Source organism: Rhinolophus sinicus, chromosome 1, assembly GCF_057876585.1.
Source record: "Rhinolophus sinicus isolate RSI-liver-muscle chromosome 1, RSI-T2T, whole genome shotgun sequence".
Taxonomy (NCBI): domain Eukaryota; kingdom Metazoa; phylum Chordata; class Mammalia; order Chiroptera; family Rhinolophidae; genus Rhinolophus; species Rhinolophus sinicus.
This window is the reverse complement of record NC_142501.1, coordinates 12774071-12835018: the sequence shown is the minus strand read 5'-3', so window position 1 is coordinate 12835018 and position 60948 is coordinate 12774071. Positions and strand designations below refer to the sequence as shown.

The 60948-nt window shown below is 52.6% G+C and overlaps 2 protein-coding genes and 1 pseudogene across 3 annotated transcripts; 2 read left to right on the top strand and 1 right to left on the bottom strand.

Annotated features, from left to right (window-relative positions):
* Nucleotides 1-23236: 23236 nt before the first annotated feature.
* On the top strand, nucleotides 23237-30459 carry HMOX1 (heme oxygenase 1). The gene is made up of 5 exons (XM_019728407.3): nucleotides 23237-23396; nucleotides 24558-24678; nucleotides 26747-27238; nucleotides 28530-28629; nucleotides 29724-30459. The coding sequence occupies exons 1-5, from the start codon at nucleotides 23374-23376 to the stop codon at nucleotides 29852-29854; spliced, it is 867 nt and encodes a 288-aa protein (XP_019583966.2). The 5' UTR covers nucleotides 23237-23373; the 3' UTR covers nucleotides 29855-30459.
* A 2277-nt stretch (nucleotides 30460-32736) lies between these two features.
* MCM5 (minichromosome maintenance complex component 5) lies at nucleotides 32737-51683 on the top strand. 2 transcript variants are annotated; one of them, XM_019728406.3, is made up of 17 exons: nucleotides 32737-32863; nucleotides 33095-33269; nucleotides 35446-35572; nucleotides 35654-35782; nucleotides 37781-37953; nucleotides 39231-39386; nucleotides 40998-41164; nucleotides 41582-41753; nucleotides 42723-42834; nucleotides 44162-44305; nucleotides 44681-44746; nucleotides 44956-45132; nucleotides 45713-45825; nucleotides 47349-47477; nucleotides 48477-48619; nucleotides 50346-50473; nucleotides 51378-51683. In XM_019728406.3, the coding sequence occupies exons 2-17, from the start codon at nucleotides 33103-33105 to the stop codon at nucleotides 51477-51479; spliced, it is 2205 nt and encodes a 734-aa protein (XP_019583965.1). In that variant the 5' UTR covers nucleotides 32737-32863; nucleotides 33095-33102; the 3' UTR covers nucleotides 51480-51683. The 2 variants fall into 2 exon arrangements, with proteins under 2 accessions (XP_019583965.1, XP_074182382.1); XM_074326281.2 differs by having other exon boundaries at nucleotides 32797-32919.
* A 754-nt stretch (nucleotides 51684-52437) lies between these two features.
* LOC109445822 (small ribosomal subunit protein uS19 pseudogene) lies at nucleotides 52438-52964 on the bottom strand (annotated as a pseudogene).
* Between the last annotated feature and the right edge of the window lie 7984 nt (nucleotides 52965-60948).

The window sequence follows — 60948 nt, the reverse complement described above, 5'->3', positions numbered from 1 at the left end:
AGACTGGACAGGACCCCAGCCCTTCATTACACCTCCTGACCCACAGGCTTGTGGGGAAGATTCGATGAAAGGAGCTGAGGGCCAGCTAACGGGAGCTCTGGGTGGGCATTACCCAGCCCTGTCCCTTCTGAGTCCCCTGAGCTGTGGGCACCTCCTACAAAGAAGGGTGTGCTCACTCCTACCAGGCACCCCTCCACACACACACGCACACCTCCTCCTGGGCACAGCATTCACATCTGTGTGTAGTTCTCGTTCTGCCTACATATGTAGAAAAGTACGAGTTCACGCCAATAACCAGTTGTAGGCCAGCACCGTGGATTCCGTCCAGCTTCCCCCTTCCGTGTTTGCGACTTCCTTCTCCCAACAGGGAGAAACCTGGATCCCGGTGTGGGGCCAGAGTCCCAGAGAGCAGTTTGCAGGCTCTCGGCCTCACGTGGAAAGGTGCTGGCTCGGGTAGTGGACGGCCATCAGCTGTAACCAGTGAGCCATTAGCCACTGATACGACTGCCGTGGCTGCGCTAGTTGGTTGGTTGGCAGAGAAGCGGGCGGCGGATTGTGGATCCTGTAGCTCCTACTTCGTGTGTGTCTCCCGCAGCCGCCAGCGAGACTGGGGTGCAGGCAGACCCCTTGTTGGGGTACTGGGGGATGTTTGCTCCCTGTGTCTCCACCCCAGCCTCCACCGAGAATATAGTGGTATGACTCCCCTACCTATGGCTCCGTGGGTGTTCCTTCTGGCCTCACCATGTCCTGCGTTCTCGTGTGGGGAGCGGGACCAGAGTCCCCACACGACACCCAGTATCCTGCATGTATTGACTTCCCTGCTCAAACCTGTCAGCAGCCAGTGCCAATCTGCTGCTGCCACCACTGCCCCACGCTGCCACGTCCTCTCACCTTGCTTGGGTCCCCACACACCTGAATGGGTCACCAGAGCCCCTGCCTAGACCCTCCTCACCCAGCACAGGCCCCAGCACCCCACTTGGGACCACTGCCACCCACCCCCACCTCGAAGCAGCTCCTGCCCTGCTTGGTCCCATCTAATGGCTTTGGGACAGATTGTTAAGGACGAATGGAAGAGGAAGAGGTTTCATTTTAAGAATGAGCAGAGTTAAGCCTCTCCAAAGTGATGTCTGAATCCCAGCATCCCAACATTTGTGCAGTTCTTGTATTTACACCTGCAAACCACCCCGGCCTGCCCTTCGCATCAGAAAGCACCACAAAGGCCTTTGGTCAGTGTATTAGTTAACTCAGGCAGCTGTCACCGAGTGCCACAGGCTGGGGACTTAAACAACAGAAATGTATTATCTCCCAGTTCTGGGGGCCAGAAGCCAACGGGCCAGCGGGTTTATTTCTTCTGAGCTCTCTCTGTCCTTGGCTTACAGATGGCCGTCTTCTCCCTGTGTGTCTGCGTCCTGATCTACTCTTAGAAAGACACCAGTCAGATTGGATTAGGGCCCAGCTCACCCCAATGTCCTCATTTAACCTTAATCATCTCTTTAATCATCTCATCATTTAATCTTAATCATCTCTGTCTCCAAATAAAATCAGATTTTGAGGTACTGAGTGCTAGGACTTCAACAGATGAATTTGGAGGGGGACACGTTCAGCCCAGAGTGGTCAGATACACCGATTACCCCTGGACCGACCCTCTGGCCATTCTCCCAGACACACCAGCTCTGCTCTGGACAAAGTCCCAGGGTGTCATCACCCCTGACCCCCACAGGCTCTAAGGTGGCCAGGTGTGACACCCAGTCCACGTCCCTGCCTCCTCTCCTGGTGAGGGTGTGAGGGTGGCTCGTAGAGCATCCCTGGGCCAACCTGGCCTTGGGAGCCCAGGAGGCACCAGCCGTTGGGGCCAAGGGATGACCAGAATGGGAAGAAGGTGGAGGAAAGGAGGCCACAGGTGTCCAGAGGCCGGCGAGGGGCTATCCTCCAGGTCCCCACCTATTATTTCCCAGCAGATCCAAGGCCGTGAGCCGGCAAGGTTCACTTCTGCCCTCGCTGGGGCAGGACCATGCTGGGAAAGTCAGCCTCACCGGGCCCTACTCCGCCCCTCGCCTCTGACTCAGGACCCTACTGTGGCCTCTCCAGGTGGCTGCCCTAGGCCAGCCTGCACCCTCTCCTTCAGTGTCCCGGCTGGTTTCATGCTCAGGCTGCAGCTCCGGGCTTGGCCAGCAGAGGGGAGGAGCCCAGGCCAAGCCGGGCCCACATCCCGGTGAGTCAGTCGCAGCGGCAGGGCCACTGTGCTTACAGGGAAACAGAGGGGCAGGGAAGGAGGGGGCTGCCTCAGCTGGTGTGCTGCCTACCCACCCTGGGTCCCGGGAGGCTCCTTGTTCTAGCCCAGCCTAGAGAAGAGGCGGCCCCACCCGACCCCAAGAGCTCAGGGAGGGCAGTGGGGCCGGGCTGTGGGGGCACCAGCACCGGCTTGGAGTCAGCAGACCCAGCTTCTAGCCCACACATCCACTGACCATTTGATTTGGGGCAAACCCTTGCCTCTCTCTGGGCCTCAGTTTCCCCATCTATTAGCCAAAGGGAGTGAATTAAGTGATCCGAAGCCTCTTCCCACCCTGCTATTCTGCCCACCCAACCCCCAAATTCCACAATCCTCCCTCTGGAAGAAGAAAGAAATGCGAGGCAAGAAATCCTGATACCAGAGATGGGGACATGGGGCCCCTGGGCTCTTCTCCAACTCCAGGACCCACAAGGTGGGGGAACACCTGCCGGGCAGGTGAGCAGGACATGGTGTGAGACCGGTGGCTGTGGGTTCCAGGCCCTGGGCAGCCTCCTCGCTAGGGTGCTGGCTGCCCGCTGGGGAGCTTGGCGGGCTCGGGGCAGGAGGGAAATGAAACCCCAGTTGGGAACATCTTGCACTGGCACCCCCCACCCTGCCGCCCCACCCAGGCTAGCCCCCAGAAACAGGAAGCAGATGGCTCATCGAGGAGGGCAAGGAGGCTGCCCGTGCTCCCTGCTGGGCTGTACTTGGGGTGGTGGCACCCTGCCCTGCTGCTCCTGGGACAGAAAGAAAAGGAATCTCCATTTTACAGAGGAGAGAAGTGAGGCTCAAAAAGGTCAGCTGACCAATCCAAGGTCACGCAGCTGGAAAGTAGACAGGCTTCACTGAGTCCTTTCTGGGGAGGAAGGTCCTTGTGGGGATGGGGGTGAGACGCATTTTATTCTGGGGCTGGGGCTATGCCTGAGGCTGCTTTGGGGCCAGAACAGTGTGTGTGTGTGTGTGTGTGTGTGTACACATTTGCACAGGGAAATGTATGCATGGCCCTAAGCCTGGTGGGCTAGGTGGCACCATTTAGTCTGCAGAAGCTTCCTGAGAGCCGGATCCTGCAGTTCCAATGCCACCTGGAAAAGGGGAGGCGAGGAGAGAGGAGCCAGGGGAGGGTGTACCCCCAGGCTACCAGGCAAAGGATTCTGGGAAGATCCGGAGAGGAATTACTGGTGTGGAGAGGGGAGGGAATAGCATATCCCAGAAAGGTTTGGAAGACCAGACTTATCTAGTTCAAGACCAGGCCTATCTAGTTCTAGTTCAAGTGTCGTGTGTGGGGGGCCTGATGTCACCCCGAGATATTTAGTAAATGCTCTGCTCGCAAGTATTTGTCAAGAGCAGGGTTTTGTGGAAATGGAGAAGGGGGAAGTTTCACATCCTAGTCAGCAGAGTGGCCAGAAAAATTACAGAGGAAAGAGCAGGAACAGCAGGGCGGGTGGTGGAGACAAGTGCCCAGGGATCTCGAAATTCAGCAGGACTTTGGACATGAAGTTAGGGGATTAAGGCATCGACTCTGTGCTCCCCTCAATGTCTTCCTCACACAGCCAGAATCAATTTCAAAAGGCTAATCTGATTGTGTTTTATAGCACCCACACCCCAAACCCCAACACATACCCCTGAAACCCTTCACTTGCTCTCAGGCTAAAGACTCAATTCCTGGCCTGGCCTCCAAGGCCGCTGGGGTCTGGGCCCTGCCACACTCTCCAGTTCTCTGCACTCCAGACACACGGGCTGGGCTCTTTCACACCTCACAGTTTCACACCTGAGCACAGGGACTTTGTGCGTGCTCTTCCCTCTAGAACTGCCCCACCCCCCACAACCCCCAGTTAACTTATGCTTCAGGGCTCAGCTCAGACAAGTGACTCCTGATCTCCTGACCAGGTCACTCATCCATCTTGGAATTCACCTCCATGATTACACACCACAAGAGGGCTTGTTAGAGTCCACACCTTAGACCAATTATGACTCATGCCCTGGCACAGCCCAGCTTCTGTAAGTATGTTTCTGTTTGAATCCTGAACAAACTGGGGGTCTGTCCTGCGGTGGAGGGGTGGCTGTTGAGTGGACAACCAACAGTGTCTGCCAGTTACTATGCACTGCACACTCCAACTCACCCTCCTTGCAGAGGTGGAGGGAGGCTAGCAGACATTTCATGCAGGTGATGGCATGGGCAGGAGCATAAACTTGCCACATCTGGGGGCTGACGAGACTGGGGGCCGTGTGAGGTATAATGGAGCCTCATTATTGCACAGCTGTTTTTGAAACAGGTAAACTGCAGGTCAAATCATGTCACCTGGGACACACACCAAAAGCCCACACAGCAAAACCTCCCACCTCAGTCCACAACAGGTGAGGCTTTTTGTCTCGCCCTTCAACAGAAACCTGGTAAAGACTAGTACGTGGTCATAGACTAGCATTGCCACTCAGCGAATCCCTGTATCTCATGTCCAGTCTTTGCTTGCACGCCTCCAGTGATGGGACACTCACCACCTCCCGTAGGAGCCCATTCAACGTGGCCAGCCCAACAGTGACCCATCAATTAAGTCATAAAATCTCACTGGCATATTGTTTAATGGGTACAGGGTTTCAGTTTGGGAAGCGAAAAAGTTCTGGAGATGGATGGTGGCGATGGTTGCACAATATAAATGTACTTAATGCCACTGAACAATATACTTGAAAAAGGTTAAAGTGTTTAATTTTATATTATGTATCACACACACAAAAAATGCACTGCCTCTGGCTTCACAACTTACAAACTGTGGCTTTAGGGACCTTTTAAGTAACCTTTTTAAAGGTCACTTTAAAAAAAGCTAATTGGCAGTTGTGACAAACTGTGAGGTGTACCCCACCCTCTTTGATTCTGATTTCCTCTTTTCAGTCTTATCTCCCCAGCTCGGAAATCTGGGCTCAGTATTTCTAGCTTCCGATCCTGCCTCTGTTCCTGCAGGGGCTATAGTCACTGTGACCCACCCCTGCTGTAAGCCTACTATGTGCCATGCTCTGAGGTTGCCTCAAAGAACAACCTCACACAGGGAACAATCCTTCCCCACACAGGGAACAATCGAATTTTGGGGCAGAAACCTACAGAACTGCAGTCTCCCTGAAACTGGGCCCAGCTGCTGAAGTCCCATGGGACTGGCCCACGATGACCTGTGCCTGAAGACCTCACTTGGCTGGAATGATGACAGCAGCAAAGAATGTCACTGGTCCCTGAGCACTCAGGACACAGAATGTTTGTGGGGGTGCCGCCTATGGCCTCCTGGGAATGCTCGGTGACACAGGGCAACACAGGACGTGCCAAAGGACAGGAGGCAGGTATTACCATCTCTGAAATTGCATCCCAGACCAACCCAATCCAACTCCCCAGAAATCACGGACCCACCAAATAATCAGAGAACTAGATGGAGAGCAAGAGGGAACAGAAAACCCAGCTAACCCAGAGGTCTCACACTGGCAGCTCACAGCCGTGTCAAGTCTTGCAGTGATTTTTTGTGTGTTTTAATGTTTATTGGCAATGCTTGAAAAATGTGAAATTTCCCATTTCTCTTAAAAAAACAAAACACATAAGGATGTCTCGTCTCACACGGCAAGACTTGCTGGAGCTGAGCTCCAACTGCCCCTGTTAGATGGGGCATGTGGGCCCCAACTGCCATGGTGCCACCCACTAGCTTCATTCACTCACTCTGCCTGTGGGGCCCCTGACGGCCTCGGAGTTCAGGATTTGTGATCTAACCCAACATTCCTATGTCCCAGAGGCATTCGTTCGATGAGGCCCAGAGGGCAAGTGACTTTCCCAGTAAGTGAGTCATCTGGGACCAAGATCTAGAATCTCAGGGGACCACCCAGCACCCATTCCAATTCTCCAAAGAAGTGGCTCTGCTGATGGGTGGTGTGGGGACAGAGTCCCAGAGAGCAGTTTCCAGGCTCTGGGCCTCACGTGGGAAGGTTATTAGATGGCCATCAGCTGTTGTTGGGTGGCCATCAGCATCTGTAACCAGTTAGCCATTAGCCATTAATATAACTGCCGTGGCTAGGCTATGCGGGGTTGGTTGGTTAGCAGAAAAGCAGACAGCGGATTGCAGCTAGCAAGTGGGGTTAGCAAGCATGGACGGTGGGTTATGGATCGTGTGGATCCTACTTCCTGTGTCTCACCTGGCTGCCAGTGAGACTGGAGTACAGGAAGACCCCTTGTCGGGGTCCTGGCAGATGTTTGCTTTTTTTGGTCTCAACCATCTGCCATCGAGAATGTAGTGGTATGACTAGCAAGTGGGGTTGGTTGGTTCGTTGTTTGGTGGAGAAGCGGACAACAGGTTACGGATTGTGCGACTCCTGCTTCCTGTGTCTCCGACCCAGCCGCCAGTGAGAATATAATGGTATGACTCCCCCATCTATATCTCTGTGGGTGTTCCTTTTTGGCCTCACCATATCCTGCGTTCTTATGTGGGGAGCAGGACCAGAGACCCCGCATGACAGGTGGCAAGGTGGGCTCACCTCTGTGGGGAAGGGCAGGAGGCTGACTGGGAAACCTGAGGACACCAGCCAAGTGTCCCATTCAACCACAGACGCACCTCTCTCCAGGGCACACAGTCAGGTGAGATGCAGTTGCCACCTCTCCACCATCCCTTTCTCCCCTTGTCTGATCTTGACTCCATCTCGCCTCACCAGCTCTGGAGCCCTGGTTCTTTATCCGTAAAATGGGGGGTCCCTGCTGTGGCAGGTAGAATTGAGGTCCCCTCAGGTATGTTTAGGAAACAGCAGCTGGGCTGTTTCACTGGCCAGGTGTGTAAGTTGAAAGGCATTTGGGGAGGAGCGTGGAGAGGAAGTGAACTGGTGAGGACACAGAGAGAGGAAGGAGAGTGGAGGCAGCCCCCAGGAGGAGAGGGACTGGGGAAAGAGCAGCAATGGTTAAGGGGCCATCAGTCAGGACAGGACAGGTGCTGCTGAGGTAATAAACAACCCCTCGTCTCAGCGACTCCAAACAACAGAGCATTGCTCCAGCCACCCAGTTTTATTGAGATATATTAACATATAACACTGTATTCGTTTCGGGTGTACAAACGATGATTTGATATATGTATATGTAGCAAAATCATCACCATAATCAGTTTAGTTACCATCCATCGCCTCACATAGCTACGAATTTTTTTCTTGTGATGAGAATTTTTAAGACCGATTCTTAGCAACCTTCAAATATACAATAGTCTTGTTAACTACAGTCATTATGGGGTACATTACAACCCCAGAAAAAGGGTGTTTCCTGCGCACGCCCATGTCCGTGGAGGGCTGACAGAGAGGCTGACCCAGGCAGCTGGAGATGCCACCATCTCAAACACAGCCTATCCCAAACCAGGGGAAAAGAGCTTTGGAGGGTCTCACACTGGCCACAAATGCTCAGGCCTGAAATGTGACATGAGTCCCTGCCAGCCTCAAGACACTGGCCTCGACTCATCGCACAGCCTTGCCCCTTCCTCAATGGGGTCAAGAAGTACAGCTCCGCCATTCACCAGGGATACATGGGAAACAGTCCCAGGGCCTCGAGGTTCCATGTGTGGAGTAGCAGCCTCTTCAGACGCCATTCACGTGGTCACAGCGAGGACAGCGCCACTGGAGTTGTGCAGATCAGGGTCCCTGAGTCCTGTGCCCCATGGAGAATGCTGTGACACTCAGGCTTCCGGCCATGTCTTTCCTCCAGCTGAGGGCTCAAGTTCAAGCTACAGGCCTGTCCCACTCTTCTGCACCTCTGCCTCACTCTGATTCACTCATTTTAGGAGGAGGCAGGTGGCAGGGCCAGGGCACTTTTATTTGTAAATAATCACAATTATAGAAACAGATCCACAATAATCATTACTTTTTATTGCGCAATTACAACAAGCCCGGCACAATGCTAACATGTGACATAGATAATTTCATTTCACACAAGCCTATGAGGTCGGGATGTTATTATCCCCATTTTATAGATAAGACTAAATTGAGGCCCAGAAACATGTACAGACTTAGCCAGGTCACTGAGCTTATTACTAATGGGATTCAAAGCCAAGTCTCAGGGATGTGTTAAATCGCCAGGATTTATAAGGCAGAACATTAATACATCTCGTTTGCCTTTGTCTAGTGAGCATTTCCCACTTGACTCAAAGGTATTTTTCCTGTCTTACATATTCAGTCACAGGCCTGATAAGGGCAAATAAAAAATCGGGCAGTGAAATACATCTATAAACTCTTCCACCGACGAGCTGGGTCTCAGTCACCTTATTTCCCTTATGAGGAGATGTAACATGACTATACAATATTCTTGCCAAAAATGTTGAGGCAGAATCATCAAATCATGAAGGAAAAAGACAAATCTAGAACATGGGGCATTTTCAGAAAGCTGACCTGTCTCTTCAAAACAATTCTTTAAGAGTCAATGTCATGGAAGGCACTAACAAGACATGACAGCCAAAAGCAAGGCATGAACCTTGACTGGATTACTGAGCATGGGGGTGGGGGTGGGGGTGAGAGCCTCTAAAGAACTGTTTTGGAGGGAAACACCAGGGAAAGGGGCACGTGGACCCACATGAAGGGACATCACGGCAGCAGCATTCACTTTCTTTAGTGTGAGAATGGCAATGGGGACTGTGTCCTTGCCCTTATGGGTGAGGTGTCATGATGTCTGCCACATACCCTCAAAGCATTCTGCAACAAAAATAGTAAAAGCAAAAAGGACAGAAGCAAAAGGAGATATTATGAACGTGTGATCTAAGGGACAGGTGTGTTGGTGTTCATTGTGCTCTGCATTTCAGCTTTGTGGTGGAGCTGGAACTTTTTTTTTTAATTAAAGTTTATTGGGGTGACAATGGTTAGTAAAGTTACCTAGGTTTCAGGTGTACAATTCTGTAATGCATCATCTATACATCACACTGCGTGTTCACCACCCAGAGTCAGTGATCCTACCATCACCATACATTTGATATAAAGGGAGGAAGAGGGGAAAAGGACAGGAGCGAGTCGCTGGATGAGCCTGATACTTCAGAGCCCCTTCTGGGTTCAGAGCCTAGACCCTGTATTAGTTATAGCAAGGCCATAACCAGGTGCCACAGACGAGGTGGCTTTAACAATACAAATTTATGCTCTCACAGTTCTGAAGGCTGGAAGTCCAAGCCTCAGCAGCTTTCATTTCTTTCTTCTGGAGCCTCTCCCCGTGGCTTGCAGGCAGCTTTCTCAGTGTGTCCTCACTGGTCTTTCCTCTGTGCCTGTGACCCCATCTCTCTGTAGATCACGCCTCTTCCTCCAAGGACACCAGTTACATTGGATCCAGGCCCACCCTCACGGCCTCATTTTACCTTCCTCATCTCCCTAGAGGCCCCGTCTCCAAATACAGTCACATTCTGAGGTATTGGGGTTAGGGCTTAATATATGGATTTGGAAGGGACACATTTCTGCCCCTGACAGACCCTAAGGCTAACTTGAACTTTACCCCAAACTCCACAGGGGCTCAAAGAGTCCTTTCCAGTCTATCTGGTTCTCCTTCCTGCAGAGCCCTGAGGCTGAGCTCCTGGCAGGGGGGGTGTGGGGTGGGGGTGGGGGTCTGCTGCTGGCATCTGCTCGGAGGGACAGAAAGGAAGGGACAGGTCTCCTTCCACCTTTACCACCACCATCCTGCTCTCATCCATTCCGCACCTCCTCTCCTACTATCCTACTGCATCCCCCATACACACAACACCTACACCCAGCCAGCGGTTCAGGGGCAAAGTCACGCCAAGTGACCTGGGACAAGGCTCCTCCTTACCCTGGACGCAGCCCAACAGGCCTCTTCCTGGAGCTTACTCAGGGGGTGGGTGCTGGCCCCCCGGGGCCTTCACTCCCTCACAAACAGCACGCCCTCTTGCAGGACACTAAGGCAGGCCTTCCTCCTGGGCCTCAAAGTAAATTGCCCCCACCTCCAACCCCAATGATAAAAGTCATATTTTCTATAGACACGTGGGAAATATTCAAAGGTATAAAAAGTAATAATCTACTTTTACCTATAATTAGGTAAAAGATTCCAGAAGCCTTCAACATACTTTTACACTTAACCCAGTAATTCTGCTCTTGGGTTTCTGTCTACACGTATCATCAAAAACGCACAAAGCATTTTTTGCCTGAAGATATTCTTTTGGTTATTTACAATGCTATGTAGTCTAGTGTGTGCCTCCTGGCATGTCAAGTTCATGAGTTCTGTGGGCACACCTCGTCCTTTGATTTTCCAGTGCAAAGATTCCAGCCCCCACCCCACTCACCAGGGCACCTCTCCTTAAGGGGAGCTCACAGTCCCACAGGCCACCCCTCGCTCTCATTTCTGGCTCAGAAACCTCCTCATCTCTTTGGGAGCCCATTCCTTGATTCCCACAAAGACCCCTGCCCCAGCCTTTGGTTCAGGGCAGATTCAGACTGAGGGTTTGGGGTGAAGGTGAAGTACAGAACACAGCACAAGCAGCTCCATAAAGTGGAACATTCGCCACCTCTGTCTGCAAGCCCAGCGACCATCTGTCACCGCTGGCAATTTCTGACTCACTGCTTTCTCGCCCTGGATCCCAGCTTCACAGCAGGGCTGCATTCAGACTTCTGAGGGCCCAGGCGCCTTTGGCTTCTGGGGCCCTTTCCGCCATACAATTATATATGATCACATTTTAGGGCTGCGGTAGTATAAAGATAAATAAACATACTCCACCTGAACTCATTATTCTCTATCTATTATTATTGTACTTTATTTTCCATTCTGACTTTGAAAGAAATTAAAATTAAAACATTTCTGGGGAGCCCTGGGCACAGAGCCTCCACTGCCTAGTGAAGAAGCCGGCTTGCCTGCTTCCGCTAACGGCTCCTGGCCTCCGAAACCCCATCCCCCTCAACCTTCCTCCTCCTTTGGTTTCACCTTTCCTGTCAGACCTCGGTGGGGAGGGGGAGGCAAACAATGTATTTCAAAAATAAGACAAATATCTGATATGAATTATGCCCCTCCCATCATGTGAGAAAGCCACTGAGATTATTTTTATTTGTTTTAAGTAATCCTTATCTTTCTCCTTCAATAGGAGAACAAAAAATTGGAAGCAACACAAAGGTTTAACAGTGGGAGCTGGGCATTCGAGATACTACCGTGTTTCCCTGAAAATAAGACCTAGCCAGACCATCAGCTCTAATACGTCTTTTGGAGCAAAAATTACTATAAGACCCAGTCTTATTTTACTATCATTTTTACTAAAATTTACTTATAGTAAAATAAGACCGGGTATAATGTAATATAACATACCGGGTCTTATAGTAATTTTTGCTCCAAAAGACGCATTAGAGATGATGGTCCGGCTAGGTCTTATTTCCTGGGAAACACGGTATGTGAAGCGGCTTGTAATAAATTGGGAAAACAGTTCTATTAAGCAAAAGGGAGGAAAAGGTGCAAAATAAACATTATGATGGCAGCGTATAGAGTTTGCATAGAAAAAGACTAAGGAAACGTATTTCTTAAGCTGTGTTCGTGTTATCATTGTTCTTTACATATAATCTTATTGTATATATACAGCTCTGTGAATATGATAGTTTATCCTTTTTTAATCCTAAAAAATACACTAGAATATTACTGGTTGTCTGCAGGTATGCGATTATTAGATTTAAATGTTGTAAAGTGACAGAAAACAGTATTGCAGCAGAAATGTGCGGGGCCCATAAATGTTGTAAGGTGGCCATGCAGTATTTATTAACTGGTGGATAAAAAATGGATTATTTAACGTTTTTATTTAAAAGTCAAGGATGATAATAGACCCCTGGGATGTCATTAGGTGAAAAGAGCTTATCTTTGTCCATCGGTTTTAAGATGGGGAAACTGAGGCCCCAGGGAGACACCGAGTGTGTGCTGAATTGGGGAGAAAGAAATCGTCTGATCGTTCAATCGTACCCAAACCCTCCCGGGCTGCTACAGCAGTTCCCGCGCTGCTGGTGAGGCTGTGAGTGGCAGAGTCACTTGCTCCTGGTCATTTGCTACGGTTCCCAGTGAGTGTCTGCCACTCCTGGGCTCACTTAAGCCTCCCAACAACCCTGCATGGAGCTCAGATTGGTGACGAGCCGGGGGTCAGGGCGCAAAGAGGAGCCCATGGTCCCAATGCCGGAGACTGCCAGACGCGCCCGGCCTGCTAAGTAATCCTTTCCCCAACGAGCCCGGAGCAGCGCCTTTCCTGCTGAGTCACGGTCCCGGGCTGCTTTTCGCTGTGTCATGGTCCCGAGGTCTGTTTTCGCTGAGTCACGGTTCCAGCTGCCAAATTCCTTGGGCCAAAGTCCCAGCGGTCCGGGCGGGCGGAGGCGGCAACTCCCTGGGGCAAGCACGTCTCTGCTGACCGCTGAATACTGGCAAAGCCAAGCCTCCCCTGCGCCCCCCTCCCGCTGGTCAGGCTGTCGTTCTCCCTATCCCTGTTTTAGGGAACTGATGTTCTCACTAGCCTCCCATAGGCCTGGCGCTGCGTTGGGGTCTTCATTAAATGGTAGAGCCCAGTGTGGGTGGCGCTGTGATCCCACTTAGAGGTGCGGGGATGTAACCCAAACAGAGGGACAAGCGGCGAAGCAGCCGGCCTGAAGGCTCCCCAAGGTCTTGAAACAGTGCTGAGAGCAAAGAGGCAGACAAGGAAATGCAAAGCAGGATCTGGGTTGGAAGCCGTGAACAAGCGGTGAAATTAGACTAAAAGCTTCGTATAATGAATGTGTATGGCAGTCAGATTCCCTGGTGTTTATAATTGCACAGCGGTTACAAGAGACCACTCTGCTAAAGAATTTGGGGGTAAAAAGGGACATGATGTCTGCAACTTACTATCAAATGAGCCAGAAATAAAAGTATGTGTGTGTGTGTGTGTGTGTGTGTGTATATATATATATATATATATATATATATATATATATATATATATTCCACCTGGATTATATATATATACCGTGTTTCCCCAAAAAGAAGACCTAACCGGAAAATAAGCCCTAGCTTGATTTTTCAGGATGACATCCCCTGAACATAAGACCTAATGCATCTTTTGGAGCTCAACTTAATATAAGACCCAGTCTTATTTTCAGGGAAACACAGTGTGTGTGTGTGTGTGTGTGTGTGTGTGTGTGTGTGTGTAATATATATTCCAGAGAGATCATGAATGATTAAACGTGTCACAAAATACAACTGGTGAATCTAGGTAATGATCTACAGGAATTCTCTGTACTAGGTAGAACTTCTCTGGACATTTGAAATTATTTCAAAGAAGTTTACTTTTTGAGAAAAAATAATAATAAAGATGAGGAATCTGAGGTTCAAAACTTCCAAATGAGAGCAAGGTTTGTCACATGTTAGTGGCCCCGCCCTACACAGAACCACCTAGAAATTTCCAGATAGGAAAAGACTGGCAGAATCGTGAAAGAGGAATCGGAGACTGCGCTGCTACCAAACAGGACAGCTAATGCTTACTGCGGCTCCTCTGGGCCAGGCACCACACTGAGCTTCTTACAGATATTCAACTGATTTAATCCTCACCATGTTCCCTTAAGCTGATTTTTGTCAGACGAGGAAATAAAGCTTAGAGGGGTTAAAGTGCACACACGTAGTCATGGATATCTGGTTTGACTGCAGTTCTTTGGCTTAGTGTTTATTGCTTTACCCTAGAAGTCCCTAGATCAGCTTGAACCAGGTCCTGGAGCCCCAGTTAGGCTCCATATTGGACAGGCTATCCTAGCAGCCTGAGCTCCCAAACATGGAATCCCTGCCTGGTCTGGCTGAAGGTCTTCAGTCACTGGACCTGTGCTAGTGAAGGCTGGACAGTGAGACAGCTGTTGCTCTTTCTACCCCCTCATTGCGTCAGGCCCAGGGTCTCTGGACACCTGATTGTTGTAGAGCTTGTGTATGTTTTAGACGCAAACACACCTGGCCTTGATCCCAGGTGAGCTGTGTGACCATATGCAGAGAGTATAACCGTGCTAAGCTTCATTCATTAAATATGTAGGGACTGCCCACCTTGTGCCAGGCTCTGGGCATGGGAAAGTGAACCCCACCCGATCCTTGCTGCCTTCCTGGAGCTTACCTTCAGGGTGGGGGCAATTGAGGCACAGGGAGCTCAGTGGAGGGCCCCATAAGGAGAGGGCAAGAACTTCAGGGAGGCCCGGGCTCAGTTTGTTTCACAGCTTTATTAAGATGTAATTGACATACAAAAACTTTACATTTTTAAGGTACATAATTTGATGAGTTTTAATAAGTACACCAGTGAAACCATCTCCACAATCAAGATAATGCACTTATTTACCACTCCCCAAAGTTTCCTCCTGGTCCTTTGAGTCCCATCCCCCCACCTTCCAACTACCGTAGTAACTACTAATCGGATTAGATTAGCTTGCATTTTCTAAAATTTTATATAATTCTATGTACATTTTACATACAATTTTATATAAGTGTAATTAGAATGTAAGCTTTTTTCTTTTTGGTCTGGCTTGTTTTTCTTAGCATAATCATTTCAAGATCCATTCACGTTGTTACATGGATCAATGGTTCATTTCTTTTTATTGCTGAGTGTATCCAGTGTATGTTACACCACAATTTGTTTATCCATTCATCTGCTGATGGGCATCATATGGGTTGTTTCCCATTTGGGGCTATTACAAATCAAGCCACTCTGACCATTCATGTACAAGTCTGTGTGGACATGTGCTTTCGTGTCTCATAGGTAACTACCTAGGAGTGGGATAGCTGGGTTACAACGTAGGTGTATGTTTTGCCTCAAAAAATTGCCAAACTGGCTGGTTTGTTCAGTGGTTAGAGCGCAGTGCTCCTAACACCAGGGTTGCCGGTTCAATTCCCACATGTGCCAGTGAACTGCATCCCCCACAATTGGATTGAAAACAATGACTTGACATGGAGCTGATGGGCCCTGGGAAAGACACACTGTTCCCCAATATTCCCCAATAAAAAAAATTTTTTTTAATTGCCAAACTGTTTTGCCAAAGTGGTTGTATTGTAGGGGAGGAGAAAAACATTTTTCCTTTACCCTTCTAGGTTCTCCAGTTGGGGCCCTAGAAATCAAAGTGACAAAAGGCAAATTAACATACAGAGAGAAACAAGCAATTTATGAACACAGGCAGCGCACATACACATGGGAGAAACTCATTGATGAGTAACTGAAAGGAACGGCTTGTCTCTTAACAAAGAACAATACATTTGTGGGGAAGTGACAACACAAAGGAAAAGGAAGCAAGCTGTGGCAGGAGAATATATGCGGAAAATGAATGGGACATCCGGGGCAATTTGGGAACATATGTCGTGTCTGTTCCTCTGGGCGCCATCTCTGGGCTAAGAGTCTAGAGTTGTTTCAGGTGATTAATAGTCGAACCCCACTTTTCGGCAAATGAGGGGGAAGGCAGAGAGCAGTTTTTGGCATTCACTGTTTCTCAGTTGTCATCCATTCAAAATAACCCTTATGCCAAAGTGGCAAGTTTTGGGGAGGCAGATTCTGACCCCCTATCATTTTAGGTTCCCAACGGCAGTGAGAATTCCAGTGGCTCTGCATTCTCAACAGTAGGAATAGTCTAATTTTAGCCATTCAAATAGGTGTGTAGTGCTATCTCATTGTGCTTTTAATTTGCACTTTCCTAATGAGCTATGAAGTTCAACATCTTTTCCTGTGCCTAGTTAACATCCGTATATCTTTGGTGAATTGTCTGTTCACATTTTTTACCCATCTTAAAAAATTCACTTATTTGCCTTCTTATCGGTGAATCATTAGAGCTCTTTACATAGTCTAGAGAGGAGTCCTTTGCCGGCAACATGTTTGCACATATTTTCTCCTAGTCTCTGGCTTGCCTCTTGTTTTTCATGACAGTGGCTTTGGGAGAGCAAAAGCTTTTAATTTTGAGAAAATCCCATTGGTTGATTTTTTTTTTCTTTTCTATTTTGTGCTTTTTGTATTGTGTTTGAGAAATCTTTGCCAAATCTAAGGTCACTAAGATTTTCCTTTATGATTTATTCTATATGTTTTATGGGTTTTAGCTCTTTTGTGGAGGTCTATAATCCATTCCTGGGCTGAGTCTCGAAAGATGACAGGCCTGGCAGAGGGGCAAGAGAGGACCTTCTAGGCAGGAGGGACCACCATGCAAAGGGCCAGAGGGATGTGTACCTTGATGGTTGTTGGGGGTGGGGGTGGCACACGTGACGTAAACGAGCGAGTGGGGTGAGATCCTCTTGCTGGTGAGGTGGCCAGGGCCCAAGGGCAGAGGGCCAGGGGTGACAGGAGTGAGCTTGCACTTGATCCCAAGGGCAGTGGGGAGCTACTGAAGGGGGTTGACCAGAGGAGGGGTGCAGCCACCCCAGGGGCCTTATCTGCAAAATCGGGGCAAGAGGAGTAAAGGAGTTAAAGAATGGAAAGGTGTTCCATCGTCAGCCAGGCCAGCCCTCTTCTAGTCTTTTTGGGGCTCCCAGCCCCCCAGGAGGCTCATGACAATCACCCTGTATTAAATGTTAACATTTCCTGGTGACTGTTTCTTACTGCTCTGGGGAGCTCTTTTATTAGGAATGTTCATCTTCGTCTGTTAATGTGCGGCAAGCGGTGTGGGGACAGAGTCCCAGAGAGCAGTTTCCAGGCTCTCGGCCTCCCGTGGAAAGGTGCTGGCTCAGGTAGTAAATGGCCATCAGGTGTAACCAGATGGCCGTCTGCTGTGGCTGGGTGGCCACCAGCTGTTACCAGTTAGCCATTAGCCACTAATATAACTGCCGTGGCTGAGCTAGGGGTAGGGGTAGGAGTGAGGGTGGGAGTGGGAGTGGGAGTGGGGGGGGGGGTTAGCAAGTTGGCAGAGAAGTGGACAGCAGGTTGCAGATCGAGGGGCTCCTGCTTCCTGTGTCTCCAGCCCAGCCGCCAGCAAGACGATAGTGGTGTGACACCCCTATCTATGGCTCCGTGGGTGTTCCTTTTAGGCCTCACCACATCCTGCGTTCCTGTGTGGGGAGCCGGAGCTGAGACCCTGCATGACAAGCATTTTCTCCCGGTCTGTCGTGGGGTTTCAACCTTGCTCACAACCCAGAGAGCTTCAGTGTTTTGCCATCCAGTCTGAGGATGCTTCATTTGAGCCCATCTGCCTTGCAGAGGAAAGCTGTGCTCCACTTAGGCTTGCACCTCATCAAGGCCCCCACCCCCACTGCTGGGTCAAAGGCATGTCCTTTTGGGTCTGTGTGCAGAGTGGCTGGGGTCAGGATACCCTATGTGGCCTTGTTTACCCCGGGGTGCCCCCTGCTTGAGGGCACCTGACGGAGGTCTCCCTGTTATCCTGGAATGCCATCCAGGTGAGGTGAGAGACCCCATCCCCCATGCACCCCCAGCCTCAGCAGGGCCTCGCCTCTGCTTCTCTATTAGAACCTTGGAAACCATAGCCTGGCCCCTCCCTGCAGCCCAAACCACTTCTGTTTTCCAGGCGCCAGGCTGCGGGGCAGCTGTGGAGTACTCAGCAGGATTTCCTCATTCTCCTCCTGCAGCTGTGTTTCTGCTGTGTCATGGTTGGGAGGGGGGACTCTCAGAGAGGAAGGGCAGACTGATTTGCTGAGTCACTAGCTGCTTCGTCAGCCTCTGGGTGGTCGGTGAAAGGTCAGCTTTCAAGGCAGGCAGGAGGAAGTGAAACTTATAGAAAAGGACAAAGCCTCCCATTTATCACGTTGTTTGCAAAGCCCTCTCCCATACGTCTCAGTTGATTTGTCCAGGACTGAGCTTCCCCCATCCCAGTAAACTGGCAATTCCATCTTCCCAGTTGGTTGAACTGAAAGCTTTGGAGTTATCCTTGACTCCAGTTCTCCCTCACATCCCACTCCTTATTCTTCTGAAAACCTTGATGGCTCTGCCTTTAAAATATGGATGTCCTAGGTCGCTTCTCACCCCATCCTGTCCCAGCCACCATCACCTCTCCCCTGATTACTGCAGTCGGTGGCCTCCTCCTGTGGCCTCTTCAGTCCAGTCTCCCCATTGGTCCCAGCAAAACCGAAGTGAGGTCCTGTCACTCCTCTGCTGCAAACCCCGCAGTGTCTCCTGCTCACAAAATGTCCTTGGAAAAGGCGGGCTCTGTCTGTCTCCCCCTGCTCTCTTCTGCCTGACCCTCCCTCTCTCTGCTTCAGTCACACTGACCTCCACACTGCTGCTTGTCCCTGCCACGTCTGTCCCACCTGGGGGCCTTGATTTGTCCTTGATTTGGGGGGGCCGATTCCCTGCTGCCCAAAACAAGGCTCCTCCCACACCTCCCAGCCTGTGAGGTCCTCCCTGACCTGCCCCTGATTTAACAGGGCCCTGCTCACACTTCCCGTTTCTCTGACTTCTCCTGCCATGTCTCTTCTGCCTTGGCCAGGCAAAGTTCTCCACCCAGGCCCACCTGGAGAATCCCGGTCATCGCAACCTTGATTACATCTGCAAAGTCGAATGAACCTATTCAATAGTAACAAAATATATTCACAGGTTCCAGGTATTAGGGTGTGGACAACTTGGGCGTGTGTGTGTGTGTGTGTGTGTGTGTGTGTGTGTGTGTGTGTGTGATGATTCTGCCCACCACAGATAAACTTCCACCTCCTGGTTTGGTAAGGATGAAACAAGACTGAGCTTGGGAGAATGCTGGCTCAGAACAAACCTCAGTGTTTCTTTCCAGTTTTTTACCCACATTTGTCTTCCATGGCCCCTGTCCCCTTTCTGGATCATTTTCCCTACATCCAGGCTTCCTCCATTAGGCTCCTGAGTGCGCATGCTGTCAAGGTGGGCTTCTAGCCTCTCCAGCGTTATCTCCAGCGCTGATACAAACTGGCCCATTCCAAGCTGCTTAAGCAGTGACTGAAAGGAAAGCCCAGAGGCTGGTGGGTTCTGACAGACTAAAGCTTAACAAGGGAGTGGCAGGCATTGTGCTGGGAGAGGGCAGAGGGGAGCCACTGAGGGCGAACCTCCCAGGGTCTCTCTATCCATCCCTCTCTCCTGCTTCCCAGAGCTGAGGCTGTGCCCTGGGTATGAGGAAGACAGGCCTTGAGGGAGGCCGTATCCTTTCCTGTTGCTGTCATGACATTCCACCAGCACCATGGGTTAAAACACACACATTTATTCTCTGGATTCTGGACGTCCAGAATGGGCTGCATTTCTTCTGGAGTGCTAAGGACGGTCCACTTCGTCACCTTCTCTAGCTTCTGAGGCCACTTGCTTTCCTTGGCTCGTGGCCCCTAACTTCATCTTGAAAGCCAGCATCTTCCAGTCCTCTGTTCTGCTTCTCTTGTCACATTCCCCTCTATATCTGTAACTCCGCAGCCTCCCCCCTTACAAGGACTTTTGTGATTACATTAGGCCCACACGGATAGTCCGGGATAATCTCTTTATCTCAAGATCCTAAATCACATCCAAAAATCCCTTTTGCCATGTAAAGTAACATATTCACAGGTTCTGGGGATTAAGATATAGACATCCTTGGGGGGCTCTTACTTAGCAGACCACAACAGGAGAAAGAAGACCATGTGGGTCATTCCTGTTGCTTGAGGACAGGGCAGGGGAAGTCAGGAAACTGACTCAGCATGGGGAAAAGCTGCAAGCTCAACAGTGGGACAGAGAGAACCAGACCAACTCTGACCAGCCTCCTCTGCCCTGAGGTTGTCTTTGGGTGGGGGTGGGGTGGAGGGTGGAGTCTGTTCTAGCCGAGTCAGGGGCTCCCAGTTGGGATGAGGAGCAAGCCTGGACTGGGAGCCAGGAACACTTGGTTGCTGAAGGCTCTGTGTCCAATGGGGGCGCAGCCTGGGCAAGTCACTCCCCTCTTGGCGTCTCTGCTCCCCCATGTTAAATAAGAAGGGGTCAGATCACATGAGCTTACTTTCGGGGTTCCTGAATTGGCAGTCTCTGGAGCTGCTGATGGGGAATTTTCAGGCCTTCCCACTCTTATCTCCTAAACTAGAGGACAGACTGGCCCCTCAGTGAGAGGGCTTGTGTGTGGGGTTCAGGAGCAAGGGCTACGGCGCTGCAGTGCCATGGTTTGAGTCCTGGCTCTGCCGTCACTAGCTGTGACTTGGGAAAACTACTTAATCTCTCTGGGCTTCAGTGTTCATGTGGACAATATGGAGATTAAAGTAATGATACTTTGCAGGGCTGTTGTTAGGATTAAATGAGATTTTGCACACAGTAGGTGCTCAGTAAAGGTTGGCTACAATGGCAATTTGTAATTGTGGCTTGGTTCCAGCCCTTTCCGGCCACCTAGCAGTGTTATCATTTTTACCAGAAAGAGATCTGTGGAATCCAATCATTCATTCATTCATTCATTCATTCATTCATTCATTCAGTACTGGTTGTCTGCTACCTGCCACGAATGGTCCCAGACTCTGGAGATTTACACAACAAAGCAGACCAGGTCTCTGCCCTCCTAGATCTTCCATTCTAATGAGGCCACTGGTTTCTAATAGTCCTCATTTCTAGAAAGTTCTTGGCAACTGTTTTTAAAATCATCTAGCGGCAACAGTCCTGACTAGCAGAACCAGCCGTTCCAAGACAACCTTGGAGGTGCTGTCTGGACCTTAGTGGGAATAACTATGTCCCTTTGTCTTGTCTCACTCCCTGCTGCATTCTGAGAGATGACGCCCCACCTTGAAGTTTTGAAATCTTTGAACCAGACTACCCGGAATGCTTATCTTTATCCCACTGCCTCCGTTTCCTCATTTGTAAAATGGGAATAATGGTAGTACCAAATCTTATGGAGATATGAGGATTAAATGAGTTAATACATGTGTTTAGTGTAGTATCTGGCGCATAGTAAGTGCTCAGTGAATATTAGCTATTAGTATTTGTCTTGGTATAGAATTAACCCCTGGTCATCTATAGAATGTAAAAACATTTATGAGACTACAAGAGTCAGAAAAGATTTATTGAAAGTCAGAGAGACAGTTCTGGCAAAGGGAAGTTTTGCCCGATAGGGACAGCTGCCCTGATGAGAAGGAATGCTCGGGTTTTATATTTTTCTAAGCAGGATGTAGGGTGCTTGTCAGCTTGCGGGGGTGAGCAGGGGGCTGTCATTACAATTGTCTTCTCCTGGGAACTGTCCTGTTCCCATCTATGATGGGTGTCAGCTTGCAGGGGGTTGCTGTTGCCATTGGGAACTGCTCTGTCCCCACCTACCCTCTTTCCCCGAAAATAAGACCTAAGCAGACAATCAGCTCTAATGCATCTTTTGGAGCAAACATTAATATGAGACCTGGTATTTATTATATATTATATTATATATATTATATTATATTATATTATATTATATTATATTATATTATATTATATTATATTATATTATATTATATTATATTATTGGGTCTCATAGTAAAATAAGACTGGGTCTCATATTAATTTTTGCTCCACAGACGCATTAAAGCTGATTTTCCGGTTAGGTCTTATTTTTGGGGAAACACGGTATGGTGGATGTAAGGTGTTTGTCAGCCTGCAAGTGCAGTGCTAGCCAGGGCATTTGGAGCCAAGCGATTAATGTTTAAGCTCTATCCTGCCAGTTTACAAGCTTGTTCCTGTTAACTCTTTGCCCATCCCGTCTTGCCAGCTCACTAAGCCCACTTCTGTTAACTCTTCACTTGTCTCAACAGTATTGTTATTGTTCACAGAAACACAAGGTGGCTGTGTGGTTTATAGCAAGGGCTACATTCTTTGGCATAGCCCTTCTATCTGGAAAGCTCAGCAGCCCCCGGGTTGCTACATTAACCTGGTGGCTGACACTCAGGTCTAAGTGATCTTAGAAGAGGACGGATCATGGGCCAGAACTCTGACCTTGGATGGGATGGACCCACTGCCCACCTGTACCTGCCTGGTTCCCCCAGACTCTCTCCAAGGATCAGAGACTCCTGACATGCATGGGTGGAAGGGACCACAGGACTCAGCCATCTCAGTTCCCCAACTGGGGAATCCATACTTGACAGTCCACCTCAATCCTATACTTGTGTTCTTTTAGAGGAGGGCACTTGCTCCCTGCATTTCCAAAGAACGGTCCTTGTAACGAGACAAAGTCACCTTTTCTTGTCTTTCTTTCTTTCTTTTTTTTCTTTTTTTAAAATTGAGAATCCAGAATTGTGGCATTGGGAAGGGACTCTAGGAACCATCCAGTGCATTTGTTTTGTCATCTGGCTCACCCAGTGACCTGCTTTCGCAGTCCCAAGCGAGCAGTCTCATGCAGAACTCATTCAGATCAGCAAGGGCCAGCTCTGTTCCAGGCCTGGAGTGGGTGCTGGGCATGAGTCAGACCTGCCCAGCCCTGGAAGAGCACCCTATATATTAAGCTGGGAGGTAGTTTAGGTGACTGTCCCTGGCAAGTTGTGAACCAAGTGCTAAGAGAGCCCCGGGAGGAAGGCAGAGACAGGGACTCACCCAGAGTTCGGGTCCCAGTTTCCTGCTCTGTGTGTGACCCTGGGCATGCCATTTCACCTTCCCCTCCCAGCCTCAGTTTCCCTGTCTGTAAAATGGGAGTAATCTACTCCACAGGGGAGTTGTACAGATGAACCATGAAAACACTACAGTCTCTAGCACTTAGTAGATGCTCCAAACACAAGTCCTAATCCTACATTTGAAAGGAGTGTGAGGAGACAGGCTGTCAGCTGAAGGTCCTGGAGGAGATGACTTTTAGGGTGCAGGCTGGGCACCCTGGGTGTCTACAGGCTGAGGCTGGATGGGGTAAGTCCCTGTGTTGCCCACCAGCCTCCAGCTCTGAGAAGCGCTGCCTCTCAGCTCTCTGGAACTCTCCGATTCCTGGGGTGCTCCAAGTCTCATCACTGGGTGGGGGGGGTTCTGGAAGGGGAAACACCACACAGCAGCTCAGATTTCCAGAAGAGATTATTTATTTATTTTACATCGGTTCAAGCGGCTTTGTTTGCCAAGGCTCATGTGACCGCTCTCCCTCCACCCCCGCAGGCGGGGCGCCGGCTCACGCGGGTGTTGCAACTTCTGGTCAGAAAGTTTGGATCAGCTGTTAGGCGCGGGCACGTGATCCGCGCCGGAGATAAATTGACCGGGCGGCAGGGCTCGGCAGTCACTCGTCTGCCTCTTTCCTCGGCTGTGGACGTCGGAGTGAGCCCCGGAGCCAGCACCAAGCCTAGCACCGGCAGGATGGAGAGCCCGCATCTCGACAGGCAAGCCCCGGGCGGTGGGGCAGGGGGACGCCGGGCTACGGGCAGGGCAGCCCCTGCCGTGCCTTCCCGACCGACCCAGACAGAGGCGGGAAGCCACGTCGCTGAACAGCTAGTCGCTTGGGCTTGGGAGGCAGGAGGAGCTGGATTCCGGTGTTGTCTGTGCTCCTGGGGTAATTAGAGGGATGAAAGGTGATTTACATGCCCGCCACCCCGGCACGGGGGCGGGGTGACCCCTGGGAGGGTCGCTATGGTATCCAACTTTGTTTTGGGTGGGACTGGACTTTTCAATGTGCTTGGAGGACTCTGCTTAGTCTAAGATCCTGTGGGCTGCGGGAGCCTGGATGAGAGTGTGTGGTTCTCTTACCAGAGCCCACTCTTGGCCGAGTCCAGCTTTCACTAGCTGTCAAGACTTCACCGTCGTTACTGCGTCCCCGTTTTCCAGAGAAGGGAGGCAGCAAGCGCAGGATGCCTGGCCAGCTGGTGTCAGAGCTGGGGTGTGAACCTTGGTCATCTGGCATGTCCACGTCTGGTCCCCTCCCCTGCTCCCAAGAATTTGGTCCTCATGTATAGAACGGGATGATGTTTCTGGAAGGGGCGTGGGAGAGAAAGGAGGAGATTGGACAATTCTGTGAGGTGCCCATCAGGGTATATGACAGAAATACTCCCAGAAAGAAACGTTTTCTTTGAGTAAAGAAGAGCTGTCGTCAGTCTTTTTAACCCAAATGCTTTTATGATGAGTGTAACAGTATAGGGGGTCGTGAGGTTTGTACCTGAAACCTCAACAAAATAAATGAATTAAACCTTGGCTCTAAAAGCCCATCAACACAGCATTGGATCCGAATGCTCACCCTGCCCACTGCTGCTTCTCCCTGGGTTGTGCTGCTTCCTACTTCCCTCCGTGGAGAATAACTCATGCCAGGATTGCCCCGTTAATTTGGGGACCATATCACATAGTGTGTTAGTGACTGAAGAGTGTTGATGGGACTGCAGAGAAGGCTGGGAATGTGACCTGTGTATTACTAGATGGGAGGCCGGACGATTTGTGATAAAACGGAAATCTTTTGAAAGCTTGCCGACAGCGGCTCCCTCAGGGGCTCAGTGTTGGGAAGAACCCTGCTGACAGTCACCTGCTTGCTCACCCTCCTTCCCCGCCCTCGGCAGCATGCCCCAGGATTTGTCAGAGGCCCTGAAGGAGGCCACCAAGGAGGTGCACACCCAGGCGGAGAACGCTGAGTTCATGAGGAACTTTCAGAAGGGCCAGGTGACCCGAAAAGGCTTTAAGGTATGTGGTCTGGTGGGACCAGCCCTGGAGGGGTGTTTGATGAATTTGGGTGTGCCCAAGGCCCAGGCCAGTGGTTTCTATGGGGACTGGGACCAGGGATGCTGAGGGACAAGATGGGCATGTCTGAGAAATCATTTTACAGATGCCATCGAGGCCCAGAGAGGGGAGGTGACTTACCTGAGGTCACACAGCAATTTAACGGCCTGCTATACAGTATTGTGGAGGGGCTGGAGCAGCAGTGCTGTCAACTGGGCACCTATTCCATACCGGGTGTTTTACACACTTGAAATGTAATTTGTGCTTCAACCCTGATAAGCAAGAGGAGGGAGGGAAGGCTCATAGAGGTTAAGTAACAAATGAAAGGTCACACCGCCACTAAGTAAATGGGACAGGCTGAAGTCAAGCCAAGGCTGGTCTCATTTGAGAGCTTGTCCTTCTGACTTAATTCTAATCTGCCTCTGAAGGCAAGGGGTAGGTATGGGTTTGAGCCCTAGCACAACCATTTCCTAACAGTAAGACTGGACACACCTCATCTAACCTCCCTGAGGCACCTTTCCTTCATTGTGAAGTGGGATTTCAACAGCAGTGTTTTCTTAAGCACTCTCTGTAAGCTAGGCACAGACTTTTGCTGTTTCCTAGCACTGTTATGAAATTCATGCAAATAGAAGGGAAGCACTTGACAAAGAACCAGACAAGTGTCTGGCATGAGGCAAGGCTTGTTCAGATGGAATGGTGGGGAGGGTGGGGGAGGGGAGCTGTATAACACCCCTCCCTTTTGCAAACTGGGTCCTTCTCTATTTCCCACTTGAGAGGTGCTCCAGTGAAGGGAGATTTAAGGTCCAGCTCTGAGGTGGGAGGTGAGGGGGTGGGGCCCCTGGCTACCTCCTGTGGGTGCTGGATCTAACCCTTGCTCCCTCTTCCTCATTCTCCTCCTCCCCGCCCTCAAAAAGATGATATACACCCAGTTGCTGCAATGTGACCTCTGGAATATCCCATCCCCAGCCATCTTAGATTTGGATCTTGCCTCTAAGCCACTAATTTCAAAGTGTACACAGAGGTCTGTGAGAGGACCTAGTGCTCACTTAGATTATGCTGAAGGAGGTGGCATTTGTCACCACGGCCTCTGATTTGAGTGCTGAGTGCCAGGCTGTGCCCAGGGCTTCTTTCCCTGTGTCATCCTGACTGACCCTCACACCAGCCCCATTTAGAACATGGTCAGGTGATCCCCTTGCAGGGGAGAGAACGAAGGCGTGACTTGCACAGGGTCACTCACACCTCAGATCGCCCAGAGAGGGTGAGTGGCTCACCTGCAGTCACACAGTTGCCGATTGGCTGAGCTGAGATTAGATCAGGTTGGTCACATGCAAAAGCCCTGGTTATTCTGGACCAGGCTGCCTGGCTTTCTGCCCCATTGAGAAATGGGGCTGCAGTGAAGGTTTACGATTCAGAAATAACCTGACAACCTCAAGTCTCAAGTGGAACTTTGTCCTTCAAACTCAAACAAGAGTATTAATGTGTAACAGGAGTTCCTTGAGCCAAGGTGCACAGGGCCTGACCCCCCAGCGCAGCATCCAGAGGTGGCAGAGTTCAGAGTGGGCCTCTAAGAAGGAGAGTTGGGCCCTGCTGCCATCATCGGAGGTCAAAGGCCAGAGGCACCCGGTCTCCTGTCAGCACTTTCATCCAGGCCTTCCCCTGCTCCAGAGCTGTGATGGCTCCCTAACAACGCCTGGGCTTGACTCCAGTTTCATTTCTTACTAGCTGTACAACCTCAGCATCTCTCACCCTCTCTGAGCCTTAGTTTGCTTTTCTGTAGCATGGCGACAGCGGCTCTGTTGGGTTTTTATGAGGATTACGGCCACGTGTTTTACTCAGAGGGGTAAAAGGGTTTGGGGCTCAAAGTGCACACTGGAGTTTTTCTCGTATGACACTCCTCCAGCTGCTGTGGAGAGGATTGGAGGGCCAGCAGGAGGTGGGAGCCCCTGAGGGCCTCTGAGATGGTAGCAGTGAAGGAGCTGGACGGGCGTTCTTTTACTCCGCTGGAGGCCTGACCTGCTCGCTCTGCTTTCAGCTGGTGATGGCCTCCCTGTTCCACATCTATGAGGCCCTGGAGGAGGAGATTGAACGCAACAAGGAGAATCCAGTCTTCACACCCCTCTACTTCCCGGAAGAGCTGCACCGGAGGGCCTCCCTGGAGCAGGACTTGGCCTTCTGGTACGGGCCCCGCTGGCAGGAGGCCATCCCCTACACACCGGCCATGAGGCGCTATGTGCAGCGACTCCACGAGGTGGGGCGCACAGAGCCCGAGCTGCTGGTGGCCCACGCCTACACCCGCTACCTGGGCGACCTGTCTGGGGGCCAGGTCCTCAAGAAGATTGCTCAGAAGGCCCTGGACCTGCCCAGCTCTGGCGAGGGCCTGGCCTTCTTCACCTTCCCCAATATCGCCAGTGCCACCAAGTTTAAGCAGCTGTACCGCTCCCGCATGAACTCTCTGGAGATGACCCCCAAGGTCAGGGAGAGGGTCATCGAAGAAGCTAAGACTGCGTTCCTGCTCAACATTCAGGTAAGGGCCTGGCAGCCCAGGCCGCTGCCGCCACCTCCCCCAGCTGCTCCTCTACGGGACATTTCTCTTATAGCAGGGAAGGGGGTCGGGGACTCATGGTCAAGTGCAGAGACACGGGAGCCAGGGTTTCAGTTCTGCCACTTAGTGGCTGGGGGGTCTTGGGCAAATCCCTTAATCCCTCTGTACCTCGGTTTCCCCATCTGTAAAATGGGGATAGAATCGTATATACCTCTTAGAGATCTTGTGAGGGTTAAGTGAGTTTATACCAGTAAAGTCCCCATAGCAGAGCCTGGTACAGGGTCAGTCCTCTAATGTTAGCTACTGTCCTTATGGGGCGTGAGCGCCATAGCTGTAGCACTTGGTGACAGCATTCTGTGACGATACTCAAGCTGTGTGTGTACTTGTGTCTAGCCAGGTTGGCCCTACAGGGGTTATAGGTGGCACAGATGTGGCCTCTGCCCTCCAGGGTCTCTCAGCCCAGCCAGGGAGGAGGGAATGCATCTTTCTACAAGTGCCTCAAGCCCAGGGGGAAGGTGGGCATTGAGAAAGCCTAGAAGGATGAGTTCTTGGGCAGGGCCGGGGGTGGGTGTCCTGAGTGGGGGGTGAGGTTCCTTCTAACCCACATGTTGTAGAACCTGTTGCTCTCCCCCCACCTGGAGGTGCTATGGAAACTGGGGTGCCCACTCATGGCCTCCTGGCTCCCTGCTCCCAGCCTGGGACCTCGGGAGAGACTGGTCTAAGCATTTGTTATGGGACAACGCCCCTCCCTTGCTGTTCCCTAAACTATAATAAACCAGACCTGGTCAATCCTCCAAGAAAATCTGTGCCTCTGAGGGGCTGGGAGCCAGAGCCCGACTGGCTGGCCGGCTGGCTCTTGCGTCCAGGCACGTAACCCTCCAGTAGCTGCCACTCCCTCATTGCAAACCTCAGCTAATGAACACCGTGAGACACGCTTTCCAAGGGTGACTCTCACAAAGAAAATTGGTGAAGAAAGCAGGGTGCAGAAAGCTGCATAGACTCGGGTGCCACTCAGGAGGGACACGGGAGAAGGCCATGAATGGGGACAGTGAGCCCTAAATTCAGGATGGGTGTTACTGGGGAGCATCTGGGGAGAGCAGGCAGGCGACTCCAATGTACGTGTAACATCTTCTCTTAAGCTGGGTCAAAGGATACATGAACATTCAATAGTAAGATGATTCTGTTATGTCCTAAATATTTCAAAACCAACTTCAGACCCCACCGTTAGCTGGAGCCTAGCACCATCTCTCACTGTGTGTCTTCTGTCTTCTAGCTGTTCAACGAGTTGCAGGAGTGGCTGACCCGGAAAGTTGAGGACCAGAGCCCCTCGCAGGAGCCAGGGCTTCGCCAGCGGGCGGGCAGCAGGGTGCAAGGTGAGGGCCTCTGGGGAGCAGCGTTTCCTCTGGGCTCCGTTGGCGGGGGGGCATATGGCCCAGCACTGTGACTCCAGTGTCTCTTAACTCTCCTGTCTTCTGCATGTTTTAAATGAGAAGTGGGGTGCAGGCAAAAGGGCATGGGGTCTCAACCTCCAGTGTGTGAGTCTGGGCACCTCTCCCCACCTCAGTTTCCCCAACTCCCAAACCAAGGGAGGTTGAGCTAGTTCTAGTTCATTGGCTCAAAAGTAGAGTCACAGAGAAGACCCTGGGAAGTCGGGCAAAGTCCTCTTAATTTAGGTTGCTTTTGGGGCCCTTTAATGGTTCCTGAGCAGAGAGCTCTGATACAGGGCAGGGGCTAGGACTGTTTCTAGCTGTTACACTGCCGTGGGGTGCTGCCTAGGGAGACACACAGCCTCTGGGTCTTGTTGCGTTAGGCCCTCCCTCACGTGCTTCAGAGTTATTCAGAGGCTGTGTCTGTGCTGAGAGAATATCTGGGAAACGTCCCAAGAGACCCAAATGCTCCACAATATGGACGTCCACCGAACCTGACACATGCGGGCGGGAGTGTGGCTTTGGGAATGGGTGGAATGGAGAAGTGAAGCTCACTGCCTTTCTGGCAGCTTCCATTAAGCCTTCTTGGCTCTTGGTGCCACCCTGACCCCGTGCCTTGTGGCTTTTCCACACGTGCCAGGACCATGTGGACCCCTCTATTGGTGGGATTGTGCCTCAGAGTATTGGAATTCTGCCCAATCCTGGTAGGACTGGCTACCTGGTGTGGTGAGGTGTAGTTGCCCTAATGGCACTAGTTCTCAAAGTGTGGTCCCCTGGAGTACCCCTGGAGGGCATGGTCTCACAAGGGGGGCTGGCTGAAAAGTGAGGAATAGACAGCTTGGAGAAATAGTAAGCTCCCTGTCTTTGGAGGTATTCAAGCAGTGGCTAGAGGGCTACCTGTTTGTGCTGTAGTAGAATCCTGGCATTGAGTGGGACTGCACTAGAGACTGCTAAGGCCCTTGTGCTGTGTTTTTCTGTGACATCAGACATCCCACCTCTGTGCATCTGTGTGGTTGACACTGACCCCCTTTCTCTTTCAGACGCTACTCCCATCGAGACACCCAGAGGGAAGTCCCAGCTCAATATCCTCTCCCAGGCACCACTAGTCCGATGGGTCCTCACACTCAGTTTTCTGGTGGCAACGGTTGCCATGGGGCTTTATGCCATGTGAATGCACGCGTGTTGGCTCCTGGGGCCATGAACTCTGTCCAGCGGAGGACCCTCTTTCTAGAGGGAAAATCTCAGCTGGCTTCTTTCCCTTGGGCATGGGGGGCTGTCAGCACCCCCACCCTCCATCCCTCTCTGGAAAGGAAGAAGGAGACTTAGGTGTCTTCCCCACCAAAAGCACATCCAGCCAATGACCTCAACTTCCAGAGTGGGATGAGGGGTCCTGCCCAGCCCTCAGAACACTCCCCTCCCCTCCTCCTGCAGCAGAGCCCAGCAGTAGCCAGAAGTAGCAGCTGTCCTGAACCTCCAAAGACCCTGGGGTCACGGTCTCCTCGTTGACTTGCCATGAACGCTTTCCTCGTGAGCCATGGCAATTTTCATATAAATGTGCAAAGATGTTGTGTCTTGTGTTTGTCTTGTTTTTGTTGGAGCCACTTTTTGTTCCCAGCGCAGCCTGAACTGTGGTGGCATTTTGTTGTGTTCTGTTTTTTTTTTTTTTTTTTTTATAGCAGGGTAAGGGTGGTTGGGTGGGGAGAGGTGTTTTTAACAGCACTGTGGCCTTGGTCCCTAACTTTTATGTGAAATAATAAACTATATTGCCTGATATAACTTGAAGTGTTTTTCTTGGGCTGTTACCTTGGGGAACTGACCTTTTCCTCACTTGTTTCTTGAATGTCTGGTGGGGAGAAAGGGTGAAGGTGTGGGTGGCAAGAGCCTGTTTCAGATGTTGTGTTCTGTTCTGAGAATGGGGGGTGAGTTTTAAGTAGTTGGTGGGTGAATCTTTGTGGTGAACCCTGCTTGATGCAAGACTCACCTTTACAGAGGATAGGTTTGCCTTGTTAGGCTGAAATGAGCAGATTTTCGGATAAAATTTGAGTCTTGTCCAGTGACTCTTAGGGACTAGTGTGATATCCCTGGGTTCAAGACCCTGCTACTCCACTTTGTCGCTCTGCCTACAGAGAGGTTAGTTACTAACCCCTCTGGGGGCTCAGTGGTGTCACCTGTAACATGAATACAGTGAGACCTACCTCACCTGCCTGTCTTGAGAAGCAAATGAGATGCATGTAAAATGCCAACATTGTACACTAGCCCCTATTATGAAAATGAGGGAGATCGGGGTTTTGTGATTCTTGCTAAGTGATTCTTGTACTGGGAGTCACCTCACCTATGTCATCTCATTTAATCCTCACAGCGTTCTGTGACAAGCGGCACCACTCTGAGGGTCAGGAAGGATTTACCCCAGGTCTGTTCAGCTCTGTAACCCAAGCCTTTCTCTTAACATGTTGTGTACGGTGGGGTTTAACTCCCTCGTGAAGATTCTTATGATCCGTATGCAACGTGTTAACTTATGAAAGCCATGAGCATATTTAAAATGCAGGATCCTAACCCGAGAAAGTGAAAGCCCCTCGCTGAAGGTGTATTTAGGAGCACAGGGGACAAGGCCTTTCCTTAGACAACTAGTAGGTGAGGACTGGGAGTCAGGACGTCCTTTGTCCCTGGTTCTGCTTTTGTCACTACGTCTGGAACCTTGGACAAGTCACTTCAAGTCTTCTTTATTCACTGACAAAATGAGAACAATACACCTACTCCAGTGGTGTCCTAGCACCAGTGAGTGGATGGTGGCGTCATGATCACCCAGATATTCCGGGGCCCCACCCGGACAGGTTCTGGTTCTGGAAACCTGGGGCTAGATTCTGGAACCCTGTTTATAACAGGCTCCCTGGGAGATTCTGAAGGGCAGCCAAGCAACAGGAGCCACTGTTTAGGAGACGGTGTGTGCAAACAGTCATTCACACAGCAGCTATAGCTCTGCCCACCTTGGGCCCAGGTTCCAGTTTTCTGTGAAAGGGGCATGATATTCATTGTGGTGATGGAGGGAGACAGGGAGGGTGGGAGGCGGGAGACAAACCATCTTGATTCTACTCACAGGAAAACGGCTAGTTTGCATTCCATTCATACTACGGAAAATTAAGTCACTGTTAAATAGAATGAATGACATCTGTCTCCACTCAGAGGGACTGCCGTGCAGTATTAATGAGAAAAGCGTTTCAGATTTATGTGGTATTTTTATACACTGTGAAAATACACATTTCAAACATGCCTTGCAAATATGTTTGAGTGAATGTGGCAGACAATACAAAGTTCTTTCCAGTTCATTGAGTGGAGGTGGGTAGAAATGAGGAAAAGTATGCAGTCCTTGTTGCTGCTGGAGAATGCCACGAGTTTTGCCAAATATTCCCATTTTTCAAGCTAAGTTGGGGACCCGGTCGTGAATTTTCGCGAAGTTTAAGCATTTCCAAATAATTTAAAATCGACAATTAAGACACAAATTCTCCTTTAGGTCTAAGAAAACATCCTAGAGTCCTAAGTTTGGGACGATTTTGTTCCCAGAGGCGTTAAGGAGACCAGAGGTGACTTGTGCCTGATCCAAATTTTAGACGAGTCTGTTATTGTGAGAACACGGAGCAGGGGTGCAGGTGCCCCCGCCCGCGCCAGCCGCTGGAGGGCAGCGGGCTCGCACCCGGCAAGCGTGTGCTTCTTAGGGACGTGCAGCTTCTGAACCCTTGGTTCTTTCACCCCGTGGCTCTGAAAGGAGCTATTTTTCTCAAGAGATTTCAGAAAGGCTCGAGAAGAGTACACAAGCGTCCTCAGCACGCCCGCACAGTCCCTCGGCCGGAACACCCACCCCTCCTCCACCTTTACGCCAGGCCCCACCCCTCCCCTTCCCGTCATAAATTTCGCGCCAAATTGCCCGCCACACAAAATGGAGCCCGGAAGGAGACCAGGAGTCCTGACATCATGAGCCCCTCAGCCAATCCGCTTCGGCTACTAGCCTTGGAGGCGGGGCTTGAGGGCGCAGAGCGGGCCAATCAATGGCCGCGGGGCCTCGGCTAACCAATTGGGGCACAGCAGCCGCGGCGTCCGAACGCGGCGTCTCGTTTTTCCCGCGAAACTCGGCGGAGAGTGTCGGGGTGCCTGTCTCTCCGAGTCCGTGGAGTGCCCGAAGGGAGAGGTGAGGCCGGTGGAACTGGGGCGTGGGGACCCGAGAGCCATCCCCACGGGGGGTCGGTAGGCTATGGATGGGGGCGCAATAAGACTGGGTAGGGGTGTCCCCTGGGAGAAATGGGGTCAGGGTCCCCCACCCCTGCGTCGAGACACACCCGCCTCGCGTTCGGAGCGAAGGACCCAGGCGTCGGTCGCCGCGCGCTGCCCCCACTCTGCTCCAGCTCCTTTTCTCCGCCAGGTGCAGTCATGTCAGGCTTCGACGACCTCGGCATTTTCTACAGCGACAGCTTCGGGGGTGACAACGCGACCGATGAGGGGCAGGCCCGCAAATCGCAGCTGCAGAGGCGCTTCAAGGAGTTCCTGCGGCAGTACCGAGTGGGCACCGACCGCACGGGCTTCACCTTCAAATACAGGTGCGAGCTGGAGCGGGGGAGGAGGGGCGCTGGGCGCGTCTCCACGGAGAACCTCCTAGTGTCGTGGGCAGTCGGGACACAGATGGGGAAGCAGGATGAGAGGCGAAGGAGCCTGTCCCGGGTCTGCGGAGTTTGGTCCAGCAGCGCGTCATCAGGCACTCCCCGACCCCCCACAGACCCATGGCGTGTGGTTTCCTATGTTTTATACCCGAAGTGAACTTTTGAGCCAGTCATCTGCTGAATGGGCCTCCACCAACCCAGCTGGAGCTGCTCGGGCCCTTTGGTTCGTTCTCCATTTCTCGTTCCTATTTGTCTGCTCCTACTGTCCTTACACATACTGTCAGAGATACTTTCTTAACCCTAGTTGTCTCTGGGTACAGTAGGTGAAGTGGGAGTTACGATTCACTTCACTCATTCATTCGTTCCACTCTTGTAACCACTATTGATTGAGTACCTGCTGCATGCCAGGCACTGTTCCAGGTGCTACAGCGCTGAATGATCTGGGCTAGGTCCCTGCTTCTAGTCATTGTACAACCTGTGACATCATGCCAAGTCATTGTAGGCCCTTCAAACATGCGTTTGCAGGTCCAGGCTCGGGTGACAGTCTCTGGGCCTCTGTTTCTTCATCAGTAAAATGGGCATAGCCATTTCTGCTTCCATTTATTCATGCACAAGCTAACATTGATCAGCCATGTGCCAGACACTGCTAGACACAGATAACAAACACGAAAAAATTCGTACTACTTGCCTTCAAGAGGTCAGTGGGAGCGATGCATAAATTAGGAAGTGACAGTCACCTCAAGGGAGGAATGTCAAAGAGGAGTTGGGGAAGACTTCCAGAGGAGCCAAAGTTCAGGTGACCCTTGAGCCGAGAAGAGTCGTGGTGTGGGAGGCATTCCAGATGGCAGTTGCGTGGGCAGAGGTATGGGGTGGCCTGTTATAGCAGGGGGCTCTCTGGGCCAGACAGGCTGCTTTATATGGCTCCCAAGCGTAAGGTAGAAGAGGATGAGGCCTGAGGCGAGGCTGGGGAGCCGGCTCTGCTTAGGTCCGTGGTCCCCAAATGTGTTTGGTACAGTCATGCTGTGGAATGCTCTGTGAAAAGAATCTGTGATGGCTGACAAGACACAATGTCTACTCTCGTGTGCCTCCCCAGTTCTGGGGCGTGTGCCTTGTTAGTTTCCCAAGAGAGTCCTGCAATGGAAGCACTGATTTGCAGTGAGAGTCTCCCAAACTGACCTGTGCGTGGAACCCTGTCTTTGAGGGTTGAAATAGCCTTCCACAGAGGTTTCTTTGGAGGCTGCCTTTGCTGGCAGTAGGGACTTGTTGCGTCCAGCGCAACACTGGCAATGAGGGTGCAAGAAGGGGCGGCTTTGGGTTAAGTTTTAAGAAAGAAACATACAGAGACTTAATGTAGTTTAAATCTCAGAAGGCCAGGGGTCTCACAGTTCTGAAAGACTGGAGCCCAGAACAAAGCCGACTGGAGGTTTTTATTGATAAGTGTACAAGGGAGTAGCAGTGTTTTTGGCACGGTTTGTGGGACTCATTTATCACGTAATAGAAACAACCCAAACCAATTATGTTGATCTTCAAACAGCTGAAGCAGAAAGTCCTTGAGGTGAGGTATGCAACTCTTTTAAGGGACATATATCACATGTTGAAATTGTTTCACAGAGCTGAGCAGAGAGAGAGCTTAATCTTATCACTGTCAAGACTTTTCTCCCAATTAGGTGAGAGGGGAAAGTCAGAGCCAGCAGCCGTTTTTCCCAGGCAGGGGGAAGGGGAGACAAGGCCCCTTCCCAAATCTTTCTGAGGCAGCTCATCGGGGGTCTCCATGGGGTTCCGCCTGGCTGTAGTTGTCCCCCCCGTGGGGAATCTTACTCGTCATTGGCCGCAAGCCCTCTTTTGGAGACTAAATAGAGAGAAACATACAGTCCCAGAGATGCACAGTCTCACAGACTATTCTTTCCTTAAGGAAAGACATGGTGGGGGGCAGTCTGCTAGGCTGTTGTGTGACAACAGGCACCCTTTGCAGAACCACCTGGAATTCTATGTGTGTTTGGGGAGAGACATGGTCGAGCAGTGTTGGCGATGAGGGCAGATTCAGGGTGCAGGTACACCTTAGCCAGTGTTGGTTGCTCTTCTCTGCCACCTTCACCCTGCCCCCTGCCCCCTCCAGGGATGAACTCAAGCGGCATTACAACCTGGGGGAGTACTGGATCGAGGTGGAGATGGAGGACCTGGCCAGCTTTGACGAGGACCTGGCTGACTTCTTGTACAAGCAGCCAACTGAGCATTTGCAGCTGGTGAGTGGGACCCTGTCTCTGAAGCCCCCAGGGCTGGCCCTGCTGCAGTCACCAACAGCCTGTCCCCTTCCTCCTCTCTAGCTGGAGGAAGCTGCCAAGGAGGTGGCTGACGAGGTGACCCGGCCCCGGCCCATCGGTGAGGAGGGGCTCCAGGACATCCAGGTCATTCTCAAGTCGGACGCCAGCCCATCCAGCATTCGTAGCCTGAAGGTAGGTTTGCTTAGAGGCCAGAAAGAGGGTGGCAGTGGCTGCTGCATGGTACAGAGGGGCTTTCGAGACAGGCAGACTTGGGTGCCAGCTGTGTGATCCTGAACAGCTCACTCGAGCCTGTTTCCTCTTCTGTAAAATTAACTCATTGGACAAATGTTTACTGAGCTCCTCCTGTGCTCAAGGCATTGAGTTGGGTCCTGGAGAAAACGGTGAGCTGAACAACAAGCTCCTGTCCGCCCGGGGGAGTAAACCAGAAAGCATCACCCATGATGATTTTAGATGGTCGTAAGTGCAGTGGAAGAAATCGAGGGTGATGAGTCGTGTGGGGGTCCCTCTGATCTAGAGGAGGCATTTTTGAGGAGGTGGCATCTGAGTGGAGAGGTAAGGTGAGAACGAGTGGCATGCAGACAGCTGGGGGAGAGCGAGGTGGTAACAGCTGGTGCAAAGCCTGAGAAGTGAGGGGGGCACGGGATGTTCCAGGCCGTGTTGAAAGCCAGCCAGCGTGGCTGGAGAGTGACGAGGAAGCAGGAGAAGCTGGCAGAGCCTGCCTGTTAATGCAGTCGTTCCTCTGTTTTATTGAGCAAGTACTGAGTGGCTGCTCCACTCCAGGTGCTGGGCTAGAGCTTTGTTATGAACAGACAGGATCTCTTTCCCGTGGGGCCCACAGGGAGAAACAGACAGACAAGGAGCACTGACGTGATTCAGGTACTGGGATCTGAGTCATGAAGAAAAGAAAACAGGCAACGTGACAGTGGCCGAGGGAGGCGGATAGTGGTTGGAGAAGGCCTCTCTGAGGAAGTGATTGGAGTGAGTCTGAGTGATGCGACAGCCAGGGGAGGAGCATTCCAGACTCAGGAAGAAGCAGGTGCAAAGGCCTGCGGTGGGGACATGGCATGTTTCAAGGAACAGGAAGAAGCCAGTGTGGCTGGACCCCAGGGAGTGAGGATGGGGAAAGGAAGGGAAGTGGGTGGCGAGGCCAGATGGCCACGTCTTCCCAGCTGTGGAAAGGAGCTTGGATTTTTGAATTACGACAGGAAACCAGTGGAGGGTTATGTAGAAGAACAGGCTGAGTTCCCAGAACCAGGGAGGAGCTCTGGGACCATGTTTGGAACCAAACTGAGTAGCACACGTTTTTGCCTGTCTATGGAAGTGACATTGGACTTGCTTTGTGGGGCAGCTGTTGCATCAGAGAGGCATCCTCAGCGCCACCCAGGGACAAGCTTCCTGTTGTCACACTCACTGGGAAATACAGCGAATGGCCTATAACAAGAGGAGGGGCCGCTCTAGAAGGGTGACTTGTCAGGGATGGCTGAGAGGGAGGGCCCGAGGCAACCCTAGTCCTTTCCAACGCTGGAATTCTGGAGTGCCACAGTACCTGCAGCTTTGTAGATTGTTTTCCAAAAACACATGCTCTGGTTGTTTTTAACAGTTTAACGTCCCCCTGGGCCATGACAAGCACACGTGGCTCTGGCCTCATTGACCAAAGAGGGGCCGCCTCCTTTCTGTTTCTCCCCTTGTTGTCTCCAGGCTTTGCAGAGAAAACCACTGAGACTGGGGAGAAGAGAGGATGAAAGGAACTTTTGTTGTTGTTTGCTTTTTGTTATAAAATGTTAACACAAAGGTAGAGAATAGTGTAACAAATCCCATGTACTTGCATCTAGATTTCATGGCTGTTAGCATTTTGCTTATTTGCTTTCTTTTTTGATAAAATATTTTTAAAGTAAGTTATAGATATGACACTATCCCTAAATATTCCAGTATGCATTTAAAAATCAGAAAGATTTTTACACATACCCTGTTTTCCCCAAAAATAAGACCTAGCCAGACCATCAGCTCTAATGCGTCTTTTGGAACAAAGACCGGGTCTTCTATTAATTTTTGCTCCAAAAGATGCATTAGAGCTGATGGTCCGGCTAGGTCTTATTTTCAGGGAAACACGGTAATCTCTGGTGTCCCCGGCTGCCTTTAACCAAGCATCTCCCGGGGGCTCTGTTGCAGTCAGACATGATGTCCCACCTGGTGAAGATCCCCGGCATCATCATCGCGGCCTCTGGGGTCCGCGCCAAGGCCACGCGCATCTCCATCCAGTGCCGCAGCTGCCGTAACACTCTCACCAACATCGCCATGCGTCCCGGCCTGGAGGGCTACGCCCTGCCCAGGAAGTGCAATGCGTGAGTAGGCCTCAAGCCGCCTGAGTGGGGCCGTGCAGGATGAGGACGCTGCGGGGACAGGCGGGAGCAGGGGTGGCCTGGTGGGAGAGGCACAGAGCTGACACCCTGGGGCTCAGGGCTATGCACCCAGCCAGGTGTCCCTCTGCATTTGGTGACTTACCCCCAACCAGGACGCCCAGACAACCTGTGCGGGGAACCCACTGTTGGGAGAGTAAAGCAGTCCAGGGCAGGGAGTCTGTGTGGAGTCTTCTGAAGCAAAAGGTGTCTTGCTGGGCCAGATCCGAGGGCCCAGGGTCACAGCCACTCTCATTTACACGTTGCCTGTGATCGCCCATGCGCTGCAGAGGGAGTGTGTGGCCTCTTGGCACACAAAACTGAAGAGACTTGCCGTGCGGCCCCTGCAGAAGACATAGTGGCCCCCTGATCTAAATGGCCCACCCTCTCCCTGGCTGCTGCTCCTCGGCTCTTGCCGGTTCCTCCTCAGCTTCTTGACCTAAATGTTGCAGTGCTCCGCGGCTCAGCCACACTTTTCCCCACACTTTTTCCCTCGGTGGTCTCAGACTTTCAAAACTGTTGATGTACAGAGACACTCAAATGTGTATTTCCACTGACCTCCAGGCTCAGTTCAGCTGCCTGCCAGCCACCTCCGCGAGGTGTCTAACGGGCACTGCAGGGTGAGCGCGGGCCACAACCTGCACTGAACTGACTCCGTCCCGTCCCCAGACCTGCCCTTCCGCAGTCCCCTACCCCACCCCAAAATGGAAACGCCATCTTTTCAGGTGTTCAAGCCCAAATCCTGGTCTTAATGTTTCTTTCCATCTTGCATCTAAACAATCAGGAAGTCCTTGGCACTTAGAACCGTGCCTGGCACATAGGGGATTTGCTGTGCTTGCTGTAACGGTTGAATGATGCCTTCATTCCATAAGGGTGAATAGAGGCCTAGACTCTGAGAATGGTCTGCAGGCGCCCAGACCCTCACTGAGAGATCCTGGGATTTGAGTGAGGGTTTAGTAAGGTCGTGGGACACGGAGACCACATGAGGGGGCTTGTTTGCCTTGAACAGTGCATTGAACAGTCAGGCCTGGAGCAGGTCTCCCCACTCCTAATTGGTGTGTGGTCCCCACAGAGCCACCCTCCTTTCGGGGCCTTTTTCCAGCTTATGCAGGCGACCTTTAACCTGCCGCTGGCCGTGTCTTGTTGCTGACTCCTCGGATGGGCTTCCCGGGCTCCAGGTTCTCCAGGTGGCTCTGGTGACCCTTTCTCGTGCCCCCGTACAGGGATCAGGCTGGCCGCCCCCAGTGCCCGCTGGACCCGTACTTCATCATGCCAGACAAGTGTCAGTGTGTGGACTTCCAGACCCTGAAGCTGCAGGAGCTGCCGGACGCAGTGCCCCACGGCGAGATGCCCAGACACGTGCAGCTCTACTGCGACAGGTGAGGTGCACGGGGCTGGCGTCCGCGAGGGTGGGCATCCCGGCTGTGGACCGTCCAGCGTGCTGGGAGGGAGGGCAGGGGATGGCTGGTTCAGGACGCTTGCCTGTGCCCGGTGGTTCCCATACGTTTCTGCTCATCTCATCTTGCCATGATCTGCAGGGGCATGTCAGCCCCCTCTGCAGATGAGGGTCTTTAACTGAGTGGAGGAGCTTTGAGCCTGTGTTCTTCCTGGGAGAATCTCTCCAGCCCCGTAGAACGGGAGGCACAGCTAGGTAACCAGCAGCTGTGAAAGCCCCTTCCCAGCCTGACACCCCGCCCCCGCCCCTGCCCCAGACTTTCTGGTAAGATTCTTCCTTAGGTTTTGCTGAGTGATTGGGAAAGGGGAGAGCGTGCTAGGCTGGAGCCTGGTCCCCTCACGGTGACCTGGATGGGAGGCTTGGAGAGGTTGACTAGGATTGTCCACCGGGGCTGGCACACCCTGGCAGTGCAGGCAGGTGTTCTGTACATAGGCGTTTTCCTGGGGAGCCACAGGTTCCATTAGTCTCAGCAGTGGCAGTGGAAGGTGTAGCAGTCAGGCGCTCCGGCTTACTGAGCCTCAGCTTCCTGAGATCCCGTTTCCTTATCAGTACAGTGGGGATCATGACAGCCCTTGAGCTTTCATCAGGCTGCTGTGCAATGCAAACTGGAAAGTGTATGTCAGGCGTTTCACATAATCCCTTAATACAAATGAGATACTTGGTATTAGATTATTCTCCAAATGGTGTGTGATTCACAAAGCGTAAGAAGTGGGTATGGGAAGAGGATTCGTAGAATCTACTCATAGAACTTAAACAGGGACGCTGATGGTCCTTCATTGGATGTGACCCTTTCTGGTGTTTAAAGCACCTTTGTGTCTGTTACCTCACTTGATCTCATGACAGTCATGGCAGGTCAGACCACGTTATCATCCCCCCTGGCTCAGAGAGGTACAGTGATGACTTCTTGGAGGTCTCACAGCTTCTAAATAGCAGAGTACAGATGTCCCATTCACCCCTCCACGCTGCAGTGGCTCTGGCTAGGGGGACTTGGAGACTTCCTTGTTTCGACATTCTATTTTTTAAAAGAGGAAATGAAAGTCCAGAGGCAAAATCATGGCGCTGAGCTCATGAAGCCCTAAAGAGGCAGAGGAGTGGCCCTTGCGGGGAGGCTGGGAGGGCCTGAAGAGGAAGGTTCCTCCTGAGATGGCTAAGGGGAGCCCCGCCACGAGGCTGACAGCAGATGAGATGGAGATGGGGCTTCCGAGTGCTGGGGGTGGGCTAGCACTGAGCGTCCTCTGACCCGAGACAGCATGACAAATGAGCTTGTGAAGGCAGTGGAAGGGGCAGGCCGCCACTATGCCCAAGAACTGTCAGCACGGTCCTCAGGCAGGGCCTCAGGCAGCTGCCCCGTCCGAGCACCGACCGGTGGGCTGGGATGGGGGGGGGCCTGTTCTCGGGACCTTGGGGGTGGAGAGGTCTGGAGCCTGCTCAGCTGGGAGGCCTCCGTTCAAAACGCTGAGCTGAATCGTGTGACGAGGGACTTGGCTGTCCCCACAGACTCTCACGGTCTTTTCTTTGTCCTCGCTGTCCTCAGGTACCTGTGTGACAAGGTGGTCCCCGGGAACAGGGTCACCATCATGGGCATCTATTCCATTAAGAAGTTCGGCCTGACCTCCGGCAGGGGCCGCGACAGGGTGGGCGTGGGCATCCGGAGCTCCTACATCCGTGTCCTGGGCATCCAGGTGGACACAGATGGCTCCGGTGAGTTAGCTGTGGGGCCCCTTGTCCCTGCTGAATCACTGGGGCTCCTGCCTGGCCTCGCCCCTGCATTCTCTGTTCTGCACAGTCGCCATGGTGTGTGGTGCTGTTGTAACCAAAGACACCACGTCACTCCTTGGCTGAGATGGTGGGTCACCCCTCTCTGCAAGATGGAAGACTTCCCAGGGCCCTTTACGGGCCTCCACCATCTGGCCCTCTAGCTCCTCACACACTCCGTCCAGCCCTCCCGTCACTCTGGACCCTGGGACACAGGCCCGCTCCTGAGGTGGAGACCTGGGCTCCGTGCTGTGGCCTTAGGCTGCTGCTTGTGCTGCCCGACCGAGGCCCTGCCCTGAGGGGGCAGTGGGCTGGAGCAGGCTCGCCCTCACTGGCACTCAGCACCTCCCTCCTGCCCCCCAGGCCGCACCTTTGCTGGCACCGTGACCCCACAGGAGGAGGAGGAGTTCCGGCGCCTGGCCGCCCTCCCCAATGTCTATGATGTCATCTCTAGGAGCATCGCCCCCTCCATCTTTGGGGGCATGGACATGAAGAAAGCCATCGCCTGCCTGCTCTTTGGGGGTTCCCGAAAGAGGTGGGTGTCCAGGCCCCTCGGGTCTAGGGAGGGCACGGAGACGGCCCACAGACAGACAGCTGCCCGATGGTCAGGACTTCAATGCTCTTCATTTTCCCAGCACCCTCGGCCCTGCCTGCGACTCCCAGGCACCTTCCCAAGCTGAGGGCTCGTTGTCAGCTGGCTGAGGGCTAATTCATGCTCTCCTCTCCAGAGACACACCCTCCTGCCAATCCTGGATGGCGGTAGACTGGGGGGCACGGCAGGGGCCGTGGGGAGAGCTCTGGGCTGAGTCGAGACCAGGGATTGAATTTCAGCTGTGCTACTTATTTGTTGTGTGACCTTGGGAGAGCGACACCACCTCTATGAAACCAAGTTTCCACATGAAGGAGACAGGTGAAAAACCTAATAGGGCATCATGTGTTCTTTGAAACTATAAAATAATAGAGGTATAGAAAATAATATTACTCGCAGCTACTATTTACTGAATTCTTATTATGTCCCAGGCCTCCTTCTAAGTGTTTTTATGGGTCTGAAACCCAGTCAGTTCCTGTGACAAAGCTAGGATCACACCCGTTTTATAGATGAGGAAATTGAGGCATAGAAATTGAAAGGGACTTAATTACAGGCACACGTGGGGCCAGAGCTGGCTTGCTTGGTGCCCCTTCCACTGTATCGTGAATAGCCTACTGGCGGCTCCTCTGCTTTCCTTTCCAGCTGCGAGGGATGTTGTTTATCAGATGCTCACGTGTGTGCCCAGCCCTGAGAGCCATTTCCTTTGACCCTCCCCTCTCTGGGAGGCAGGTTGCCGTAGGCAACACTAGGGGACACAGCTGGGTATAAATGTGGTCTCAGCCCAGAGCCCCTGCCTCCCCATCTGCTCTGAGGCCCGTGATAGGTCAGGAGGCTGACTGCCAGCCAGCCCGCCATTGTGACCAGCCTGAGCCCAGCCCCTGGTGGGTTCTCACCCATCTGCCTGTCCTCCCCTAGGCTCCCTGACGGACTCACTCGCCGAGGAGACATCAACTTGCTCATGCTGGGGGACCCGGGGACGGCCAAGTCCCAACTACTGAAGTTTGTGGAGAAGTGTTCTCCCATCGGGGTGAGTGCTGGGACGAGTTGCTCTTCCTGGCTGCCCCAGCAGGGCAGAAGGCTGCAGGGCAGGGCCAGTAGGTACCCAGAACCCCTTCGGTGGGCAGGCTCACCCAGACTCTCATTCCTCTTGGCTGTGGTGGGGCCACAGGAGGAGAGGGGGAACGAAACCAACAGGTGGGTGTAGGTTTTGGGTGGCGGGCAGAGCGCTGGACTGACGCAGGATGGGCTGGGTCCCGCCTGGCCAGTATATGGCTGTAGACCTTGAGCAGCAGGTCACCTAAGCTCCCTGAGCTTCAGTTTGTCCGTCCACTAAATCTTAACATTGATAACAGTTACGGCTAAAGTCAAGGGCCATGCACGGCTTGAAGTGCTTGACACACATTTACTCATGTAATGCTCTCTCTGCGGTGGGTGCTGTGACCCATTTATAGGTGAAGAAATGGGTACAGAATAGCTAAGGGTTCTTGGCCAAGGTCCCACAGCTAGTAAGTGCTCCACAGGGCTTTGAACCCGTGTCTGGTAAGCTAAGGCCTCTGCAGTGATGCATGTGATGGGGAGCAGAGCAGGGTGAGAGAGCCCGCTGTGGTAAGTGGGACAGGTTGTACAGGTGGGAGGTGTGGTCTCGGGATAGGTATGAAGGGTGCCCCGGCTGTCCAGTAGAAGTGTACATGAACTACACATATGAGCTATGTGTATGATTTTAAAGTTTCCAGTAACCACGTTAAAAAAGTGAAAATAGGTAAAATTAATCTGAGTAATAGTGCGCTTAACTCACTATATCTAAAACATTATTTGCACATGTAGCTTAATATAAAAAATGTTACGGAGATAGATAGCTTACGTTCTTTTTTTTAGCACTAAGTTTAAAATCTGGATGTATTTTACACTTGAGCACATCTTGGTTTGGATTTGCCACAGTTCAAGGCCTCAGTGGTTGTATGTGGCTTGCTAGTCTAAACAAAGGTGACGAGGGACTCGGGCTGAGGAAGCCTTTTCCTGGGAGTCAGGAGTCCATCCAGCTCCGAGGCCACTGGAAGTGTCAGTCCTCCTGGGCTCAGTTTGCTCCTATGTGAGTGGATTGCTAAGGGCTGCTTCATAGGGCGTGGTGGGGCTCAGGTGAGTGATGGATGTGAACTCCCCTCCGGGGTGAACTTCCAGGCTAGACTGGGGCCACGGTGGCCTCCCCATCCAGAGGGAGGCTCCCTGAGTTCTGTACTCTGCAGCCAACTGTAGTGTGTGACCTTGGGCAACGTGGGCCCGTTGACTTACTGGGGTCAGAGAATGGAGCTGGAGCTGTGTTGGCCCTGATACGTCTTTCCACCTACCTCCCCCAGGTGTACACCTCTGGGAAAGGAAGCAGCGCTGCTGGCCTGACAGTCTCGGTGATAAGGGACCCCTCGACCCGGAACTTTATCATGGAGGGCGGAGCCATGGTCCTGGCTGATGGCGGGGTCGTCTGTATTGACGAATTTGACAAGGTGAGGCTGTCTGACAGGGTGAAGTGTGGCTGAAAGGTGGGGAGCACCTAGAAGTCGTGGGGCTGGGGCATGGCCTGTGCTTGAACAGCAGAAACCACCTCTGACTTGCAGACGTCTAGTCAGTTCCTGACTGTCGCTATAGGGTAACTGTGGGAAGTAGCTTGACCTCTCCTGGCCTCAGTTTCCACATCTGGAGAGTGGGGAGAGGAGAGCCAAGCCCACACAGTTGTCACCAGGATTAGAGATGACCCAGTTCCTGCCATTGGCCCAGCATGGAGTCAGGACTCAGGAATGGTTGCTGCTGTAGCTTTCCTTCTGCCACTGCTCTGCCCTCCCATCGCCTGGGTCTAATGGACGTTTCTCTCCCCCATGCAGATGCGAGAAGACGACCGCGTGGCCATCCATGAGGCCATGGAGCAGCAGACCATCTCTCTAGCCAAGGTGAGCCGTCGTCCCTGACAAGCCTGCTCGGCCAAGGGCCAGCCTGGCCCCCGTGTGCAGGGCGCTGAGCGTTGGGGCCGGGTCCTATCTGCACACGCCTCTGCCGGCAGCAGCAGCAGGCTTGGGATCACAGGTACGGGCATTCACATGTGATGGACACGTCCTGGGGTTCTCGGATCTGTCATCTGCTCCCCCCTGTCCCCACTCAGGCTGGGATCACCACCACCCTCAACTCACGCTGCTCCGTCCTGGCTGCTGCCAACTCGGTGTTCGGCCGCTGGGACGAGACGAAGGGGGAGGACAACATCGACTTCATGCCCACCATCTTGTCCCGTTTCGACATGATCTTCATTGTCAAGGACGAGCACAATGAGGAGAGGGATATGGTGCGTGGGCCGCAGGGTTCACGGGGCGGGCGCACCAGGGGCTTGATGACAGCCTGACCATCAGAGAAGGCCCGTGAGCGGGTAGCCAAGGAGCTGGCGGTGGGGGACTGCAGAGAGCATCGAACTAGGGGTGTGGGTGATTTGGGGTCATTCTCCCCTGGGCCTCAGTCCCTTCCATATGAAATGTCGAGTTGACATTTGGGTACAAGTGGTAGAAACCCATGCAGTTCTGGTTAGTAAATTTCTGAGACGAACTTGTGGCTTATGTAGTGGACAAGCCCAGAGGTTTGAGGCCCAGCTGGATTTGGGTCTTGGTGTCACCGGGGCTCCTTCTGTCTCTGTCGCTCTGCCCAGCCTCCCGTGGGGGTGGCTTATCCTCGGCAGCTGCTCCCCTCGGGTTGCAGAGGAGGCCCTGGCAGCTCCAGGATGTTGTCTGCAGCTGATGGCCCCAGGGAAAGAGGCAGCCTCCTCCTTTCTGTTGGTTCCAGCCCTCCCAGCCCTTCCCTCCCTGCCTGCTCTGTACTGAGACCCAGGCTCGGGAGGACCAGCAGGCTGACCCAGTTTCCCTTCCGCCCCCCAGATGCTGGCCAAACACGTCATCACTTTACACGTGAGTGCGCTGACACAGACGCAGGCTGTGGAGGGTGAGATCGACCTGGCCAAGCTGAAGAAGTTCATCGCCTACTGCCGGGCGTGAGTCCTGGACACAGGCCCTGTGGGGTGGGGCTGCCCGACTCCCCTGGGGTGGGCGGGAATCCTGTTCCCTGGGCCTGCTCCTCACGCCGGACCCCTGAAAAGATGCCATTCTTCTAGTTTTAGCTCTGCTAAATCCACTCTGCTCCTTTCTGACCTTACACAGGGCACTCTGGCTCTCAGCCTCAGTTTCCCCATCTCTGAAATGAGGGCATAGGATTCAGATGGTATCGATGACCCCCCTCGGCTGACGTTTGGGGAGGCAGAGCAGTGTGGTCATTGTGGACACAGGCTCTGGTAGCGCCTGCCCCCACTGTGTAACCTGGGATAAGTCATTTGGTCTCCGAGCCTGGCTTTCCCCGTGTTGGGGTTGTTTTGCAAGGATTGCACAAGTCAATGAGTAAGTGCTTGGCACAGCCCTGCATCAAGTAAGCACTCAGTAAATGGCAGCTGAAACTTTAATTATTGTTATTCTTACAGATCGCCGATAATAGTAATCATACATAGAGTAATTAGGTGTTATTCTGAGTATTTTATGGGCAAGTGAACTTGAGCCCTCCCCCAAATCCTAGGAGGCTGGTGTATTACTATTCCACTTTATGGATGGGGAAGCTGAGGCAAGGAAAGGTTAAGTAACTTGTCCAAGGTCACATTTAGGAGTTAGTGGAGCGAGGATTTGAACCCAGGTACCTGGCTCCAGAGGCTGGGCTTTTAACCACCATGCCGAGATTCTTGACGTTCACCTCAGTTGTCCCTTGGAGGTAAAACCCAAGGTGGAGGAATCTTCTAGTGCCCCTCCCATGGGAGGTAAAGTGCTCCAGTCAGGCGGGTCCCTAACTCACCACCTCCACTGGGGTGATGGGTGGTGCAGTGCCCAGCATTTTCTGGGTCCCCTCATGGCCTTGGGGAGCTTCCTCCCTCCCTCTGGCCTCGATCTCCTCGTCCTCAGGATGAGGCTTCCCCCGAATCGTTGACAGTTGACCTGTGAGTGGTTTGGGGGGGTAGGTCGGGGAGTTTCTGATCAGCCATCCCTGCTGCCCATCCTCCTCGCCGGAGGAGATGTGCCCCCTGCCCCTGGACAGCAGTCACTGCCGAGTCTGTGAGCATCACATCCTCAGAATATTTTGGATAGAAGTTTGGGGTCGAGGACTGCTGTGAGCCTGCCGTCTGGTGGGCCCCGTGCCTTGTGCCGGCGCCATTGTTCTGTACTGTGTAGGAGGCAATGCCCACCTCATGACAAGAGCCACGTGTCATCCAGCAGTAAGGGGGGGGCAGTCTTCACTCCTGCACATGGGCCTGGCTTTCTTCCACCTATTTGCTGACAGAGGCACCACTTTTTCTCTCCTGTCGTTGCTCTCTGGCACCTGCCCATGACCCAGATTTTATTTACATCTCTTCCACGTGATGCACCCAGCCTGTGGTGGGAAAGTCTGTGTTTCTAAGCTGCCTGAGGGCTCGGGGCAGGGTGGGTGCCTCAGGATCCCTTCCTGGCCCCATGGCAGCCGCGCCCCACCCCTCTGCAGGAGATGTGGCCCCAGGCTGTCGGCAGAGGCTGCGGAGAAGCTGAAGAACCGGTACATCATCATGCGGAGCGGGGCCCGTCAGCACGAGAGGGACCGTGACCGCCGCTGTAGCATCCCCATCACCGTGCGGTGAGCAGGCGGGCAGGGCTGGCCACACGGCCCTCACGTTACAGGGCATGCCCGGCACCCCGGCCAGGGCCACGGAACCACACAGCGCAGGCGCTCGGCGAGGCCTGCTGGGCAGGAGGGCTCCTTTTGGAGTGGAAACAGTGGGCTCCCTGTCTGCGTTTCTTGGTTGGTGTAAGGCTAGAGCCTTCCTTCCTGAATTCCATCTGCTTCCCCCAGAGAGGGGAAGGCTGAGGGCGAGGAAAGGTCCAGGCCTGGGAGCCAGGAGACCTGAGTCTGTGCCTCTACGCCACTGTGTGACTGCAGGGAAATGGTTTTCCCTCTCTCGGCCTTAGTTTTCTTAGCTCCTAACTCTCCTCATTCTTGTGAGTTTATCCAGTTGAGTGTAGTGATGAAGAGCTTGGACTTACCTGGTCTGAATCCTGCCTTTAGCATTGATTAGTTAGAAGTGGATTTGGCTGTGTGTAATGGAAAACCCAAATGAAGTAGCTTAAGTAAATTGGAAGATTATTTCTCTCTCAGGTAAAAATATCTGAGGGTAGGGAGTCCAGGACTGGTGTGATGGTTCCTTAGCGTGATTAGCAATCTGGGCTCCTTCAGGCTCACCTTTCTCCTCAGAGTCCAAGATGGCTGCTGGAATGTCAGCCATCACCTCTGCATTCCAGGCAGCAGGAGGGGAAGGAAAAGGGCGCCCACTTTTTAAGGACACTTCCTAAAAGTCTCATAAAGTATTTGAACTTAAGAACTTACTGACCACATCTCAGTCACACAGACACACCTAGAGGCAAGAGAGGCTGTGAAATGCCTTTTAGCTGGGTGCCATGTGCTGGGATAAAAGCTGGGGTTCCATTATTGAGGAAACAGAGACAGGTCATGGGGCAGCCAGCAGTCTCCCCTGTAAGCTCCCCTACTACCGGGAGCAGGTACTACCGCCCTGATGTCAGGATGGGCAACAGAGCGGGCTGGGCTGAGGCCACCCTGGTGTCCTGTTGCCCCACCCAGGCAGCTGGAGGCCATCGTGCGCATAGCCGAGGCCCTGAGCAAGATGAAGCTGCAGCCCTTCGCCACGGAAGCAGACGTCGGGGAGGCCCTGAGGCTGTTCCAGGTGTCCACGCTGGATGCCGCCCTGTCGGGTACCCTGTCAGGTGGGTGAGCGACTTGGGGACACGGCTTTGGGCTCTGGGCTGGGCTGCGTGCTGCTTCTCTGCATTTGATCCCTGGCTTTTTCCTCCAGGATGAGAAGCAGCTTCTCTCCAGACCCTTGAACACAATCGTCTTGAGCCAGTTCCTTATGAATAGTTAGTTTTATTGTTGGTTAAGAACAGTAGTCAGCACCCGTTTGTGGAGCTCATGCTTCACCGCTCTTCCCCTCGTGTACAGCTGGCCCCAGGAAGCCAGGCTGGGCACTTCGTCCTTCCTGTCTTAGAGATGAGAAAACGGACACAAAGAGGCCTTCTCAGGGTGCCCAAGGTCACCCTTAGCTGGAATGCAGGGCTCGGCCCCTAGGCCAGTGGAGGGGCCCTAAGTCATACCTCCTGCTTCAGGCTCAGCCTTTCGAGACTTTTCAGGAGTAATGGTTACGTGCCAGGCTCTCCGGGATCCATTCATTCCCTCACCCAGCAGCTTCTTCATGGTGCTCAGTATTTGCCAGGCTCTGTTCTAGGTTCTGGGAGTCTGACAGTGAACAGATCTCAAAGTCCCTGCCTTGTACGTGGGGCTGTCATTCTCTGGGGCAGAGACGAGCAAAGCAGCAAGCAGATCAAGTTCAGGGAGTGTAAGTGCAGAGGGGAGAGTCCCAGCAGGCCAGGAGTGTGGGAGACGGATGGGGGGCCTCTCTGAGGTGATGCTGAGCAGGGACTGGTGTGAAGAGAGGAAAAGTGACTCCCTCAGGGAAGAGCACCCTCAGCAGAGGGCAGGCTGAGTGCCAAGACCCCAAGAGGGAGCAGGCTCGGCATGTTCAAGGGCCATGTGGCTGGAGGCAGGGGATGTGGGAGGGGGAGTTGGGAGTTGTCTGATCTCCCCTGCTCCCAGCCTTGGTGAAGGTCAATCTCTTCCGAGGCGCTGCCTGTCTCATAAGACAGTCGCTCATAGAGGGCTCTGTGGGATACTGAGGGCACAGAGGACATTGGGGATTTGGGGCAGTGAAATGTGAGTTGGGCTTTGCAGTTTGTGTAGGAGTTAGATTCCTCATTTCATCCTCTCAGTGGCTTCTCTGAGCACAGCCTCACCCTCTTCTTGGCTGAAACAAGGCCTCTGCAGGCCTTCGTTGGCAGGGGAGACCCACCGTGCAGTAGTAGCTGGAAATCTGGAGCCTCGTGCTCCTCGGGGCACCTCACAGATGTCTCCAGGGACGCCTGCCCTCCTTCCTTGGTCACTGGTGGTTCCCTGCAGCTTCCATCTGAGGTCCATTTCTCTAGGCAATTGACCCTGCTGCCTGTCCAGCTGGATGGGTCCACGTGTGACCCACTTTCTCACAAGTCAGCTCATGTCCCTCCTCAGAGCCCTCCAGTGGCTGCTCCTTTCCCCAGAATCAAAGCAAAACCCAGGCTGTGGCCACAGGGACCGCCAGGACCTGGCCTGGGTTCTCAGCCAGTCAGGTGTGTGCCTGCCTCGTGCTTTTCCACCTGCTGTTCCTCTGCCTGGAGCATGCTTCCCCATGTGTTTGCTTTGTCCCAACTTCAGGTCTCTGTGCCGTCGTATCTCAGGCCCTCATTCTCCCAGCACACTCTTCCTCTTCCTCTAGTTTTCCTTTCTGAGCCTGGCTCCGGCTGCTCTGCCTTGGGTTAGAGGCCTCCATCTCTCCAAGCCTCCCGCTGTGGTCTGACTGAGATCCCTGGCACCCGCCCCCCATCTCCCTCCTCATGCCTACAGGGGTGGAGGGATTCACCAGCCAGGAGGACCAGGAGATGCTGAGCCGCATCGAGAAGCAGCTCAAGCGCCGTTTTGCCATTGGCTCCCAGGTGTCGGAGCACAGCATCATCCAGGACTTCACCAAGCAGGTGGGCCTTCCCTGGGGCCGGCTGCGGGGAGGGGAGGGTGCAGGCGGTCTCCTGGTGGCTGCCCGTGGCCCAGTTCCCACCCACCCAGCACTGGTGTTCAGTTCCTCAGCAGACAGGCTTTCCCTCGTCCCCGGCCTCTTCCATCATTCCTCCCCTTGGGACTGCTTCAGTCTGGGGCAGGGTGCTTTTTCTGTCCTATAGTGGGGGAGGACAGGCGGCTGGGGTTCTGCTGGATCTACACCCACGCTTCCCCCAGCCCTTGCCATCGACCCTTCCCCCATTGCCTGGGTTTGGTGGGGTTGGGAGGGGCAGAGCCAGGAGGTGAGGTCTCCCCACTAATTGGAGATGGCGCTCTTGACCCCATAGAGTAGAGCTGGCTTAACAGATGCTTTGGAGAACTTGCCATCATCTTTAAAATCTCAGGAACAGTACTAGTTTCTGGTCTCAGCTTCCCTTTCATGTACTTGATCTCCTTTTGACCCTCAGAGCAGTTTTGTGTGTAGGTGGTACCACACCCATTCTAACATATAGGTGAGCAGACGCAGACTTACGAGAGGTTTGGGGATGTCAAGAGCTTGGCTTCTAGAGGCAGATCGATGCTCTGACACTTACTTGCTGTGTGACTGAGCGGTGACTTGCCCTCTCTGTGCCTCAGTCTCCTCCCCTGTGAAGTGTGATGGTCCCAGTGGGGATGGGAGGAGCTGGTCCCGTGAGGACTTTGAGCAGCGCCTGGCACATGGTAGCACTCAGGAAGGGTGAGCCCTTAGATCAGAGGGGGCGGGTCTGATGGAAAGTTCCCTGTGAGCAGGGTGACGCCTGGGCTCTGCGGCCAAGTGGGCAGGCTGGTGGGTGTCGTGGGGTGCCCTTGGGGAGCATGCTCCTGCATCCGTCCTTCTCTCTGCAGAAGTACCCAGAGCACGCCGTCTACAAGGTCCTGCAGCTCATGCTGCGGCGGGGCGAGGTCCAGCATCGCATGCAGCGCAAGGTCCTGTACCGCCTCAAGTGAGCTTTGTCCACAGCCCGAGTGTCGCCTTACCTTGGCGGGCCTCCACTGCCACCTCCATGAACTTCCCTCACGCCCTCCTCCCGGCCCCTGGAGGAAGGAGCCACCCCACCTGTCTCCTGCCGCTGGGCTCTGCCCCAGATGCGAGTCCAGGACATGTGTCTTGGGAGAGCATCGAGATAATAAAGCCATGTGTTTTTGCATGTGTGTGGGCCTCTGCACTGGGTGGCCTGTCACCCCCCGCCCTGCCCTCATGGTGGGGTGCGTGTGGGGGCAGGCCAGGCTCCGGAGCCAGCCAGACCTGAGTTTCTGACCTGTATCTGCCACTTGGGCTCCTGGGCGAGGCTTACTTTTGTGCTCCAGGTTCTTCAGCTGCTCTCTGGGGGTGATAGAGGTCTGTTTTTCGCTGGTGACAATTCGGCAAGATCCACTGTGTGTGGAAGTGCTTTGTAAAGTGGGTGAGTCTGACCAGCCTCAGCTGTTCCCAGCAGTTTGGTGCCTTTGCAGTCAGACTGGCTGGATTCACTGAATTTTTCTGTGCCTCAGTTTTCCTAGTCTGTAAACGGGGATGACACTGGTTGTGTTAGGATAAATGAGCTATTATTAATGAAGTGCCCAGGGAGGACCCGGCAGTGTGGGGAGACTGATGGTGTTTAGTGTTCAGGGATGGATTCCCACCAGGCATAGAGCAAAGTAGGTAAAAGCAGAGGTGCTGGGATTCTGTGCATGGGTTCTCTCTGGGTGAATGCCCACGTGCTGTGTGGCCTTGGGTGAGACACTTGACTTCTCTGTGCCTGTGTTTATCAGTAAACTAGAGGGCGTAGAATTCATCACCCTAAGTTGTGAGGTTTGAATGGTAGAAAGCACTAGTAACAGTAATTTTTTTTCCCCCTGAGATAAAAGTCTGTGCCTTTTATGGCCGAGCAGGTTACTTGAGGGGGTTGAAGCAGGAGGCGTGGGTGGCACGGATGCTGGGGTGCTGCCAGGTCCGCTGTGCTTTACCTGCTCGTTAGGTGATGGAGAACTTGCCCAGGTAGTGGCCGGTCATCTCAGGCTCGATTTCCACCTGGTGGAAGGTCTTACGCGCACCATGCTGCTGACCGTCTCAGGCCGCGAGGCGTCCCGCAGGGGCGCCTTCACCTGGGGCATGCCTCTTCCTCGGCCTTGGGCACGCACTGTAGCAGCGAGTGGCTTCCTCTGCAGGCCGAGGTGCAGCCGCAGCCACAGCCGGGCGCTGTACAGCTGCGTCCGCTGCGAATAGCACGTCCAACCGCTGGTCGAGGACCACGCCACGGTAGGTGAACTTGTGGAAAGTCCGCTGCTTCTGCTCTGTTTCCGCCATCTTGGCCATCTTGCTGGTTCTTCAGAAAGCTGGTAACACTAATAACCGGAGAAAGTGGATACTGGTATTTTGGTCATTATTTTGCCTGATACTGAAATACCAATATCCGTATATTTTGTTTTTAAAAAGCTAGAATTCACAAAATTAAAAATACGTGAGGTAAAATATTTTATACTTTAAATACATTTAGTAATATAAAGCCTCAAGAAAAACAGGAATTTAGAAATACATTGCAAACATGTTATTCTAGTAAATTATTAGCAGATAAAAATCTTTAAAAATAACCATGTAAAAATGAAGACCGTCATGAAGAACAGAAAAGTCAGGTTTTTGATCTTTCTAAAAACAAACATGAAAAAACGGTGCATCGGCGTGGTCATTGTTGAATCACAACTACCTTTGATCCGTAATTTCCAGCTTCTTGAAGCTCTCCGAGGACCTCTTTGGAAATGGAGAGATGAGAGCGGGGGCTAAATACGCTTTCCTCTGACTCACTGGTGTTCAAAGCCCATTTCTTTGATAACTTTTGGGGAGAACTTCCCCCCGCCTTCTGCCTCTGTCCCCCTCCCGTTCAAGCCGTTGTTTCTCAGTCTAGTTGTGGAGGACACAGCTCCCTGGCCCATGGCGGTGTTATGAGCCCTGTGCTCCCCCGGCTGAGGCAGTCGGTCACCGGCTGCTCACGGCAGCTCACAATGGCCACCGGCGCTCATGGCAGCACTCCGTAGCCCACTGCAGCACACCTGACCTCCAGCTGCTCGTGGCAGCCCATCTCCAGGGAGAGATGGTCACAATCTTATCTGTAGAGGGCGCAGCTCACTGGCCCATGGTCACTCCCAGCGACCAGCGTTAGGAGCGCAGCGCTCCAACCACCTGAGCCACCGGGTCTGCCTGAGAACTTTTTGAACAGTTTTTTGTTTTTGGATGGCGATCTTAGTGAGAGCATATGAGCATTTCCGGTTCCTCTTCACCTTAATCTTGTTCAGGTGGAGACTTGTGATCATGGGCTGTATGTACCCTTTGCAGACCTGGTCCTTTGTTCCTTGCTTGGGGAGTGTTGGAAGCAGACTCAGCTTTAACTCTGCATCGCAGTTTGCATTTCCTGGAGGTGGAGAGGGATCTTTCTCCAGGGAGTGCACTCACCTGGGGTCTCATCCAGTGATGGTTGGTGCCCAAGCATTCCATATTGTAAACGGATGCAATTAATGCCCCAGCAGGCATGGCTGAGGGTACTGTGGTCGTCTCTCTTACACATGGGGAAACAGCCTCAAGTGAATGAGGGCAGGGTCAGGGTTCAGCACGGGTAGACAGTCCTAGCCTGGAGGAGGTGTTGGTCCCGGGAGATGACTTGCCCTGACATAGTCACCGTCCCCTGGTGTGTCCCCTGGGATAGATGGCAGTACTGACAGGCACAGTGTGGAGCAACTAGCTTGGCTGTGGCTGGTGGGGCAGGGAGTGGGGCTCATAGGGCAGGTGTGCTTAGTAACATTCCGGTGGGGGAGCACGGGCCATCCTCTCAGAAGGATCAGTGGGCAGAAAGGCTTGGGGCCCTGGAAGTGTTTGGGCATTTGCAGAAACAGCTTCCACAGAAACAGTGACGAGCAGGAAGGGAGGTGAGCACAGTGCTGCTGCTCATCAGCCCAGCTGTTTTTGTTTTTTTTTTGGATGGGGCAGTTATCAGCTAGGCCATGTGGGCAGTCAGGAGAGGGGAGCATTCAGGCTGGTTGTCACTGCGATGGCGTAAGGGTGGAGGGGGTTGGGCCCACAGTCTTAGTGAAATCCTACAAGAAGTATAACCTGGGCGGGGGTTCTCTTCCCAAGCTGTTCCAACTGTTCCAGGTGAGGCTAAAATCTTCACTGGAGACCTGGCTGCTCTCAGATATCCTTTCCCTCCCTTACCTGCCATGTGCTGTTCTGTTGATGAGTTCCTCTGCGGGGCAAGTGGCTTAATCTCTCTTCCTCCCTTTTCTCCTCTGTCCTTCCCTCCTGGGGTGGCTGAGAGGGTTAATTGAGGTGATAGATGAAGAGATAGATGAAGAGATGTCCCTAGGAGGGCTGGGCTTCTATGTTCTCTACCTCACAGTTTCTGCATTCCCTGTTCTCACCTTTCCTGCCTTCTGACTCTGGGCCTCTCCTGGTGCCCCTGCCCCCACTCCACCCCAGGTTTCTGTGGGTCGTAAGAAAGCTACCCTGAACCTCCATCTCCAGCCCTAAATCCATGGGAGAGCCAGTGAGGAGAGGCCAGATGAGCTTGCTCGTGATTTCATCCCTCTGCCCGCTGGTTTGGAAACTTACATGGTTTTAATTGTTCTTATGTGTTTAATTTATATCCATAGTGTGCCATTGGCAGTATTATAAAGGAAAACCTAATGAAGATTATATCAGCTTAGGTTTTCGTTTATTGGAAATAAAGATGGTCTGCGTATGAAACGTGTTATTGTAGAGAAGTGCTTGCAAGTAGAAGCCTAAAATCCTTTCTTTTGTCTTTAAGAAAAAAAAACATTGAATTTAAAAAATGCAGAAGACCAGCATTCTAAATATCAGCTTGTGAAAGTTTTTATATTTTTTATATATAGTATATTTAAATACGCGAATATGTCAGTGTTGTGTTTATTTGACAAATGATGTAATGGAAGCTTCAAGCTGATGAGCAAAACAAGATGTTTGTCTTAAAACATGGTCTGGCTGAAGAGTCCATTGCAGTGATTTCTACTACAATTTTTGGTAATATGGATCAAAAATAAGCATTTTTCACTTAAAATGTGAGATAATAAAACAGTGGTTAACAGCATGGACTGAGAGCCACGTGGCCTGGGTTCAAACCCCAGCTCTGCCACTTTCTAGCGTGACCGTGAGCCACTGGCTACACCTCTGTGAGCCTTAATTTCCTCACCTGTAAGATGGGGATCAGAGTAGTGCCCGTCTCTTATGGAGGGATGTGAGGATGAAATGGGTTCCTGTTTACAAAGCTCACAGGACTGGCACATAGTAATTGTTCCAAGTGTGTACTAATATTAAAGTTACAGAAGACGTTTCAAAGTGGGCTCAAAATTCAGGGCGTGTATTACTGTTTATGAGTCAAAACAGCAGGGCCAGTGGGAGCTTTCCATTCGAGTCATTCAGCTGTGACCAGAACTCTTCAAGATGGGTTCCCCCCCCCATTTTCAGGGTGGGGTGTCCAACTGTCCTGGTTTCCCCACTTTGAGGTTCCTGGGATGCAGGATTTTTGGTGTTAACCCTGCAAAAAGCCATACCCATTTTACAGATAAGGAAACAGAGGTTCAGAGAAGGCGATATATCACACAGCTAGTAAGTGTGGAGCCTGGAAGTCCGGCTGGGGAGTGAGGCAGGGCCAGCACGTGATAAATGGTAGCTACAGTTACTGATGTTTATAGAGCGAGGGGTGAGATCAGGGGCTTGAGTCTGAATCCTAGTGCCACCACTTTCTGGCCGTGTACCCTGAGTTCAGTTACTTTATCTCCCTGGGCCTCCGTTTCTCCAGATTTTAAAAAGGGTAATAATGCAGACTGAGCGAGGTGTGGGAGGATGAAGTGAAACGCCGCAGGTAGAACACCCGGCTCTGGGCACTGGGCATCTTCCTCTCACCAGGTGGTACCCGTGTTTAACAACTGATTGATAAGCCATTGTCGGGAACTGCGCACATCAAATGCTACATATTGGGGACCCCAGAACAGCCAGTGATCCTCTTACCTCATCCTGAGCCTTGGTCCTTTTTTTTTTTTTTTTTTTAACCTCAGTATTGAGGTTTTTGATAAAAGTAGGTGGTCCTGGTCTCCCAGGCGTGTGAGGACAGTGGCCATGAGGGGGCGCCAGAGAACCAGCCAGGGTAGCAGCCAGCCGGCCTCCCGGGCCCTGCCTTGCCATTTCTGGGCTCTTTAGTGGCTTCCCAGGGACCCTCTGGCCCCTATCTTGGGGACGCAGCAGCCCGGACTCAGCTTGAAGAACCCTCCAGGCTCCTGGTATTCACCACTTGCTCTGTTGAGACAAAGGTTTTGCCAGGAGCCAGGCCCTGGGGGCACACCTGACATGCTTGATCCCATTTCATCTTACAGTGTCCCAGAGGAAGCAGGTGTCCTCATCTCCAATTTCACATGAAGAGACTGAGGCATCTTGAGGGTAAGACACAGCAATGGGTAAAATTGGGATCCAAACCTAGAGACCGCTGACCCCGAAATCCTTGCCAATGGCCTCTGAGAATCACAAAATCACCGTCTTAGGAGGATCTTACAATCTTAGAGGCTTAAAACAATAGACTCAATTTTTTATTCAAGTCAAATATATATTTAAATTTTTTTGCTTAAGTTGAAAAAATAAAACTGAGAATCAGTCCCCCCTTTCCCTCAAGCTGTCCCCCAGACACCCACTTTCCCTCCCTGGAGGTGACTAGTTCCCAGGCATAGATGCATCAAATATTAGAATTATTCAGGATTTCTAGGTGACCTGGTCTTCCAGGACCCAGCTGCTTCTAGTCCCCAACCCTCAGTCTCCTGCTGGTATCACAACCTGGGTGAGTTTGTGGATCTTTCTTGGCTCCCGGAGTCCCCCAGCTGCAAGCCCCCCCATCCCTTTAGAAGGGCTGGTGGCACGTAAGAGAGTGTCCCTGCCAGCAAAGGGAGGCCTGGCCTGCGTTCCATCTCTGCCCCTCCTCCAGGGCTCCTCATCCCAGAAAGGCCCAACCTGCTTCTGGTGGGAGCCACATTTGTTTTCCCCATGGTAGGAAGAGGGGAAGTACCCAGAGTCCTGGGTAGGCATTGGGTGCCAAGGCTAAACTCCCTTCCCCTGGGGTTGCCCGGCAACATGGGGCTTGGGGCTGGTGGGTCTCCCAAGGGAACACGGCCAATCTCCCCTCTCCACTTGGGAGGGCAAAAGCCCCTGTACCCAGATCTGGGTTTGAAGGCCAGCCTTACTCAGCATGGGTTCTCCTTTCTCAGAAGCCTTCCCTGCTTTGCCGGGCCAGGTCGGGCCCTCCGAGCACCCCTCTGTCAGAACTCTAGCTGGGTTCGTTTTCTTCTGTTTATCTGTTGCCCCATAAGAAGGTGTGCTCTAGGAGAAGCGGGCTCTCCTGGATTTTGCTTTTCTTCCCAGTACTCAGCACAGAGCAGACACTCCACAAATGACCCAGTTAACCCAGTACTTGACACCAAAATCCATGTTCCCCCTTCTTCTGGGTCCACTGAGGATTATATATCCCTGCCCCTTGAGTTAGCCATGTGACATGCTCTGGCCAATGAAACAGGAGCCAAAGTAACACGTGTCATTTCTGGATGGAAACCTTTCAGAACTAGTGCGTGAGTCTTCCAGCTCCATTCCTCCTGAGCAGCGACTGGGAAATCGTAGGGGGGTTCCCTGGTGAGGACCGCAGGGAGCACAGCCCCGCCCCCACCCTTCTAATGCACATGTTGCACAAATGAGAAATAAGCTTTTACTGTTTTCAGCCACTGAGATTTGGGGCATGTTTGTTACAGTTTAAGCTTATCTATCCTGACTGATACAGATCAGGAACATGGGAACTGTGACAGTATTTTTTTGGCCTTATGCTTCCCTGGGGAGTTGTGATAAGTGAAAGAGATGTATGTGATAGGGAACAGATTATTACCTTATCGCTCACCCCCACACCCTCTCATGCTTTATGGGTCTCGTTTCTCTTGGGTCAGTGCCTTCCCACTGAAAGCATACGGCATTCTCATTCATCCTTTCACGTCGCGGAGGTATTGCTCGTACCTACAATACAGGGTTGTAACGAGGATTAAATGCGTTCGTGTCTGGAGAGTTCTTAGAACGGTGCTGGCACATGGTACATACTATACAAGCGTTTCTATTATTATTACTGATTCTTTTAGTTCACTCATCTAAATGTACTGAGCATCCACTGTGTTTCCTAGACACTGGGCCTACAGAGAGCGAAGCTTGTTTCTCCCTGCCTCGGGGGAGAAAGGCCCAGAAAAGACAGTGCCAGCACGAAGGGCCTTGTGAGAGCACAGGGTGCTGTGGGCTCTTCCCAGAGGAAGGGCCTCCATGTAGGCCTGCTGCGTGGGTACGGTGACCTAGTGCTTGGAGATGGAGCCAAGGGGCTGGCTGGGTGGGGGTGGCAGGCATCAGTACGTAAGCCCCCCAGCCTGGGACAGGATGCTGCCTTGACAGTTCTGTTCACAGTGCCCCCATGGAACTCCTCCTCAGCAGCAGAGCTGGGATGGGGAGGGGAGAGGAATGTCAAAGCAGCTGCTGCAAGTCTGGAAGTGTCTTCCCCCACCTTCCTTGGTCAACCCCAGGCGTCAAGTGGACAGTTCCCGCCGCTGTCCAGTCCCTGGCCCACGCCATTGGCTCAGCCCCGTCCTCGAGCCCAGTTTGGCCGCTGCTGGTGGGGGGTGGAGCTGGAGGAGAGTGGAGGGGCATTGGGGGTTAGGGGTAGGCTGGGCTGTGAGGATAGAGATGGCGGGTCAGGAGGGAGACCAGGGACTCAGGGAGAGAGGATGGAGGGGGTGGGTCAGGGCTGCAGGGGCAGGTGCCTTGAGGGCAGGTGGTGGAGGCCCAGGCCAAACCCCTAGGTTGCCTCCATCCAATCACAGTCGCCATTGCATGGAGAACTGACCAGTGGAGCCCAAGAGGACCTGGGTGACATTAGATCACCAGCTGGAGAGACTGAGGCTCTGAGATGGCATGTGACTCGCTCACAGACACATAGCCAGTTAGAGGATTCCCAGAACCAGAACCCAGACCCTTTGGCACTTAGCCCGGTGCTCCTCAAATGACACTCCACTGCTCTTTGGGGCCTTGGGGCCTTCTGTTTTACTGGGAAAGCCTGATCGAAGGAGTGGCTGTGCTGCTGCCATTGCTTATGTGTGTAACCCTGCACTCTGTCTTTGTCCCCCACCTCCGCCCTCCCCCTCCCATGGGGCTGACCCCATAGGGGAAGGGGTGGTGGCCAGGGGTGGCTTTATTTTCAGCTTTTCCACCCGCAGGACCTAGCGCTGGGCACGTTTGGTGCAAAGGAGGTGGGAACAGCCTGCCTGCTGTATCTGCCCCTCCTCTCAGAGGCAGAGTGGGCCTGGGAGCAGGAGCCTGTGCTGGGGGCCTCTCCTTCCAGCCCTGTGGTGGGCAGCCACTCAGGTGGCCTGAGTGACCCCACTTCCTGGTGGACACACTCACGTCATCCTCTCCCCTTGAATGTGGGCTGATTTACTGACGAGTCCAGTAAATAGAATACAGCACAAGTGACGGGACGTCACTTCTGAGACTCTCTTGCAAAAAGATGGTGGCTTGTGTCCCTTACTGTCTTGCCTGCTGGGAGCTAGCTGCCATGTTGGGAGCTGCCTGGCTGTGGCCAATGGCTGGCCAGGACCTGAGGCCAATCAACAGACATGTGAGTGAGCTTGGACGTGAACTGTCCCCAGACGAGCCTTCAGATGAGGCTACAGCCCTGGCTGACACCGTGATGGCAATGTCACAAAAGACCCTGAACCAGAGAACACAGCTAAGCTGTGCCCACATCCCTGATCCATAGAAACGGAGATAAGAAGTCTTGTTGTTAAGTCCCTACGCTTTGGGGAAATTTGCTGTACAGCCACAATAACTTAATACAACTCACTACCACCACCTCCTGGAGCCGTCCCCGCAGCCCCTCATGCTCCCTTCTCCTGCCCCCTGAGACCTAAGGGAGAGTTCCCACTCTCAACTTCTAGTCCTGCACGGTTCCTCCCTGCAGACCTGGCAGTGGGGAAGTCATCTCACCCTCTCTGGGTTCCTTTTCCTCGGTTAAAGCCATTTACTGAGTGGTAAGAACTTCCCCAGGGGCACAGGTCTGTACGGGGCACAACGCCCTTCCCACCTGTTCAGTCACCTTCATATTTGTAACCGCTCAGAGATGTATCTGGGGCAGGTCTCTGCATCCTCAAATGACATTAGAACAGACTGAGGCCAAAGATGAGAGATGGTTTTCAGGAGGACACGTAGTGAGGGGACAGCAGAGCCCATGCCCGACCTAGGACCCCCGATTCCAGCTGCAGGGTAACGTGGGAAATTGTGACCGCCATCTCTGACGCCAGCAATGATGATGAGGGTCAGGCTTTGCCTGTGGCACGTGGCACATGCCACACTGGCCACACCCTCCACATA

Excerpts from the sequence above, each read along its gene's own strand:
- HMOX1 (XM_019728407.3), top strand. The coding sequence starts at position 23,374 with ATGGAGAGCCCGCATCTCGACAG. Across the intron at positions 23,397-24,557 it reads GAGAGCCCGCATCTCGACAG|CATGCCCCAGGATTTGTCAG; the intron begins GCAAGCCCCGGG and ends CGCCCTCGGCAG. Across the intron at positions 24,679-26,746 it reads TGACCCGAAAAGGCTTTAAG|CTGGTGATGGCCTCCCTGTT; the intron begins GTATGTGGTCTG and ends CTCTGCTTTCAG.
- MCM5 (XM_019728406.3), top strand. The coding sequence starts at position 33,103 with ATGTCAGGCTTCGACGACCTCGGCATTTTCTACAGCGACAGCTTCGGG. Across the intron at positions 44,747-44,955 it reads AGACCATCTCTCTAGCCAAG|GCTGGGATCACCACCACCCT; the intron begins GTGAGCCGTCGT and ends GTCCCCACTCAG. Across the intron at positions 45,133-45,712 it reads ACAATGAGGAGAGGGATATG|ATGCTGGCCAAACACGTCAT; the intron begins GTGCGTGGGCCG and ends TCCGCCCCCCAG.